This window comes from Lactuca sativa, chromosome 1, assembly GCF_002870075.4.
Source record: "Lactuca sativa cultivar Salinas chromosome 1, Lsat_Salinas_v11, whole genome shotgun sequence".
In the NCBI taxonomy this organism is placed as follows: Eukaryota; Viridiplantae; Streptophyta; class Magnoliopsida; order Asterales; family Asteraceae; genus Lactuca; species Lactuca sativa.
In genome coordinates, this window is record NC_056623.2 from 96,607,582 (window position 1) to 96,679,670 (window position 72,089).

Below are 72,089 nucleotides of genomic sequence, written 5' to 3' on the forward strand. Positions count from 1 at the left end.
TACACTACTTTGGTAAAAAATAAAATAAAAAACTCCAAATTTGACATGGAAAAAACACATTGTCATTTATAGAATTTTATTGTTTACGATATTAAATATAAAAAATAAAATTTACTATATACACGTGCAAAAGTTAAGAATACATGTTGGCATGCCAACTCAACAATAAATATGGCAATCATCATCCACGTCACACCAGTTTTTTCATACCAACAACAATGACAATCGAAACACTTGAGATTTGCATACTTGCAAAGCATGTTTAATTCGTTAGAAAAAACAAACAACAAGGTAGGAACCAAAGAAATGTAATAGAGACTGAAAGTACCAGAGATGGGGACCAATAACATGAAGAAGAACACCATCTTTAATGAAGTTTAATCCATGAATTTAAAATACAAAAAATAGAAGTAGCTTATATATATATATATATATATATATATATATATATATATATATATATATATATATATATATATGTATATATATATATATATGATAATTTTGCTACCAAAAACGTGTAACATCCCCCTCTGGTACGTATCACAATATTGTCCGCTTTGGGCTCCCGACACGTAAACTTCCCAGGGGGTCACCCATCCCTGAATTTCTCTTGTCCGGGCATGCTTAACTACAGAGTTCTTATGGGATCTATTTCCCTTACAACTTTAAAACGCATTGTGACAGAGAATGTATCCACACCCTTTTAAGGAATGCACAGTTCTCCTTCCCAGTCGATGTGGGATCGGGTGTAGTTAACTTGCCTACCTTATGGTGGGCTGCACCTAATCCTACAACGTTTGGGAAGGAGAACTAAGCATTCATTATAAGGGGTGTGGATACATTCCCTATCACAAGGCATTTTAAAGCTGCGGTGTAGCACCTGATTCCTGGTATGTATTCGTGGTTATTAAATCTCTTTATTTTGCATAATTAGCCTTGGACTCAGCGAGTTGAAGGACTGACTCGCCGAGTAGAAGCGGGACTAGACGCGGGATCTACTCGGTCTACTCGGCGAGTAGACCCTGTTTGGACTTAAACCCTAACCCGGGTGTTTGCACCCTATTTAATCGATCTAACCCAGCCTCCACTTCCCTTAGCACTCCCAGAGACCTGTAGAACGAAACCCTAGCCTCCTTTGTGTCCTTGTGGTTGATTGTTAGCATTTTGAAGGTGATTTGGGGCTTGGGAGAAGAAGGAGAAGATTGAAGAGTGCAAGAAGGGAAGAAGATCCAGAATCTACTCTATGAAAGGCTTCTATTCAGGTAGAAAAGACCCTAACTTGATCTTTAGCTCGTTAGTCCCCTTTTGTCCCTAAGAAAAGAGGTTTTAAGCCCTAAGAACCTAAATCTCTATGTGTTTATGGCTAATGTTCTGCAAGAACTTCGGATGTGGACCTTTTGGACTTCATAGTAGCACAAAGTCTCTGTGGTTGAGGTAGTGGAAGTCCCCATTGAGCATAGGACCTCTTGTATAGCTTGGAAGTGCATGTTTGAGCTCATAGGGCCATGCATGCACGTAAAGTTTACAACTTTACGTGGTAAATGATCCCTAGGACCATGGATCTGTGGTCTGGAAGTGTTGCATGTCCCAGATCTGGCCTACTCAGGAAGTGGGTCGAAGGACTCGGCGAGTCCCAAAGTGGAACTCGGCGAGTTCTATGAAGATGGTCGCCGACTCGGCGAGTTGGATGAACAAACTCGGCGAGTCCTATGAAGATTGCCTGGAACTCGCCGAGTAGTTCTTCAAACTCGGCGAGTAATATGAACATCCACAGATCACGAGGGGTTTAAGCGTCGAAGGCTCAACCCTTCGTACCTGTGCACGGAATTAACCGTATAACGTAGTCCCGAAACCCCCAAACCCTCGAATGGGGTGTTTTGGTGTGGATTGGAAGCGAGCAGAGGACCTGCTCGAGGAACTCGGCGAGTTGCTCGCAGGACTCGGCGAGTTGGTACTCGAGTCGGCCCCAAAGTCCCGAATAGCGAGTCAGGGGTGACTCAGTGAGTGAAAAGAGGGACCTGGTGAGTGGGACCGGATCAGTGAGGGATGGACTCGGCGAGTCCGGTCAACTGGAAGTTGACTTTGACCTGGTCTTTGACTTGGTGAGGGGTAAAAGGGTCATTTTACCCTAAGAACATCTAGCGTGTTTGACTGATCGTTTTGTGGGAATTACAGTCGAGGGACGTTAGCAGCAGCAGCAGTAGACAGCCAATTCCCACACAGACCAGCAGCCTATTCGAGGTGAGTTACCTTCCAGTAGCGTGGGTCTACGGCCATAATGTCGGCCCACCAGTAGGAGTCGTATGTTAGATGATTGTCTTTGTGATATCATCTATGTTGCTACTACCTGATATGTTATATGCTAACATGATATGTTATATGTGATATTAGTAGAATTCGGTTGTTAGGACCGGAGGGTAGTCGGACACCCCAAAAATGTCTGACAGTACGTGATGATATGTTTGCATGCTGGCCTGTTATGTTATATGCGATAGTGGTAGTAGGAGGGGACTAGTCCCCGAGGATCGGTTGTTAGGACCGATGGGTAGTCAGCACCCCAGAATGGCTTGACATGGGTAGTCAGCACCCCAGAATGGCTTGACACGGGTAGTCGGCACCCCAGAATGGCCGTACCGGGTAGTCAGGCACCCCATAATCGCCTGGCAGTGCGTGTGTTATGTGTTTGTATGGTATGTGGTACGATGGGGGAACTCACTAAGCTTTGTGCTTACAGTTTGCAGTTTTGGTTTCAGGTACCTCTTCGTCGAAGGGGAAGGAGCCAGCGCGGTAGCGGCACATTATGCACACACACGGGTTTCCGCACTTTCGAGATTCTCTGGGACTTATACTTTGATATTTTGATGGTTGTATGATTTGTCTTTTGGACATGATTTACATTTTGATATGGTTGATCAAACAATGTTCTTTCTTTTACTATCAATATTTTCTAAAGTAATGTTTTTAAAACGAAATTTTTGGACATGAAATTTGGGTCGTTACAAGTTGGTATCAGAGCCCTGGTTTGAGGGATTCGGACTCACCTTCGGGGGTGTCTGAACTCAAATCGAGGGATTAAAAGAATTTCTAAAAGGAAAATGTTTTCTAAAATTGAGAAAAGAGTTTAAGAAAGAACGAAGTATGTGATGTGCGCGACCGGCCGAGCTCAAGTAAGTATTCCCTAAAGTACCCATACAAGTTTATGTTATGTTTATCAGCTTTTAGAACAGCATGCTAGAATAGGACTAAGGATCTAGGAGTGATGCCTTATGTGCCTGCTTTATGTGTTCCAGCTGTATGAGAATTGCATGCTAGTATGGAGTAGACAGCAGTAGGGTAGCCTGTTAGGGTTGTGCCCGATAGTGTGAGTTAGCACTGTGTACTAGATAAATTTCCCTCCATGAGAGCGGAGTTGCTTGAGGTTGTTTCCCTTGTCTGAATGTTGCTTGCTTCGTGCTATGTGGGACTCCGAATAATGGGAATTAGCCATTGGACGAATACGTCACGTCACATGTGATCAGAGTTGAATAATCTTAGAGTGTCGGATTTGATCCTACTGCACAGCTCTTGTTTGAGTCCAACCATTGTAGGGACGAGTCGGGTACTCGAAGGATTATCTGAGTCTCGTCGCATGTGATGGTATTCGGGTGATGGCTAATTGGCATTACAAGGAGGTCTGCAGCAGCTGAGGACTAGATCAAGTAGAGTCGGAGATTTCCTGGGGCGAGCCTGGGATGAGTATAGTAGTGATCATCAATAGGGAAAGGGATCTGGTGGAGTCGAGGCAGTCCTTGAAGAAGGTATGGATAGATGTGGAAGGTAGTATGGGCTCGTACTACTGAAAGCAGAGGATCCGTACCCGAATCAAGGAAGGCCAAGACAAGACCAGGAAACTTGTAAGTAGTTGCGATCCCACAGGAAGTATCAGTATCTCTAATTATTGTTGTGATGTATTGCAGAATGGTGGTACTTCGTTCGAGGCCGGTAGATGGCGGTTCAGGAGAGGGGTCAGGTTCGGGATCAGGTTCCGAGCCGGTAGATGAGGGACTACGCGAGTTCATCGCGTCAGAGATCACTAGAGGCATCCTTGAGTCGACCCCCATCCTCTTTGGGTCGATCAAGGAAGGGATCATGGAGTTGATGGAGGATCGCCTGCGAGCATTCAGGAGTGATTTGGCATCTAGCCAGTCGGGATCTCGCACACTGTCCTTCAAGGACTTCAGGGGCAGTGGTGCGCCGGATTTCCATGGGGTGAAAGACCCCATTGCTGCCAGGCGATGGATTGCAGACATCGAGTCTGCCCAGTTGACTAGCTTCTACCCCGTGGGGTCGAAGGTGAGGTATGCAGCCGGGTGTTTACGAGATCGAGCCCGGGATTGGTGGGAGTCAGTGGGTGACTCGTTGGGAGCCTCAGCTAGCGAGGCTATGACCTGGTCGGACTTCGTGACCAGGTTCAGGGCAGAGTTTGCGCCGGCTGTCGAGCTTCAGCAGCTGGCCAGGGAGTTTCTGGATATGAGACAGACGACGGAGACTGTGGCGGAGATCACCGTCAAGTTCCGGGAGAGGGCTTTGTTGGTGCCCCAGTATGCTGGTGACGAGGATATGAGGAGGACTCGTTATCACGATATGCTACAAGCTGACATCCGGGAGCATGTTAGCTTTTCGGCTTGCCCTACCTTGGACTCTATGATTGCCAGGGCGAGGGAGAGGGAGATAGATTTGGAGCACATCCGGAAACGGAAATTGGAGGAGGGACAGGCAGGAGGGGCTTCGGGGAAGAAGCCCAAGGGATCAGATGGTAGGCCGAAAGGCCAGTCAGGACCGAGCCGCTGCAGGAAATGCGGCAGGCCGCACGTGGGGGCGTGTAGGATGGGATCGTCGGGCTGCTACAAGTGCGGCAAGCCTGGGCACATCAGTAGGGATTGCACTGCTCCGGCAGCAGTCATTCAAACATCAGAGTTGCTGTGTTTTCACTGCAACCAGAGGGGCCACAAGAAGGCCAATTGCCCCCAGTTGACAGTTTCAACGCCAGCTCCAGAGACCCTGCGGATCACGGATGGCCGGCAGGGCAAGGCAGAGGCTCCGGTGGTGAGGAGTCGAGCATTCCAGTTGACTACCGAGGAGGCACGCGCCACACCCGATGTGGTGACGGGTATGATTCTTTCCCTCTATTTTTATTTTTATGATGTTATGATATTGATATGTGCTCCGTATGTATATGTGTGCATTAGGATCGTTCCATGTGAACGGCATCCCAGTTCAGGTATTGTTCGACTCGGGTGCATCCCGATCATTTGTTTCTCTTGCTCTTAGCAAGAAGTTTCATGAGACTTCGGGCGAGTTAGATTGCCCTTTAGAAGTAGAGATTGCTGATGATCGATCGGTGCGAGCATCGATGGTGTTTCGAGATTGCGTTCTGCGTTTGTTTGAGGAGCCTTACTTGGTAGACTTGGTTCCCATTCCGTTGCGCGGGAACAAGGTGATCATTGGCATGGATTGGTTGAGCCCTAATGGGGCGGTGATAGATTGCGCACAACAGCTAGTGTGGGTCAGGACCCCAAGCGGGGGAGAGTTAGTGATTCATGGTGAGAGGCCTCAATGTGGACCCACTGTATGTTCAGCAGCGAGGGCTAGGTGCTATCTTCAGCAGGGATGCGCAGGACATGTCGCGTATGTGATGGATACCCGGGAGGCGGGCAAGGCGATAGTTAGCGAGGTTCCGGTGGTTCGAGATTTTGCAGATGTTTTCCCGGAGGAGCTACCTGGGATACCTCCGGAGCGGCAGGTGGAGTTCAGGATTGACCTTGTTCCTGGTGCGGCTCCGATAGCCAAAGCACCGTATCGGTTGGCTCCTCCCGAGATGCAGGAGTTGTCTACGCAGCTGCAGGAACTGTTGGACAAGGGATTTATTCGTCCGAGCAGTTCGCCTTGGGGAGCCCCGATCGTTTTTGTGAAAAAGTAGGATGGGTCGCATCGGATGTGTATAGATTACCGGGAGTTGAACAAGGTAACGGTGAAGAACCGTTACCCACTCCCGAGGATTGATGACCTCTTTGATCAGCTTCAGGGAGCATCTTGGTTCTCGAAGATTGAATTGCGTTAGGGTTATCATCAGATGAGGGTCAGGGAGGAGGATGCGTAGAAGGCAGCGTTTCGGATGCGCTATGGCCACTATGAGTTTGTGGTGATGCCGTTTGGGATCACCAATGCTCCTGCCGTGTTCATGGACCTCATGAACCGCGTGTGCAGACCGATGCTGGATCGGTCTGTGATAGTCTTTATCGATGACATCTTGGTATATTCCAAGACTCAGGAGGAGCACGAGGAACACCTGAGGGAGGTGTTGGAGACCCTGAGGAGGGAGAGCTTGTATGCCAAGTTCTCCAAGTGTGAGTTCTGGTTGCACGAGGTGCAATTTCTTGGACACCTCGTCAACCAGAATGAGATTCTGGTCGATCCGGCCAAGGTTGAGGCCGTGATGAGATGGGAGGTTCCGAAGTCTCCATCTGAGATTCGGAGTTTCCTGGGATTGGCAGGCTACTATCGGAGATTTATTCGGGATTTCTCCAAGATAGTCGTGCCCCTGACGCGGCTGACGAAGAAAGCCGTGGTCTTTCGGTGGGGGCCCGAGCAGTAGGCTGCATTTGAGACGTTGAGACAGAGATTCTGCAAGGCGCCAATCTTATCCCTGCCAGAGGGCGTGGAGGATTTTGTGGTTTATTGCGATGCGTCCATTTCTGGGTTGGGCGCGGTACTGATGCAGAGGGGGCATGTCATTGCCTACGCTTCGAGGTAGCTCAAGCCTCACGAGGCGAACTACCCGACGCATGATTTGGAGTTGGGGGCGGTGGTTTTTTCCCTCAAGATTTGGCGACATTACCTATACGGGGTTCGATGTACCATCTACACGGACCACAAGAGTTTGAGGTACCTCATGGATCAGCCAAATCTGAACATGAGGCAGTGTCGGTGGTTGGATGTGGTGAAGGATTATGATTGCGGGATCCTTTACCACCCGGGGAAGGCCAACGTGGTGGCCGATGCGCTCAGCCGCAAGGCGGCGCCGATCAGGGACGTCTGCTTGAGGATGACCGTGGTGACTCCCCTGTTGGAGCAAATTCGGGAGGCTTAGCAGGAGGCTATCAAGGAGGAACATCGGAAGAGCGAGCGTGTAGTGGGCCAAGTGTCCTCCTTTGATTATGATAGCCGAGGACTATTGACACTACACCGTAGGGTGTGGGTGCCGTATCATGGAGGCGTGCGCCAGATTTTGATGGAGGAGGCGCACAAGTCCCAATTCTCTATTCATCCCGGGGCGACGAAGATGTATAGGGATCTTCGTCAGGATTACTGGTGGCCCTGCATGAAGCGGGATGTGGCATGGTACGTCGAGCGGTGTTTGACCTGCAGGAAGGTCAAGGCCGAACATCAGAGACCGCATGGCAAGATGCAGCCGTTGGATATTCCACTGTGGAAATGGGAAGATATCACGATGGATTTTATCACGAAGCTTCCCAGGACCGCACGTGGAGTGGATTCGATTTGGGTCATCGTGGATAGATTGACCAAGAGTGCTCATTTTATTCCGATTCAGGAGAGCATATCGGCCGAGAAATTGGCCGACATCTATATCAGGGAGATCGTGGAGCGGCACGGGGTGCCGGTATCGGTGATCTCGGACAGGGATGTGCGTTTTACTTCCAGATTTTGGAAGAGATTCCATGACGAGTTGGGCACTCATCTGCATTTTAGCACCGCCTTTCACCCGCAGACGGATGGCCAGAGCGAGCGGACCATCCAGACTCTGGAGGATATGTTGCGGGCGTGCGTGCTAGACTTCGGTGGTAGCTGGGATACCTATCTTCCCCTGGCCGAGTTCTCATACAACAACAGCTACCACGCGAGTATTGATCGTCCTCTATTTGAGTTGTTGTACGGACGAAGGTGCAGGACCCCGATATGCTGGGGTGAAGTTGGCCAGAGAGTCATGGGGAGCACTGAAGTGGTGCTCAAGACGACCGAGAGGATTCAGCAGGTCCGAAGCAGGCTTCAGACTGCTCAGAGTCGGCAGAAAAGTTACGCCGACAAGCGTCGATCCGACTTGGAGTTTCGAGTCGGGGATATGGTTCTCCTGAAGGTGTCGCCTTGGAAAGGCGTCATCCGATTCAGGAAGCGGGGCAAGTTGGGCCCGAGGTTCATCGGACCGTTCAGGTTTGTAGCCCGGGTGGGCAAGGTGGCGTATAGGTTGGATCTGCCAGCCGAGCTCAGCCAGATCCACAGCACTTTCCATGTCTCTCAGCTGCGAAAGTGCTTAGTGGACGATTCAGCGGTAGTGCCGTTGGAGGATATTCAGGTTGATGACAGCCTGAATTACATTGAGCGCCCAGTCGTAATCCTCGACAGGAAGTTGAAGGATTTGAGGAACAAGAGGGTGGAGCTAGTGAAGGTGCAATGGCAGCACCGCAAGGGTTCGGAATGGACTTGGAAGCCGGTGGACGAGATGATGGAGCACTATCCCGAGCTGTTTCAGGATCGAGCAGCAGACTTCGAGGACGAAGTCTAAAATAAGTGGGGGAGATTTGTAGCACCTGATTCCTGGTATGTATTCGTGGTTATTAAATCTCTTTATTTTGCATAATTAGCCTTGGACTCGGCGAGTTGAAGGACTGACTCGCCGAGTAGAAGCGGGACTAGACGCGGGATCTACTCGGTCTACTCAGCGAGTAGGTCCGATGGACTCGGCGAGTAGACCCTGTTTGGACTTAAACCCTAACCCGGGTGTTTGCACCCTATTTAATCGATCTAACCCAGCCTCCACTTCCCTTAGCACTCCCAGAGACCTGTAGAACGAAACCCTAGCCTCCTTTGTGTCCTTGTCGGTGATTGTTAGCATTTTGAAGGTGATTTGGGGCTTGGGAGAAGAAGGAGAAGATTGAAGAGTGCAAGAAGGGAAGAAGATCCGGAATCTACTCTGTGAAAGGCTTCTGTTCAGGTAGAAAAGACCCTAACTTGATCTTTAGCTCGTTAGTCCCCTTTTGTCCCTAAGAAAAGAGGTTTTAAGCCCTAAGAACCTAAATCTCTATGTGTTTATGGCTAATGTTCTACAAGAACTTCGGATGTGGACCTTTTGGACTTCATAGTAGCATAAAGTCTTTGTGGTTGAGGTAGTTGAAGTCCCCATTGAGCATAGGACCTCTTGTATAGCTTGGAAGTGCATGTTTGAGCTCATAGGGCCATGCATGCACGTAAAGTTTACAACTTTACGTGGTAAATGAGCCCTAGGACCATGGATCTGTGGTCTGGAAGTGTTGCATGTCCCAGATCTGGCCTACTCAGGAAGTGGGTCGAAGGACTCGGCGAGTTCTATGAAGATGGTCGCCGACTCGGCGAGTTGGATGAACAAACTCGGCGAGTCCTATGAAGATTGCCTGGAACTCGCCGAGTAGTTCTTCAAACTCGGCGAGTAATATGAACATCCACAGATCACGAGGGGTTTAAGCGTCGAAGGCTCAACCCTTCGTACCTGTGCACGGAATTAACCGTATAACGTAGTCCCGAAACCCCCAAACCCTCGAATGGGGTGTTTTGGTGTGGATTGGAAGCGAGCAGAGGACCTGCTCGAGGAACTCGGCGAGTTGGTACTCGAGTCGGCCCCAAAGTACCGAATAGCGAGTCAGGGGTGACTCGGTGAGTGAAAAGAGGGACCTGGTGAGTGGGACCGGATCAGTGAGGGATGGACTCGGCGAGTTGCTCTCTGGACTCGGCGAGTCCAGTCAACTGGAAGTTGACTTTGACCTGGTCTTTGACTTGGTGAGGGGTAAAAGGGTCATTTTACCCTAAGAACATCTAGCGTGTTTGACTGATCGTTTTGTGGGAATTACAGTCGAGGGACGTTAGCAGCAGCAGTAGTAGACAACCAATTCCCACACAGACCAGCAGCCTATTCGAGGTGAGTTACCTTCCAGTAGCGTGGGTCTACGGCCATAATGTCGGCCCACCAGTAGGAGTCGTATGTTAGATGATTGTCTTTGTGATATCATCTATGTTGCTACTACCTGATATGTTATATGCTAACATGATATGTTATATGTGATATTAGTAGAATTCGGTTGTTAGGACCGGAGGGTAGTCGGACACCCCAAAAATGTCTGACAGTACGTGATGATATGTTTGCATGCTGGCCTGTTATGTTATATGCGATAGTGGTAGTAGGAGGGGACTAGTCCCCGAGGATCGGTTGTTAGGACCGATGGGTAGTCAGCACCCCAGAATGGCTTGACATGGGTAGTCAGCACCCCAGAATGGCTTGACACGGGTAGTCGGCACCCCAGAATGGCCGTACCGGGTAGTCAGGCACCCCAGAATCGCCTGGCAGTGCGTGTGTTATGTGTTTGTATGATATGTGGTACGATGGGGGAACTCACTAAGCTTTGTGCTTACAGTTTGCAGTTTTGGTTTTAGGTACCTCTTCGTCGAAGGGGAAGGAGCCGGCGCGGTAGCGGCACATCATGCACACACACAGGTTTCCGCACTTTCGAGATTCTCTGGGACTTATACTCTGATATTTTGATGGTTGTATGACTTGTCTTTTGGACATGATTTACATTTTGATATGGTTGATCAAACAATGTTCTTTCTTTTACTATCAATATTTTCTAAAGTAATGTTTTTAAAACGAAATTTTTGGACATGAAATTTGGGTCGTTACATGCGGGGGCAGCAAATCCCAAAAGAACTTTGCAGTTAAGTGTGTCCGACGAGAACAATCCACGGACGGGTGACCTGTGGGAAGTTTTCGTGTCGGGAACCCAAAGCGAACAATATTGTGATACATGTCGAGGGGATGTTACAAATGGTATCAGAGCTGGGGCACGAGTCGATGTGTTCGACGGGGACATCGAACCCTATAATGGGGGGGGGTGTGATGGTGGGTTGCACCTGATCCCACATCGGATGAGAAGGAGAACTAAGCATTCCTTAAAAGGGTGTAGATACCTTCTCTGTCACAACACGTTTTAAAGACGTGAGGACAACAGATCCCATAAGAACTTTGCAGTTAATCATGCTCAGGCAAGAACAATCCAGGGATGGGTGACCCTGACCCCCCTAGGAAGTTTTCGCATCGGGAGCCCAATGCGGACAATATTGTGATACGTTTCAGAGGGGGATGTTACAAAACGATTCCCAACATGTCGTAGCCAATTTAAATGCTCATAAATGTTGTTTTAAGTCAATTTAATTGAACTTATTAATATTGCAAATATTATGAAGGACCACTATAAAAATGTAGTTGACCAATGTGTCGACTCACTTAAATGGTCTATGATCATAAAATGTATGAATTGGATGGAAAGGGGCCAAAAGAGTCAACTCACAAGTAAAAATTTCCACTAGTTCGAGATTAGGACCAATTATTTCATGATTTGAAGATGGGAGGGTAGAGATTGAAAATGAGCTTATAAGAATCATAAATATTGGTTTAAGTAAATTTAACTAAATTTATTAATATTGCAATATTATGATCAACCGCTATAAAAATGTAGTTGACCAATGTGTCGACTCACTTAAATGGTCTATGATCATAAAACTTATAAATTGGATGGAAAGGGGCCATAAGAGTCAACTCACAAGTAAAAATTTCCACTAGTTGGAGATTAGGACCAATTATTTCATGATATGAAGATGGGAGGGTAGGGATTGAAAATAAGCTTATAAGAAACACTATTTCTTCCTACGTTTCAACCAAACATGATTTAAGTGGGAGAGAGGGAGCTCCATGAATTAAAAATATGATTCTAAGCTTTTGAGAAGGATTAAGAGTTAGGGCGTAGAGATTAAGAAGAGAATTGAAAGTAGAGGTTGTTACTAGAGCATTTGAGGTATAACTTTATCCCTCCATACTCTCTAAATCTCAATCTAGGATTAGTTGAAGGTAATCAAAACTAATGCAGAATACAAAATATTAATTTGACTTTGTTCTAAAGTCTAATTCAAATTATTTGATCGGACAATTTAGTCTTATACATTTAAATGAACTATAAACATGGTCTTTAAGGACAATTTGAGTAACTTACTTTAGAGTAAATTATAGTTTTGGTCCCAATATTTTACATCTATTTGTAGTTTGAGTCTAAACTTTAAAATTGATGTGGCTCGTCTCCATGGTTTCTAAAATTAAACATGTGGTCCTTAGATTAATTATGTCAACTCTCACCCGTTAAATTCCTATAAAATTACCATTATATCCTCTCTCTTTTCTATGTTTTATTGAAATTATTATAACTTTAGGGAGCATTTTAGTAAAATATCTAAAACAAGACCGTTACGCATGTTGTAAGCGCCTAAACTAATAATAAATGGGTATAAAAATACTGCTTGGTTGCACTAAGGAGTAATACAGGAAAGTATGGTTGAATCCACATGATCACATCCTAGCGATATATGCCCTTTTCGCGCAAGACATGTACTAGTCTGACAGAAAAATTAAACGGGTGAATTTTGATGATTAAAACTAATATTGAACATAAATTTATAATAATTAGAAGATGCAAATAAATAACTTAAGAATTCAGATATTTAAAAGCAATTTCAGTTCCGCGATAAATGTCCTAATTATGCAAATAACCTTCAACTTTATTGTTTAAATTGTGTTTTGTTTAAACTGGTACTGACAATCATTAACAAGCTCTAACAATTATCGTTTACTGAATTGTTTAATCAAAATATTCTCTTTGAATTAAACCTTACTTTTTACTAAGTTAACCAAACAAGCTCTTAATTAATTTAGAGAAGTAGTTTTAAACACAATGTAAAAATATCCAATAAAGTTCAATACTTCTTGTAAGCTCGGAAGCGTAGAAACTTGTTCAATCAATTTATATTAGAATTAAATCCTAGCACAAAACCAATCTAATATTCATTACTTATTATCGGTTAATTAAAACGATTATTTATTCTAATAACTAGTTAACTAGAATGATTAAATGCCGATTCAAATGGCCAACAAAAATTGAATAAAAAGTCAAAAATATAATTAAACACAAATTGATCAAACTAAAGAGAGATCACAACAAAAAATCAAGCCTAATGATTATTTGCACAAAAAGTTGAGTCGGTACGAAACCGAAATCTAGGGTTTTTAGTTGAACATAGATAAAAACGAATTACAAATGATAGAAATAAATTCTAAACGATAAAATTAGTAAACAAGAGCAATATGTTGAATCGCATTCTTCAGATCTTTGATCTTCACTGGAAATCTTCAAAAACTTGCCAAAAAGTCTTCTGGAACCAAGTAAGGTCATCTGAAAAGGTAGACATGCTCTATTTATATGAGCAAACATCAAAATATAGGAATTTTGTAAATTCCACGATCGTGTTTTCAGTAAACCTGTGCCCAAAGCCAATTAAATGAAGTTTGTTGCTATTTTATAGGCTCCAAAATGATAACACGATCATGTTTTGTGAGAACCACAATTGTGTTTTCTTGTCCACGTTCATGTCTTGTGATTGAGGAGTGTCTTTGAGGATTTTCAAGGCCAAATAAGTTGGTACAAGAAACAATTGTGTTTTCTAAGGTTGATCGTGTTTTCCCCTCCAAACTCCAAAATGCATAAAAATGTCCACAAAAAAAATCTTCGATAGCTTTACACGATTGTGTAAGTGAGAAACACGATCGTGTAACTCCAAATTCACATAGTATGGACTTCATTCTTCGATTAAAATAGCTCTTGATCGTTCCTAAGCACCAATCATCAATTCCAAGGCCCGATTAAGCTCTATTGCTTCAACAAATGCATCATCAAAACGTCGTATTCTCATCCCGATCTACTTTACCCTGAAAATCATAACAAAAGTGAGTAGTACGGGGAATTCTGTAAATATAATGAGAAATACACATTTTATCAAATTACGAGGAAAAGACTAGCAAATGATAAGATAATGATGATAAAAACTTGCTAAACGATGCATAGAAAATGCATCTACAAGATCCCTAAAGGCTTTCAGCCCATCGATGAACCATTTAGACAATGCTCTCTCTACCTCCCCCTCTAAGAATTTGCATTGCCCTTGAACCACTATGGACGCTAGAACGACTTCTCTCACCGACACCTCCTATTACCTTTTTTGTCGATGCTTCAAGATTTGGTTTCGTTGCACCTACCTGTTGGATTAGTGTCTAAGCACGTACTATATTTGGTAAGTATTTGACCCGATTATGCATGGTTTTTTTGGGTTGCCTTCACCAAAGCAACATGATAGGATGATTTATGAATAAAGAGGTTATTATGATTTATTAATATGTTAGATGAATAATATATTAATGGATAAATCATATAGTTTAATTAATATTAGACAAGAATTAATTAAGAATTAATTTTGTGGCTGAAAGAGATTAATTAAATAAAGGGGACTGGAACTGTCAATTGTGTGATAGCTTATTTGGGTTGAGAATCCTTTGGTTTTAAGCGGTGGACGAAAATTAGAGTGGGAGCCCATCTAATTTCGTCCAAGGCCTTTATTATGGAAGGTTCTTTGGACTGCTTAAGGCCTAAGCTATCTAATTAGGGTTTTGACCGAAACCCATGCAACACAAGTATAAATAGACCCCTAAGGCTTCAAAAATCGGATAAGCCTACTTCTAATAGTACCAGAGCTGAATTCAAGAGCTTCCAACCTCTCTCCAAGACCATCCTCTTGCTTGTGGTGTTTGTAAGCCATTAGAGGAGTGACATTTGTGACTCTAAGCTCCAAGGACAAGAAGATTCAAGCTTTTCAAGAAGAGGTAATCATCTAGATCTATTTTGTTATGTTAATTTTGAATTATATACACTAGATCTAGGGTTTACAAGTCTTGGATGAATTGAATTTTCAATAGAGAAGCCTAGATCCAAGCATTGGGTTTGCATGAGCACATAGGATGTTATTTTATGTCAAACCCATCAGTGGTATCAGAGCCTTGATTGGCTTCTATTGTATTTGATGCTTTTTGTTTCATTCTTGCTTGAAAATCGAGTTTTTGGGTCCTCTGCCTGGCGGACTCGGCGAGTCCCAACGTAGGCTCGACGAGTAGGATGAACTCGACGAGTCCATAAGGGGACTTGGCGCGTCGGAGCGTCAGACAGAGGGATTTTCGGGATTTCTTGTTGTTTTGCTTCAGGATAATTGCCAAAATCGTTTTTGACTAATAAAATCCAAATTTTATTGTTGTTATATGTTTATCCTTTCCGAAACGAAAGATAATTACCATTTATTTGAATTATAAATTCCTTATATGATAATAATTGATTATTTAAATTATTTGATGAATTATCTTGTGAATAAAATTGATTAAGTCAAATCTAGATAACCATTAAATTAATTGTTTAATATTAAATTATTTGCTATTTGACCCTATGTGTTTTGAAAAGTTCAAAACTTGTCCTCAAGTTTTGAAATTTAAATTTTTGATTAAAAGTTTAATTTGAACTATTTAAATTTCAAACCCTTGAATTTTACAAGTTTAAAATTCAACCTTATACTTTATAATATTATAAGATATATATATATATATATATATATATATATATATATATATATACAGAGAGAGAGAGAGAGAGGTTCAAATGTTTTAGCACTATTGTGTGCCTAAATGTACCAATGAGAATTCAAGAAATAATAAATTATTAAATAATTTAATTAAAGGAAATCATTTAATTGAAATCCTATAATTAAGGAAACAATAGAATATCACGTATTTGATCCCTTAAATCATGGTTCCTTCATCTTCATAACCCTAATTCTATATCAGCGTATACGATTATCTTCTTCACCCACCATTGTCGAAATGTACAACTACGAGATAGCCACCTCCACCGTATACAAATATGTATGAACAGATCACACCACCGGCTACACCGTTGTTTTTCCCCTTCCAGCATCCAAACCCTAAATTTGAAACTGTAACCACTATCCCAGTTTTGGTCAATTAAGAAACCAGTGTTCGATTTTGGTTCCAATTTCCCTATGAACAAATCGTTGTTCATTGTGTCATGCAAATAATCGAAGATGATGTTGGCGGAGTTAGGGGAGCATTTCACGTGCTCTCCAGCAGATGAGCAATGCCATGATCATCGACGAGAAGGTCCTTAATGATTGTTTAAACGGGATCACGCATGCTCTTCTTCAATCCGATGTTCAATTCAAGCTTATTCGAAGATCGTCAATCTCGATGATCTTGTTGCAGGTCATAAAAAGCGGAGAATCATCCAGCAGGTGCATATTGTTGTTGTAGTAATAGTTTTTTTCCCTCATATTTGTTGATCCATTGTAGTCTAAGCATATGTTGAATTAGTTAATTTGTATTGCTAGTCATTGATTGGATTATATGTAGTGGCTACAAGAAATTTGAAATAGGAAAATAAGGCAATGAAATTTTAATATAGTGGAACAAATTACAAACAGGGTGTGATTCAAGAAGTCCAGTTCCAGTGATTGAAACTGTACTTTAGAAAAATGTATAAAATCGATTCAGATTGAATTTCAATTCCAAACTACAAACATTCTAGCTGATAATAGTTGTTTACATAATGGAAGAGACATCTATTTTCTATATTTTTCTAGTGTTGAGTGTTTGCTTATGCTGTAGACGCTCATGATACTGTGGCATATATTGGCCGAATGTTGTTAGGTTCACTTTGTGCTGTTTAACAATGATTTGTCTATTTCTTCTAGGCTATATTTACCGAGCTCTGCAAGATGTTAGATCCTGGGAAGCCATCTTTCACACCCAAGAAAAGCAAACCAAGTGTTGTCATGTTTGTGGGTTTACAAGGTATTCTGTTCATGTAACTTTTGTTGTTTGTAAACTGTAAATTGTCATGTAACGTCCCAAAATTTAAGACTAAAAATTTCTTTTAATAAAACATTACTTAAAGCATAATCATCAATCCAAAACATAATCAGAGTATTAATTTCCAAAACATATGTTCATTATCAGAGTAAAACATTCCCAGGCTGACTAATCTATGGTGTGTGCCATGCGATCACCCCGAGCTCTTCCCTCCGCTACCGGAAGTACCTGAAACCAAAACTGAAAATCGTACGCACGAAGCTTAGTGAGTTCCCCAACCTACCACACACCATGCATAACCACATACTGCACATACTGGGCCACGCCCGCTATTCTGGGCCTCGCCCCCTACCTCGAGCCTCGCCCGCTACAACGGCCCCGCCGCTCCAGGTCCCGCCTGGCTTCAAGCCCCGCTCGGACACAGATCTGTTTCACTTAGGCCTCTCCTGTCATAGGGCCTCGCCCGCTAACATATAATAGCACATAAACATATCACAACACATAAGCTAAACATATACTAATGGACTCTGTCCTAAGGCCTCACCTATCCTGGGCCTCGCCCTTGTCCTGCTACTAATGAGTCATGGAACCCCGTCCATGCTCCTACTGGTAGTGAGATTCGGGCCCAGCCCACACTCACTATTTCCCTAACTTGGGCCTCGCCCCTGATCTGCTGCTAATGAGATGTGGAACACCATCCACACTCTGCTATTGGTGAGATATGGGACCTCGCCCACACTCACCTCCCTACCAGGCACATACAAGTATCACATAGACAACAAGTATAAACTATCACATAAACCCTTCCTTGGGCACCCGCCCGCTATCATTGGACCTCGTCCTAAATATCATTCTAGCATACTGTGCCTAGGCCTAACCTCCGGGTCTTCTGCTCATAACTACATGGGCCGACATTGTGGCCTTAGACCCATTCACACAAAGGGAAACTCACCTGGTACTGCTGAACTTGTTGATAACCCCTTTGGATGCTGACCGACAATTCCCTGAACCGCTGCTTCGTTAGCTCCCCGAGCTACCAATATCAAAACATATATCACTTAGCTTAACTGATCTCCAAAAGTCAACTCTGGTCAAAGTCAAAGTCCTCGTCAAAGTCAACCTTCTAGGTCAACCCTACTCGCCGAGTCTGCCTACTGACTCGCCGAGTTCATTAGCTCATAATCCTTTCATTCGCGACTCGACTCGCCGAGTCAGCCCCTGACTCGTCGAGTCTACCGATTTCTGAGTCCTGACCTGTCCAACTCACTGAGTCCCCACTCGACTCACTGATCCGAGTCTTAACTCGAAGGGTTTGGGGTTTCGCAACTTGACTCGCCGAGTCCAAGAACAGACTCAGCGAGTCCAAGGCAATCTTCAACAGACTCGCAGAGTTGTTCTTCCAACTCACCGAGTTCCTGCCCAACTTCATCCAACTCGCCGAGTCCACCCATGTGACTCGCCGAGTCGCTCCAGTTCTTAATCCATTCAGTGGCTTTTCGAGCCATGCAGGGGCTCCAAATCATAGATCCATACTTCCAAAGCTCAATCCTTACGTAAAGTTGCAAACTTTACGTATAACTAAAGAAATCTAGGCTCAAAACACTCTAGGGCTAGGTTTTAGGACAAAAGGGCTTCACCAACTACTCAATATCTGATGCTTTACGACATATTGGACCATCCCATCACTAGATCTAAAGTGGCAATCACATATCTAGGCCCCAAACCCGAATTGGGTCTCAAACAACCATAAAACCCCCAAATCTCATAACAAAAATAGATCTAGACGCAAAGGAGGGAAGATAGCAGCTTATTACCTCCAAGATGAACACAAACTGAAGTAGATCTCGGATCTACACCTCTCCTTTGAAGCAATCCTCTTGATCTTCAAGTTCTTTTCAAAGGTTCCCTCCTCCAAGGTTATTTCTCTCAAATGATGGAAGCTCACACGAAATCTAGGGTTTACAGGCTCTCTAGGAAGATATGGAGGCTGAGGAAGGGACATAACACCCTTTATATAGGATACAACTCCCAGGATTAGGGTTTTCCTTGTTCAGACCAGACTCGCCGAGTCCCCTTAGCCGACTCGCCGAGCCGGTTACTTAATCGATCCCCCGGTTCCCGCTCCGACTCGTCGAGTTCCTCCCTGGACTCGACAAGTTGACCCTTTGACTTAGGGTTTTCTTTCCTTTCTTGGCCTTCCTGATTTTGGGTGTTACATGTCACTATACATTTATTTGTAGTATTTTATGTATTTGGATCCTTGATGACATATGGTACTGAATGTGAATGACTCAAGGTCTAGAAAAACTACTACATGTACAAAATATGCCTATTACCACCAAAAGAAGGGCTGGTAACCAGCTTTGGTATGTGTAGATACATTCAGAGCCGATGCCTTTGATCAACTGAAGCAGAACGCAAATGGTAAATCATATGATTAACTCTTTATAGTGGCATGTAAAGTTATAACTACTAGAGTTTATTCTATGTATTCTGAGAGAATGTATTCTATGTATTATGCAAGATTGTATTCTAATTATTCTACTAGAATGTATTATATGTATTCTGTCAGAATGTATTCTATGTATTCTGTCAGAAAGTGTAAATTGATAGGAATTGCAAGTAACATGCTTTTAACCATTCTTAGTTTTTGTTGCATTTGTGATAGGAATGGTCAGAAGAAGTGCTTGAAGACTTGATAAGAATGACTTGAAGAATGAGTCAAAGTTTGATCACACTCGCAGTTTAAGAATCTTCATATTTTTTAAGAATTACACTTGTATTTATTAATGAATTATATATTTAAGAATACTGATTTTTTATGATATTCTTTTAGAATATGTATAAATATATTAAAATGTATAAGGTTATTAGTATGTAAGAATATGTATGAATTTGTATTTAAGTTCGAATGTATATGAAAATATAAAAATGTTGTTATTCTTCAACAGGTAGTTTAAGAATTCTATTATTCTTCATTAATATTCTATTAGAATAAAACTTTGAAAGAAAATTATTCTAACAAAAAAAACATTCTGACGGGATAAAATCGGTAATGTTTACAAATTATGTTTAGAATTAAATTGAATTAATTTAAAAAAATAAGATTATTAAAATTAAGAGAATTAATTATCCTTAAAATTCCGAAAATTTCATTTTTTAAATATAGTTAATTGTCTAAAATACCCTTATGCTGAAATTTGTGTGATTATATGGTACATGTTACCCTATTGTAATATCATAGACTCTGAGATCATGATCATTGATTCTATTCCATCTGTGGTCCAGAACTGTGCATTCTGGCACACAATAGTTACTAGAAACAAAATAACCTAATCATATATATATATATATATATATATATGTGTGTGTGTGTGTGTGTGTGTATGTATAACCTTAAATGCTAGTCTTACCGTTAGTAGGCATCATTCATGAAGCTGATCTATAAGGGGTGTATAAGGTTATGGCCTATAAAATGGTCGTTTAATGGGTGTCCACTCTCACCCAGCGCTTCCTTGATTGGTGGAGGGTCGTTAGCCGAACGGGTAGGATTGGGCAACCATTTCCTCATTAAAAGTATAATGAATTTATAAAGGGTAGCTAAATGTTTTTTAAAAATTCCCAATCTTAGTTACTTTAGGCAAAAGTGAATTAATGTAATTACATGAAATTACACTTTGTACCCTTGCTAAAACGTTAGTGAAGCGTGTGTGGTTAACCGGCACACTAATTGGATTCTAAGCAAAGGTGGCAAAGGGTGACTTATTGTTTGTCATAGTTCGATGTAGCGTGTGTGGTTAACCGACACATCAAATAGGTGATTGTAACAATGATGACACCATGTACATTTGCATGGTTATTCACACCCGCTTTGTGATCCTCGGCGTCCCAGTCACAAACTTGAGGGGCATATCGAGATTTAAACATGTCATTGAAAAGTTTAATGAATATCAAAAAATCTAGGAGTTTTCAATACATTTAAAACTTAATTTTTTTTTGTTTTTCATGGTGGAGAATTAGTGAATCGTCATTCACTTACCTTCAAATTATTTACTTGTTAGATTACGACATCCTTATTCTAATTATAAATAATGTTGTTGGATCCTAGCCCTAATTTCTCATTTGGGTGTTTAATTGGGGATTCATTTCTAATCAAACTTTGTTCTTTTTCCTTTTCAGATGTCGAACGTCAACAACAATGCTTCCGGCTTGAATTCCTCCGGCTCGTTCTCACTCTTGAACTTGTGTGGGAGAGTGATCTTTGACGGGTCCAATTTCAATGATTGGATCCGCAACATCCGAATTGTCACTCGTTACGAGGACAAAGAGTATGTCCTCGATGAGAAGCTAAAGGAAATCAACGTAAACACCGCCTCTGCTGAAGAGATCGCAGCCTTTGAGGCCCATGAGCGTGATGCTATGAAGGTCCATTGCATCATGCTGGCGACTATGACTGCAGAACTCTGGAAGTCCTATAAGGAAATGTATCCCTATGAAATGCATCAAGACTTGCTGGACCGGTACCACTAAAGCGCAAGGAAAGAAAGGTACGAGATCATCACTTCGATGATGACTACCATAATGGGTAATGGAGAGTCCTTACCACTCATCTGCAAAAGATACAGAGATATGTCGACCGCCTGCTAAAGTTGAATGTTAACTTTGATGAAGAGCTGGAAATTGACATCATCCTTCACTCCTTGCCTCCCTGCTACAACCAGTTCCGCATGACCTACCACATGAATAAGGAAGATGTCACTTTGAGCAAGCTTCAAGGTTTACTAAGGACTACTGAGAGCAATCTCAAAGATAAGTCTGTTGCATCAACTCCAACTCCTGCTGCTGCCCCCGTCTTGGCAATTGGGCAAGGGAAGGGTAAGAAGAGGAAGGATCCCTCAAAGAGCCACCACAAGGGAAAGTTCCAAGATGGTACCTCTTCTAGTGGAACCAAAGTTGGTTCTGCTAAACCCAACTCAAACCCCAAGGAGGCAGAGTGCCACCACTGCCACAAGATAGGGCATTGGAAACGAAGCAGCCCAAAATATCTGCAAGCAATCAAGGATGGGAAGATCAAGCCATCCTACGGAGGTATTTACACTATTAAATCTAATGAAAGGGGTTCTATTAATGCTTATCTTAATGGTGTTTTTTATTTTGAAGCATTGCCTTGTAATGGAATATATGAAACTGTGATGGTTGTAGATAACTTAGGAAATGATGTGTTGTGTATTGATTCATCAAATGGTTTGGATAAAGCATGATTGTGGCATTGTCGTCTTGGATATGTCAACAAGAAACGTATAGCCCAACTCCAAAAGGATGGAGTGTTGGAGTCATTTGACCTTAGGGACGATGACGTGTGCAAGTCTTCTTTACTTGGAAAGATGACCAAGTCACCCTTCACTGACACTTGTGAAAGGGGTGAGGGTTTATTGGATCTCATACACACCGATGTGTGTGGGCCCTTTAAATCCACCACAAGGGATGTGAGCCGCTTCTATATGACTTTCACCGATGATTATAGCAGATATGGGTATATCTACTTAATCAGGCACAAGTCAGAAACCTTTGAAATGTTCAAAGATTTTAAACAAGAAGTGGAGAATCAATTGGGCAGGAAAATCAAGATGCTTCGATCCGATCGAGGTGGAGAGTACCTAAGTCTTGAATTCCACGACTACCTCAAGGAATGCGGAATCGTTTCGCAATTGACGCCACCTAGGACATCGCCGTTGAATGGTGTGGCTGAGAGGTGTAATCGAACCTTGCTAGACATGGTTCGTTCCATGATGAGTTGTGCTTCACCACCTATCTCATTCTAGGGGTATGCCTTAGAGACTACCACCCATATCCTTAACTTAGTCCCTACGAAGAAGGTTGTCAAAACACCTCACGAGATGTGGACAGGGAAAGCTCCCTCGTTGTCACATATCAAGGTTTGGGGTTGCGAGGCTTTTATAAGACGAGAGACTCACGACAAGCTCGAACCTCATAGTGAGCGGTGTATTTTCATCGGCTACCCGCAAAAGTCCTTTGGATATCTCTTTTATAGACCGAGTGACAATGTTTTCTTCGTTGTGAGGAGATGGGTTTTCCATGAGCAAGAACTCATAAGACAAGGGGACAGTGGGAGACAAATCGATCTTGGAGAGATTCAAGAGTCGAGTGATGAAGGAACCTCGAACGCTGGTGCTCAACCCGAGGAGGAAACTCCGGTTGAACCGATTGACGAGTCCTTACCTCTTAGACGTTCTGAAAGAGTTAGGTTTCAACCACAATTTTATGGTTTTCATATTACTATAGAAGGGGATACGTTCATTAATGATAATACACTAGTGAATTTGGACGAACCTAATAGCTATAAGGAAGCCATGGTAGGCCCGGAGTCTGCGAAGTGGAAAGAGGTGATGGACAGCGAGTTTCAGTCCATGTATGACAACCAAGTTTGGAATTTGGTTGACAATGTACCAGGTCGTAAGACGGTCGGGTGCAAATGGATCTTCAAGAAGAAGACTGACATGGATGGGAATGTGCACACTTATAAGGCGCGATTGGTCGTGAAGGATTTCACTCAAACTCCCGGAGTTGATTATGATGAAACCTTCTCACCAGTTGCGAAGATAAAATCTATTAGGGTGATGCTAGCCATTGCTGCATTTCATGACTATGAAACATTGCAGATGGATGTCAAAACCACTTTCCTTAATGGAAAGTTGGCTGAGGATGTTTACATGGCTCAGCCAGAGGGTTTTGTCAATGCGAAGCATCCCGATAGAGTGTGCAAGCTTGAGAAGTCAATTTATGGACTGAAATAAGCGTCTCGCAGATGGAATCCTTGTTTCGATGAGAAAGTCAAAGAGTTTAGTTTTCTACAAAGCAAGGATGAATCATGGGTATATGTCAAAGCTAGTGGGAGTATAGTAAGCTTCCTTGTATTGTATGTCGATGACATACTGCTCATAGGAAACGACATCCCAACGCTGCAGGAAGTTAAGTCCTGGCTCGAGAAGTGCTTCGCTATGAATGACCTCAGAGAGGCTGCCTATATTCTGGGAATAAGGATAGTGAGAAACAGAAGTAAAAGACTAATAGGACTTAGTCAGAATACTTACTTGGACAAGGTACTAAAACGTTTTAGTATGGAGAATTCAAAGAAGGGAGAGTTACCAATCCAAAGTAATGCCAAATTGAGTAAGACTCAAAGCCCGAGTACCGAAGTCGAGATAGCAAAAATGAGCCGAGTACCATACGCTTCCGCAATTGGATCGATTATGTATGCTATGACTTGTACTCGCCTTGATGTGGCCTTCGCTTTGAGCGTGGTCAGCAGATATCAAGGGAACCCTAGCAAAGCGCATTGTACCGCAGTCAAGAATATTCTTAAGTACCTTCGGAGGACCAATAAATGGTTTCTAGTCCTCGGTGGGAGTGATGACTTAAGGGTGCGAGGGTACAGTGACGCCAGTTTTCAGACCGACAAGGACAACTTCCGTTCGCAGTCGGGCTGGATCTTTACCCTTAATGGAGGAGCAGTGACTTGGAAAAGTTCCACGTAGGAGACCGTAGCCGATTCAACGTGCGAATCAGAGTACATTGCAGCGAGCGAAGTGTTAAAGGAGGCAATATGGTTGAAGAACTTCATTGGAGACCTTGGAGTTGTGTCGGCCATACAGGAGCCTATGGAAATTTTCTGTGATAATGAAGGAGCGGTTGCCTTGACCAAGGAACCGAGGGATCATGGCAGATCTCGACATATCGACAAAAAATATCACTTTATTCGACATCGGGTGGAAGAAGGACTCCTCGTAGTGAAGAGGGTGTTGTCGGAGGATAACGCAGCAGATCCGCTTACGAATGGACTGAGTAGGGTTAAGCACTTGCAGCACGCTAGGAGCATTGGGTTAAAGGACAATATTAGTTTAGATTAGATAGTTTAGAAACGTGTAATAAATAAATTGTAATTAACATTCGATGATTAGATAAATGGGTATTATTTATGAGTAAAGTTAATGTCTTATGTTAATTTTTTTACCTTTTGTTTCATTTTGCATGTTTTGACTTCCTGAATAATAAGATTATTTGAACGGTCCACAGTCGTTCATATGTTGGGAGTAGGTATGAATAAAGACTGTCATGAATTGGTGTGTAGATTATCTAAAGTGTATTAGACATAGCAAAAGTTTTCTACAACATTCATGAGTGCTTATGAACTTGATTTGAGCATTGGAATAAACCCATGCTTACTGGAATCACTTCATGGAATTTATCACGAGTGATCGCAAGACGATAATATCATATGGTCTTAAAACCTAGATATTTGGTTTGTTGTTTGCTAACCGGTTGTGCATTGATAATGCGTAAACGCATTAGTAACTTGATGTTATAAAACGCATTGTTGTGTATGACTTGATTAGTGGATAGTAAATGCATATAAGTCGAAGTTTATCTGTTCCTTTTATCCTAAGAGGGTAAAAGCAATATCAGGGCCCCTCGATGATTTGGTTTAACTTATGTGTCGGCCCCGGTTAGGACTAAATTGATGTGTTCAATTAAGTTCTATGTCAAACGAATATGAGATCGAGAAACAAACTGCTGGACAATAAGTATGACTATGTTCCATGTAATTGTTCGCACGATATCTAGAACGGAGGACTATACGATCCCTTATCTAAAGGACAGGTTACTGATAAGATCAGAGTTTGACAACGTCTTTGAGAGCTACGATTGCTAATCGGATTGTATTTACATTTGTAGTTACTAGACTTATCCAAGCAAGAGACTATTGGATTAGTGTCTAAGCCCGTAACTATATTTGGTAAGTATTTGACCCGGTTGTGCATGGTCCTTTTGGGTTGCCTTCACCAAAGCAACATGATAGGATGATTTATGAATAAAGAGGTTATTATGATTTATTAATATGGTATATGAATAATATATTAATGAAGAAATCATATAGTTTAATTAATATTAGACAAAAATTAATTAAGAATTAATTTTGTGGATGAAAGAGATTAATTAAATAAAATGGACTAGAACTGTCAATTGTGTGATAGTTGATTTGGGCTGTGAATCCTTTGGATTTGAGGGGTGGACGAAAATTAGAGTAGGAGCCCATCTAATTTCATCCAAGGCCTTTATTCTGGAAGGTTCTTTGGACTGCTTAAGGCCCAAGCTATCTAATTAGGGTTTTGACTGAAACCTAACAGCACAAGTATAAATAGACCCCTAAGGCTTCAGAAATCGGCTAACCCTACTTCTAAGAGTACCATAGCCGAATTCAAGATCATCCTCTTATTTGTGGTGTCTGTAAGCCATTAGAGGAGTGAGATTTGTGACTCTAAGCTCCAAGGACAAGAAGATTCAAGCTTTTCAAGAAGTGGTAATCATCTAGATATGTTTTGTTATGTTAATTTCAAATTATATACACTAGATCTAGGGTTTGCAAGTCTTGGATGAATTACATGTTCAATAGAGAAGCCTAGATCCAAGCATTAGGGTTTGCATGAGCACATAGGATGTTATTTTGTGTCAAACCCATCACTACCACACCATATGGAACTCTAATAAAATCTATCACTTATATCTTCCATTATGCTCCTTCTACTGCCTGAAACTCGTCTGCAACTTTGGCGGATACAAACTATAGTAGATGAAACATGGGTGGACTCAATCGACTGGCTACACCTCACTCCTCTGGCCTCGCCGTACCCGCCCTTCATCCTCTTTCCTTCTCATCCTGATTTAGAATTATGTTAGCTTGGGACCAAATCTTGTTTATGTTTTGATTTTTTTAGTTAGGATTTTGAATTTGGTTTTGATTTGTAAGTTATAAGGTTTCAAATTTGTTTTGATTTTAGGTTAGGGATTTAAATTTGGTTTCTTTTGAACGTCAAATATAATCTACTTCTAAACTACTCCTTAATTATACCTATGTCCACGACGGGATTTAAACCCTCGATCTCAAGAAGGAGGGCAACACATGATACCGTTGGGCTAGAAGCCCTTTTCTTTTAAATTTGATTAAAGATTTTCGCTTAATCTTTAAATGTGGTAATGGTGATTAGTGGTATAATGGTATTCAAAGGTTGAATTTTTTAGGTTCGTTTTTTGGCGACAAGTTGGCGGTGGTGGGGTGATCCAGTGATGTTGGTATCGGTAATGATGATGATAATTGTTGGTGGAGTGATGATCCTATAGATAGGCTTGGCCAACATTTGCATCATGTGGAGTATCTTACTATCCTATATCGACTCATGATTCCAATATTCCCAGCTGACGAGATATGTCAGGTGTGTCGCAAGGCATGTTTGGACTATTTTGGAGAGCATGCAGTTCACTGTAAAGAACTCCGAGGGTTAAAATACATGCACGATATGGTTAAAGATGTTTTGTTTGACATAATTAACTGTATCGGGGTTTCCGCTAAGAAATAGGAACCTGTGAATTTCTTGACTGACTTGGCAGAAGGAAGGCCAACCCTCAGACCGGCTGACATTTTGATTTTTGGATGAGTCGAAGGGAAACATGTATGTGTGGACCTTACAGATGTATCCCTTCTCGTGGGTTTGAGGGTTGGGGGTTTCACGGCGGGACAAACTGCTTTAAAAAATGCTATAGTTAAAGTCACCAAACATGAGAAATCGTGCATGAAAAATCAACACGTGTTCATACCGTTTGCATTTGATATGTTTGGTTTCCTCGCGCGAGATGCGGTGGAACTTCTTAAAAGAGTATAACGGATCGTGCATAACAATATTATATCTTATAGATCTATGAATGTAGTTTTTAAAAGAATTAGTTTTACCATACAAAAAGGCTTAGCGACACAGCTTGTTGTCCGTTTGTCATCTCATTCGTTGTACGATGATAATTAAATTAATGAATTACGTTGGTTGGTGTAAAAATAAAAAAGAGAAAATAAAAAATAACAAAAACAAGGACACTTCTATAATTTTACATGCATTTAATCGGATGAAAATCGACGGAGTTAGCCTCAAGCAACACTCATACAACTTTTGAAAACCATATGGACGGGCCACATTATCTTTTGAAAATCTAGACTTAAATTGTAAATAGATGTAAACTAAAGGTACCAAAACTGTAATTTACTCTATATTCTATATAAAGGCTCTAGGGACTAGGAATTGTCTTCGTCAAAACAATTAAATGATCCGTTGACTTGAGAAAGTTTAAACTTGAAATCAGAGCCGGCAACGGAATCCTCACAGATGGACTCAAACGAGTCATCGCCACCGTCTGTCAGCCGAGACTGGTTCTTCCCCTCCCCCTCCCCCTCCTTCACCCAACCCTCCTCCTCCTCTCATCGTCATCATCTTCACACACCTCCTTCCCGAAGGTTCTCTACCTATCCTAAACCTTCTAATCCCTCTGCTGCCGGCCCTGCCTTGCGTACCACATCATCGTCTTCCGCCGCTTCCTCTCATCGTGATCTCAAGTATGCAGGATTCTCACGCCGTACTAATTTCTCTCGACGGTACCAAAGATCTATCACGCCTGAAGTCGATGCTCCGTCAGTTGTACCTCAAATTCCCCAGAAATGTGATGTTTCCAACGACAAAACTTCTACTCCGGATAAGTTCATTGACTTGGTTGGTGGTCGGTTGAAACTCCGGTGGCAGATGGCATTTTTAGTGGCTGTCAGTTCTCTATCTATCTTTCAATTGTCTTGACTTTTGTTTTACATACATAATCGAATTGACTTGAGGTTTTGTCTTGCGTCCGTTTTGTGTGGTGCAGCTTCTGATAACCACCTTTTCTTCTTTGCTGCACAAGAATTTTTCGTTGCATAATCAGTCCAATGATCTTCAGGTAATAATACATCAATTGGATGCTTAATTGTTGCTAGAAAGTACAGTTTAGCTTCTAAGTTCAACCCTAGGACTTCACAGATGCACGATTCATGTCAATTATAAGATTATAACAACTGAATCGCATGAGTATGTCTATGCATATTACACAAAATACGAATCAATAGAGACTCTTGAGTGAATTGTCCTTCTGATTATTACATTTCATTCCTTTTCTGGTTGTTCTGCTGTCTGTAGGCCCAGATTATGAAACTCAATGGGAGATTACAACTCTGCAACTTACTAGAACCAATTGATATTGATGATCTAGACTCACAAGACAGCATTGATCTTCCCAACAAGAGATTGAAAAACATGGCATTGGCTATCTCAGTTACACTTCTTTCTATACCTTTTCTATTTCTCAAGTATGTGGAGTACATCTCTAAATCAAGATCACCCGACAATCTAAAGGAAGAGGCATCTTTAAACAAGCAGCTAGCTTATAAGGTTGATGTGTTCTTGTCAGTGCGCCCTTATTCAAAACCATTGGCATTGCTGGTTGCAACTCTTCTACTAATAGGTGTTGGTGGATTAGCACTTTTTGGCGTTACTGATGATTGCTTAGCAGATTGCCTTTGGTTATCATGGACATATGTTGCTGATTCTGGAAACCATGCCAACTCTGAGGGACTTGGTCCAAGGTTAGTTTCAGTCTCCATAAGCTTTGGTGGGATGCTTATATTTGCAATGATGCTTGGGCTCGTTACTGATGCAATATCCGAGAAGTTTGATTCTCTGAGAAAAGGAAGAAGTGAAGTTGTTAAGAAAGATCACACACTAATTCTTGGTTGGAGTGATAAATTAGTAAGTATTTCAACAGTTACAACCTTCAATTGTTTTTGAAACTACTAATACTGTTATGAATTCAGGGATCATTATTGAATCAACTTGCTATAGCAAATGAGAGTTTGGGTGGTGGGATTGTTGTAGTAATGGCTGAGAGAGACAAAGAAGAGATGGAATCAGACATTGCAAAGATGGAATTTGACTTTAGAGAAACATCTGTCATATGCAGAAGTGGAAGCCCTCTAATCTTAGCTGACCTAAAGAAGGTAAAAAAACTTAGAAATGTTGTTTATGACATACAAACAAAGCAAAAACATAACAATTTGTTTATAAACTTCATAGGTATCTGTGTCCAAAGCACGTGCAATTATCGTACTTGCTGAAGATGGAAATGCTGACCAGGTTATTTCCATAATCCATAATCCATATGACGTGTAAAATGTAAAATGTAAACATAAATTCCTGTTTTTATGCATAAAATGATTATTAACAATAACACATATGGTTGTATGCAGAGTGATGCACGAGCATTGAGAACAGTGTTAAGCCTAACAGGAGTGAAAGAAGGGCTTCAAGGACACATAGTGGTGGAGCTTGGAGATCTTGACAATGAGGTTCTTGTTAAGCTTGTTGGAGGGGATCTTGTTGAAACCGTTGTAGCACATGATGTAATTGGTCGTTTAATGATTCAATGTGCTCGCCAGCCTGGCCTTGCTCAGGTCAAAAAGTCAAAATTCAAAAAACCCATCTTTCTTTTAGTTTCTTTAACATAAATTTACAATCTTTTTTTGAAAAAAACCGAGTGATTGTATATTTGTATATACAGGTGTGGGAAGATATTCTTGGGTTTGAAAACTGTGAGTTTTATATAAAAAGATGGCCTGAATTAGATGGGATGCAGTTTGAAGATGTTTTGATTAGCTTTCCACATGCCATTCCATGTGGAATAAAGTCAGTTTCATGTGGAGGAAAGATCATACTTAATCCTGATGAATCTTATGTTCTTCAAGAAGGTGATGAAGTTCTTGTTATAGCAGAAGATGATGATACATATGCTCCAGTAGCATTACCCAATGTAATTCTCTTTTTCTTTTTTCTTTTTCTTTTGAAAATAGTTTTATAAAGATATAAAAGTGTGTGCACATAAACGAGGGGCGATTGGTGGCAAAAGGTGGAAATGAAGTTTTATGAGTATAATAAATTTGGTCATCAGGTGAAAGAAGCACCATTCATACACATAACTCGACCAACAAGAAAGCCTCAGAAGATTCTTCTTTGTGGATGGAGGAGAGACATTGATGATATGATTGTGGTGAGTTCTATAAATCAAAAACCCTAATTTTATCTTTCTTGCATTCGAATGTTGCAGGTGTGGAGAGGAAATCTACCTAAAGAATTCATTCTTCCAAATTCCATGGAAAAGATACTTCTGTGTGGGTGGAGAAGAGATATTGAAGATATGATTATGGTAAAGTCAACAACAAGGAATCTTCAGGGGCAGAATCGGAATCCGCACAACACTATTTCAAATAATTCATGTGCTACATTTTCATTTATGTTTTTTTTTTCTTTGAAATTTTAATAGGTGCTGGATGCTTTTTTAGCACCAGGTTCAGAGTTATGGATGTTTAATGAAGTTTTTGAAGGTGTGAGGGAAAAAAAGCTTATTGATGGTGGTTTAGACATTGAAAGATTGATGAATATAACACTTGTTCATCGTGAAGGGAATGCTGTCATACGTCGCCACCTGGAAAGCCTTCCTTTAGAATCTTTTGACTCGGTGAGTTGACTCAACTTAACTTAAGTCGCATTTTGTTTTTCCGATTCCGATTGAATTGGAATTCAAGATTCCATTCTATGGTTATTATAGAATCTTGAACTCTGATGTTGATCATGATTCATGGTTATTATAGATCTTGATTCCATTCTATGGTTATTATAGAATCTTGTTTTTCCGATTCCGATGGAATTGGAATTCAAGATTCCATTCTATGGTTATTATAGAATCTTGAACTCTGATGTTGATCATGATTGATGATTATTATAGATCTCGATTCCATTCTATGGTTATTATAGAATCTTGTTTTTCCGATTCCGATGGAATTGGATTATTGGAATTCAAGATTCCATTCTATGGTTATTATAGCATCTTGAACGCTTATGTTGATCATGATTCATGGTTATTATAGATCTTGATTCCATTCTATGGTTATTATAGAATCTTGTTTTCCCAATTCCGATGGAATTGGAATTCAAGATTCCATTCTATGGTTATTATAGCATCTTGAACTCTGATGTTGATCATGATTCATGGTTATTATAGATCTTGATTCTGGCTGATGAATCAGTAGAAGATTCAGCAATACAAGCTGATTCAAGGTCTCTTGCTACACTGCTATTAATACGTGATATCCAGGTACTTTTTTGGTATTTGACACACCATTAATTTCCCTTTTGTTGAACCACTAATTTTACGTTTTTGGTCCCTGAGTATAGTTAGTTTTTGCAATTTTGGTCTCAATAAGTTCTCTTCCAAGTAACATGACTACTTTTGGTCCCAAAAATATAGTCATTTTACTTGGAACCAGAACCAAAAACGTTACAAAAACCTCAAATAAGGACCAAAATTGCACGAGAAAACTTTTTGGGACCAAAATGAAACTATGCTCAAGGACCAAAAATGTAAATATCTTAAAATTATGTCATCGAAGTATACAATAAGTCATACAATAAGTGGTTTTAGTTGTTGTAGCAATTTTGTCGTATAATAAACACACTTAAAATAATGCAAAAACTAAATTAATATTTTTGTAGGCAAAGCGTCTACCCTATAGAGAAGCGAAGGCTTCTTCTCATGGTAGAAAAGGTAGTTTTTCACAAGGTTCATGGATAGGGGAAATGCAACAAGCTTCAGATAAATCGGTTATAATTAGTGAAATCCTTGATCCAAGGACTAAAAATTTATTATCAATGTCAAGGATTAGTGATTATGTTCTATCAAATGAGCTTGTTAGTATGGCTTTAGCAATGGTTGCTGAAGATCGCCAAATAAATGATGTCCTTGAAGAACTTTTTGCTGAAGAGGTAATCCTCATGAATTGCATTGTTTCCAATTTAGGAGCTGTTTGATATGCCTCTTACTAGTCTGATAAAAGGTTGGGAATGGAGTCACAGAGATTGTTTGGTACCACACTTAGGGCCCATTTGATAGTTGCTGTCTGAGAAAAATTTTACTGACTGGAAAAGAAACCATGTTGTTTGATTGTACATCTGACTGACTGTACTGTACTGAATGATGAAAAATGATCATTCAGCCAGAAAGATATGGTTCTGGGAAAGACATATCTTACTAGGAAATACCTCTTTTTTTGTGCAAATCAAACAGTCTTTTCGGCCCATTCAACTAGAAAAATATGTTCGGACCTAAAAAGAAGTCTATCAAACAGGCCTTAGGTGCCTTTGGTTTTCGACCTTGAGTGTCTCTTACTCTGACTTAATCAACAACAATCAAACATCCACCTTAATCATACATTTTTGGGTTAAATGCATTTATTCTTGTTACAATGTTGTAATTTTGAGTGATTAACATTTGTGTTTTTTTGGGGGGAGTAGGGGAATGAGATGCACATAAGGCAAGCGGATCTATACATTAAGGAAGGAGAAGAACTAAGTTTTTATGAAATACTTTTGCGTGCAAGACAAAGGAGAGAAATAGTGATCGGGTATCGTTTAGGGAATGTAGAGAAAGCTGTGATTAATCCTCCGGGAAAAATGGAGAAGAGGAAGTGGTCGTTGAAAGATGTTTTTATTGTAATAGCTGAAAAAGAATGACATAATTTGTTAATGTACATATTTACATACATAGAAGAAATATATATATATAAAAAGTTATCCTTTTTGATAAGAATTCCTTTTGATTTGTGATTTGACATTTTTTTTTTAATGATGTTGGGCTCTTGTATACTCTTTATTCATTTAATTAGCCAACATTAACATACAACAAATAAAGTTCGCTTAATTTCCTCTATATTTAAAAATTAATTATTACTTTTATATAAACATAAAAGTATTTTGTTGCAGTAAAAAATTTGGAGATCATTTATATTATAGAAAATATTTTTTTAAAAAACAATCTTTATTATATGAAATATAATCAATGGATAGGAAATTTATGTTGTAAGTTTATAAAGAATAGGTACTTCTACAAACCAAAAGTTGAATTTAAGTTTGGATAATAAATGTTTTATCTCATAAAATAATATAGTTTTAATTAGAAGTTAATATAAAAACATGTTTTTAAAAAAATTAGACATTTTACAAAACTTTGCCCTTGAATTTCTGATTCATTAATACAAAACTAAAAACAGAAAGTGTACCCCCTCACGGAAGTTGTTTTACATTCGATGCAAAGGGAGCGCGCGAGAGTTATCTTTCGTTATTCTCGTTTGGATCTTTTCTTTTCTTCTCGATTTCTGTCTGGATTCACCTTTTTCATCATAAATTTTCTCAAGCAAATTTCCGGTTAGTTTTTCTTTTCTCTCTAATCTATCATCCAATCTCTTCATTCTTCTTTTCCAATTTCAGACTTAACCGTTGTTTTGTTTCATCGACACATGGCAATTTCTACATCATGGGTTTTCATGAAATCAGGTTTTGTTTACTTGCGAATTTGTGTTTATCTATATTTCAGATCAATTTCATTAGCTTGTTTGCAAGTGTTATTACCGTTTTGATCGCGTTTAGATTAAGTGCACTTGAATTTGCGGATTTTGAGATAAATTTGTATCGGGTTTCCTTTTCTGGATTCAAGCTAGTTGGAATTAAAGTTTCTTCTAGTTTAATTCACTGATTTAGATGCTAAGAGTGAACTTAATTTCCAAAATTAATTATCGCCTAATTAATTACTTACACCTATTTTCACATTTCCAATTCCTCTAGATTATCTGTATTCATTTGCTTTCTAAACGATGCTAGATTCATAAATTCACTTACTTACCTTATCACGAATATAAACAAAGCCTTAATGATCACATACCGATTATGATTTTTGCTAATAAACCTCCTGCTTTTTGGGAAATATCTGTGCTTTCAATCTCTCTATCCAATTTGAGGAAATGCAATTGTACATTCATTATGATCTATATACATCTGCCCCTTTTGATGAGTAGCTTTTCACTTATCTTCTCCTGTTACATAAAGTGAGATGCTTTTAGTTTTAACCAACTAACCTCTGTATTTAATCTTCTTTCAGACTATAGGCTCAACCTTAATGTTGTCATAAACACCTAAAGCAAGTTCATTATGAGATAATGGAATCACCTAAAGCTGGTGGATCAAGGAATACATGTGTAGTTATTCTTACACTTGATACAAGTGAGGTATATATCATTGTTAGTTTATCTACTAGAAGCGACACACAGGTCATTTACATTGATCCAACAACTGGATCTCTTCACCATGATCAAAAGCTAGGTTATGATGTTTTCAACTCCCAAGAAGAAGCACTAAACTACATCACAAATGGTTCAAAATTCATCTGCAAAAGTACAATTCATGCAAAAGCTATATTGGGATATGCAGTTCTTGGAAACTCAGCCTTATTGCTTGTTGCCACAAAGTTAACAGCTAGCATTCCATTTCTACCAGGTGGTGGTTGTGTATACACCATTAGTGAAAGCAAATGGATCAAAATATTTCTTCAAAATCCTCAACCACAAGGGAAAGGAGAAGTCAAAAACATTCAAGAACTCACTGAGCTTGAAATTGATGGAAAACATTACTTTTGTGAAACAAGAGACATCACAAGGCCATTTCCTAGTCGAGTTTCTGTAAAAACACCTGATGATGAGTTTGTTTGGAATGGATGGTTTTCAACTGCTTTCAAAAGAATTGGGTTGGATCAACATTGTGTTATTTTGCTTCAGGTATTTGATGCTTTGTGACTTGAAAAGTTGAAATTACATTAATGCCCTTATCATCTTATTTGGAATTTTCTTCCTATACTTGTAGGGATTTGTGGAATATCGAACTTTTGGAAGCTTAGGTCAGCAAGATGGAATTGTTGCTCTTATAGCTAGGCGTAGTAGGCTGCATCCTGGCACTCGATACTTAGCAAGAGGCTTAAATTCTTGTTATAGCACAGGTAGATTGTCAAAAATAGCAACCTACTTTACTCTTTTTTTTGCCAATATATACAATAGGAGCTTTTTCACCTCAAAAAGCTCATGAAATTTGGAAAAAGCTATTGGAGAAGCTTTTTCAATGATTCGGTGGGCCCCATAGGTTTTCAACCAATTGTAGACAGACAACTTACACAAGGGTCCCACAAAAAAGCAAATTGAAAAAAGCTTTCTTATTGTAGAGATAAAATAAACTTTTTCACATTAAGCTTTTTCATGATAAAGCTCCCTTATTGTTGATGCTCTAATAGCAACATATAACAAATAAAATACATTGCCTATATTTGCAAAAAGGGTAAAATTCGTTGCTATTCTCAACAATTTTTTCTTTGTATATGCTTTTACAGCTGTGTTTGGGACCACAGTTAGTTGATAAACTATCTTGTTTTTCGAGCTTGTATAAATACTCATGTTTGGCAAGTCAAAAAGTAGCTGATAAGCTAGCTTTTTTAAAAAGCTACTTTAACGTTGTATTTGACGCGCCACAGCTAGCTTATTTTTCAAGCTTTTTTAGGTTGTCATGTTTGGCAAGCCAAAAAGTAGTTTATAAGGTAGCTTTTTAAAAAGCTACTTAGACTAGCTTTTCAGGAGTTTTTTTAAAATTTTCCAAATATACCCCTTGATCAAGTATAGAAATCATATGCTTTTAAATACCCTTTTATGTCATTTTATACCTTTTAGCTAGCTTATCAGCTAGTTTTACAAAACGTCAAATTTTATCAGCTAGCTTTTCAGCTATCAACTAGCTTTTCATATAACAACTAGCTTTTCAGCTGGTATGCCAAACATAGCCTAAGTAGCTTTCTGAAAATTTTCCGAATGTACCCTTAATTAGTTATAAAAAAACATATTTTTCTAAATGTCATTTTATATATCTTTCAGCTAACTTATCAGCTAGCTTTTACCAAACGTTATTTTTTGTCAGCTACCAGTTAGCTTTTCAGCTATTAGCTAGTTTGCCAAACATAGCTTAATTAGCATCTTTATGAAATAGGAAATGAAATCGAGTGTGAACAACTTGTATGGGTACCAAAAAGAGATGGACAAAATGTGCCTTTCAACACCTACATATGGAGACGAGGCACTATTCCCATATGGTGGGGTGCAGAGCTAAAGATGACATCAGCAGAAGCAGTAATTTACATTTCTGACCGTGACCCTTACAAAGGAAGCGCACGATATTACCAAAGATTAACCAAAAGATACGATTCAAGAAGCAAGGGTATAAACGGAAACCAAAATAAAACCGGCTTTGTCCCCATTGTATGCATCAACCTTCTTAGAAACGGAGAAGGAAAATCCGAATCCATTTTAGTCCAACATTTTGAAGAATCCTTAAATCACATCCGGTCAAACGGTCAACTCCCTAACACAAGACTCCACTTAATAAACTACGATTGGCATACAAGTATTCGATTCAAAGGCGAACAACAAACAATTGAAGGACTTTGGTATCATTTAAAATCTCCCACAATCTCCATAGGGATCACAGAAGGTCATTATTTACATTCTCGTGAAAATATCCAAGAAGCTGATGATGTCATCGTTTCCAACGATGACATCATCGGTTGCTTTCGCTTACACGTGCATCAAAACGGTGTGATTCGTTACAACTGTGCGGATTCTTTGGATAGAACAAATGCTGCTAGCTATTTTGGTGGGCTACAGGTGTTCACTGAACAATGTAGGCGGCTTGGGATTTTTCTTGATGCTGACGTGGCGTTGAAGCCAAGCGGGTCGCCAGCGAGGATGCGGTCGTGTAATGATAAGGCGTGGAAGAGATTTGATATGACATTTGAGGAGTTTAAAAGGTCGACTATTTTGTCGCCTGTTTGTCAGTTAGCTGAGCTTTTTTTAATTTCGGGTGATATTCATGCGACTATTTATACGGGTTCTAAAGCTATGCATAGTCATATTTTGAGTATTTTTAGTGAAGAAGCAGCTAAAAATAAACAGTTTTCAGTTGCGCAAAATGTGAAGATAACGCTTCAAAGAAGATATAATAATGCAGTTGTGGATAGCTATCGACAGAAACAGTTAGAGATGTTTCTTGGATTAAGGCTTTTTAAACATCTTCCTTCGATATCAATTCAACCTTTGCATGTATGTAACTTTTTCAAAAATGGTCCAAAGTTGAAACCTTTTTCACTTTTGGTCCTTGTGATTATCGCTTATTTTATATTTATGAAAATATCTAATATGACATTATATCTTTTTGGTTTTTTTTATTAGGTGCTAAGTAGACGATCTGGTTGTCTTCTTAAACCAATTGCTAGCATTGACTCGAGTTCTGATGATGGAGACAGTCTTCTTAGTTTTAAACATAAAAATCTCATCTGGGTAACTATAGTTTATTTTATTTAAGGAATTATAAACACGGTTGTTGATATATCTTTTTTAAGATTTTATAAAAATGTAAATAAGAAAAAGTTTGAAATTTGGTAACATTTAGAACTATATAAATATTATAAATTAGAACAATGATAAATATATGAATTTAAAAAATTCCAAATATATGTATTTATAGAAAAAGAATAAGTAGATCTAAATTAAAATTTATGTATTTTAATTTTCTTTTCTATAATAATAAAAAATTATATATACTATTTAGTTATTTGAATTCAATTATATAGATTTGTATAAAAAGGAGTCGATAGGACCCATAAACTTTAGGTTTTTGGCTTCTCAAAAAAACGAAGACCATGTTTAGCAAAATTAAGCTAGCTTATTGTAATTTAACATTTGATAAAATCATAAAAGTAGTTTATTGTAGTTTATTAGCTAACTTGATTGATAAGCTAGCTTATAAACTAAAAGCTAGCTTTTTAGCTAATTCATTATCCAGTATATAATTTGGATTGATTTTTGTACAGATTTCCCAACAAGCGGCCGATATAATTCAACTTTTTATCTACCTTGGCGAGCCTTGTCATGTTTGTCAGCTTCTTCTCACAATTTCACACGGTGCAGACGATTCAACATATCCATCAACAGTCGATGTCAGAACAGGACGCGATCTTGATGAGCTTAAACTTGTTTTAGAGGTTTCACTTTACAAGTTTTAATAAATAAATAAAAATTACTTTCATTAATTTGAAAGTACAATGCTGTAATTGGTTACATTAGGGCTAATTAAGTAATTAACACGGGTCTTTCTTTGCTTACAATATAGGGAGCTTCCATTGCTAGATGTGTTAATGGTACAAACATGGTGATACCAATACCGGGGCCCATTAGTGACGATGACATGGCGTTCACAAGAAGTGTAACAACCCCACCTACCCACAAACCTAAGCTACCGTTTTTATATGATTTCGAAGGTCGCGAGGGCAATTTGGACTTTCTTACTCGGGTGGTTGTTCTCACATTCTACCCATCTGAGTCTACCACTTCCCCTGTCACTATCGGTGAGGTACATTATGTTTTTCACTTTCTTGTATTTTACATTTTTACCCTTTCGTATGTGTGTGTGTTTTTCTATATCTTTTACATGTGCTTGTAGGTGGAGATACTTGGGATTTCTCTTCCATGGAGAGATATATTTGCGTCTGAAAAGCTATGGGAACGTTTGAATAGTATAAAAGAGAACAACCCGTGTGTTATTGCTTTGACAAATGACATGGCGCCACCTGGCAAATCTGATACAATGGATCTCTTGTCAGGTGATGACATCGTTTCAGAATCTGTTTCACAACCAATGACAGAAATCAGTTTGCTTGATCATGGTTACATTGAAGACAATAAAACAAATTCAATACAACAAGATGAAATACAAACCAAAGGGGACGTAGCAGCACTTCAGTACATAACTTGCTTCAAAATGTTGTCAGCTTTACATGGGGTATGAATTATGATATGGATATTAGATTATTAGTACTATTTTCTTTAGATTATTCAACAAGAAGAAGAAAAAAAAGTGACTATGGAGTTTTGCAGGGTAACAAATTAGGGTTTAAAGAAGGGATGAAACTTGAAATCGAACGTCTTAGGCTCAATCTATCTGGTGTTGAACGCGATAAAGCTTTATCATCAATTGGAATCGATCCAGAAAGTATAAATCCGAACGTGTTAATAGAAGAATCTTATATTTCTTCATTATGTAAAGCTGCAAATGCGGTTGCATTTCTAGGTCAAGCTTCTTTAGAAGACAGAATTACTGGTGCGATTGGTCTTGAGATTATCGAAAATGAAAAAATCGATGTGGATTTTTGGAATATTAACAGAATTGGGGAGAGTTGTTGCAGTGAATCGTGTCAAGTTCATATGGGGACTTCGACTTTGAATTCTTCTTCTTCACAGTCGATTTATTTATGCTCTGCGTGTAATCGGAAGGTTTGCAAAGTTTGTTGCGCGGGAAAAGGTGCTGTACTTGTTCTTCAGAATCGTGGTGTTAATGAACGGTGTTTATTGATGGATGGGGTTATTTGTAAGCTGTGTTGTGATGATAGTGTTCTTGATGCGTTGACTTTGGATTATCTTAGGGTTTTGATTAGCGAGAGAAGAAATAGGGATGCCGAAACGGCGACGTATAAAGCTTTAGGTGAAATTGTAGGGAGGAATTATATCGCCGGAAAAAAGGAGTCGTCGACTGATAAAAATGGAGATGTCAAGGCGGCGCTTCAACAGTTGCTCAATGGAGAAGAATCGTTGGCTGAATTCCCATTCGGAAGCTTTCTCCACTCGGTATTATCTATAGATCATTTTATCTTCCCTTTTACATGTTAAAATATCGTTAATAACTAGCTTTAGATCTGAATTGTTGATTATTTCTATTGTTTTTATAGATTGAATCAGCGTCAGGTTCAGCACCACCATTGTCGTTGCTTGCACCTTTGAATACCGGATTAAAACAGTCGTACTGGAGGGCACCTCCGACCACCTCTTCTACTGAGCTTATTATCGTTCTCGGCAATCTCTCTGATGTCTCCGGCGTCATCCTTCTCGTTAGTCCCTGTGGCTATTCCATGTCCGATTCCCCCATCGTAAGTAAACCACGTCACAGAATGGAATCTCCAATTCCAGTTCCAATTCCGTTATACCAAACTCATTCATAATTTCATATTCTGTTATTGAACAGGTCCAAATTTGGGCAAGTAACAAAATACACAAGGAAGAAAGATCGTGTGTCGGAAAATGGGATGTGAAATCAATGCTCATATCTTCGCCGGAGCTTTGTGGTCCAGAAGAATCCAATATTCAAACGCCTCGCCACATCAAATTCGACTTCCGAAATCCTGTGCGATGTCGTATGATTTGGATAAAATTGAGTATCCAGAAAGTTGGATCGAGTTCTGTGAGTTTCGAGAACGATTTCAATCTTTTATCCTTTGATGAAACTCCGGCCTCCGATCCCGGCGGCAGACGCGCCTCCATAGCAGGAACATCGGAGAGTATTCCGTCTCTGCACGCCAAAAGAATTCTCGTAGTTGGATTTCCGGTGAAAGCGGATATAAAGCGGTCGTCGTCTCAGAGATCTGAGCATGCTAGTAGCATCAAAAATTGGCTGGAGAAACCGCCATTGTTGAACAGATACAAGGTACGATTGGCGAATGACGAATAAATTTTTTCTGATAACATAAACATCATTGCAGGTTTTGAATTTATCTCTTTGTTGTAGGCTCCGATTGAATCCGAGAAGTTGATCGAGAACGATCTGGTTTTGGAACAAAACATGTCTCCGTCTTCACCGGTAGCAGCAGGTTTCCGGCTCGACGGTTTTAGCGCTATAAAACCTCGATTAAAACATTCACCTTCAGCATTGGAGGCAGTATCTACAGTTTTCGAACATAGATTCATATCTCCACCGGTATTACGTATTCAAGTATCGACATTAAAGGTACTCCGAGCACCATAAATGTCTTGTATTTTAGATGACGGTGGTTGTGGCACCGGATATAATCATGATAAATTGTTATGATGTATACTTTCAGGGGTTGTCGGAGGAGACGGTGGTGGTTGCAGAGTACCGGATACCGGAGGTGAAGAGTGGAACGGCGATGTACTTTGACTTTCCTAAAGCGATGAACAGTCGACGAGTACGATTCAGGCTGGTCGGAGATGTTGCTGGGTTTGCCGATGATCCGGAAGACGGCGGCGATACAGGGCGGCCGTTGGCGGCGGGGTTGTCTTTGTTAAACCGGATTAAGTTATACTACTATGCCCACCCTGGTGATCTTGGGAGATGGGCTGGCCTTTCTGGTATATGAGTGATTTTTTTTTTTATTATTTAAAAAGAATTCTTTTGTATTTTTTTTTTTGTTTCTAGTTCAGAATAATCGATTTCATTTTATTTCAGGGGTGTTTCGAGTTTATGAGAGATTGTAGTTTAGATTCTTTTAGGGTAAAAAAAAAATAAATTTTGACAAACGTGTAAAAATTTGTTACAATAAAACTAACATCGAGTATAAATTATTTGATTATTAATTTGTTGTGAATAAAAAATATCGTTCAACAAGTGTAAGAAGTATCGTTTTAGAACAAATAGACATGTGTCGATTCGTGGAAGTGGGCTCCACAATCCATGGTATCATAAAGTTTATAGGCACCGATGAAATGGTTCAAGGAGAAAAAAAATATTAAAGGAAAAAAATGTACATTCCCTAATCACCAACATCGAGTAGACATTTAAACGACTATATAAATCCAATATGAAACTCAATTACTCAACCCAACCAGAGTTATTTATGTGTCAAAAGCATAAAAGAAAACCAATGATGGGTTCAATAAAAACCCAAAATTATAGATGTAGTAACGCAGTAGCAAGACCAATCAAGGACATGCAGGTTCTAGATTATGGGTGTGTTTGGCAAAAGTAGCTGTTAGCTGGAAGCGGGTAGCGGTTAGCTGGTAGTGTGTAGCTGGTAGCTGGTAGTGGGAAGCTGTAGCTTTTATTTGTTATATGAATGTTTGGCAAAAGTAGCTGGAAGCTTTTGAAATATATAAAATTACAAAAAAAGACAATTGATTAAAAATAAATAAATATATAAATATATTTTTAGGGGTAATTATGGAAATTGATTTCAAAAGCTCAGGAGCGTTTTGTTAAACGTCACATGAAGTAGCTTTTAGAATCGGAACGTTTTGTTAAAACTAAAAGCTAAATGCTCGTACTGCCAAACGAAGCTTTTTGTTTAAACTAAAGTGTTTTATCAAAAGCTAAAAGCTAGAAGCTCCTAAACGCTTCCAAAAGCTCTATGCCAAACACGCTCTATAAGTTGGAAACGCTTAGTCAATCTTACCCAAATTGGCAAAAAAAGTCACCACCATTTTATAAATAAGGTGAAACATAACAAAAACAAGAAAAAGGAAATGTTCAAATGAGATTTTATTATTGAATTTAAGATGCCTCAAAAATGGCTTAGAAATCTTTTTATACACACAGAGCTAAATTTGGCACGTATTGTCAAGTTTTTTGAAAATAAAATTTGACATGAAATTCCCCTAATTAAGCTGCTAAATTAGGACATGAAAAACAAAAATTAAAGAAACTCATATTAAAATATGTAGGCATAAAAAGTAGAAATCAATTTAATTTTATCTAAAAAAACAGAATAAAAATGAAATAAGGAAGAAATCAAAATTGGAGCTCCCACCCGAAAGCTTTCCGAAAATATAAAATGGGCCTCCAAACTCCTGATGTATCAAAAGGTAGTATGTTGTAAGTTGGGCCTCTTTAGCCCTTGCTTGTTCTTTCTCCTATTTCTCCATTTAGGCTTGTGCAATATCTTCTATGTGCTCCACTTCAATTCCCTTTTTCTTGAGAAAAACTTAACCTTGAGTCCCCAAGATAAACAAATTATGCTTGCATGTAGTACTTGTAGATGTTAGAGACATTGAATGTCTTGGAGATGTACATTATGGTAGGACAATCCGCAATATAGGCATTATAATTAATCTTCTACATAATATTGTATGTCTAATGATTTGCGAGATATTCTATGAACCTAATATTTATGTGTCGTATAAGTAAAGCTATATAAGTAAAACTGATTATGATAGAATTCTCCTATATCTAAAACCATCTTAATGACCAAAATACCACACGTCATTACTTCGATGGTCGGTTGAGAAGAAACGGCGTGTAAGGGAGAAACATTATTGATGGTTCTTTCGTAATAAATGAAGTATGCTCTTTAGATAAGAGGAAAGAAAAGAAATTGATGTTGTTCAAAGTTGATTTGGACAAAGCTTTTTTGTACTTTTGGGGTTTTCTAGAATGAGGAAGACTCATAGGTTTGGAAGGGTAATTCGCAAGGTATTTTTTCTCTCAATTCTTTAAAAGAACACATAGAAAAGGTTTGCTATAATCACAAACCAATAGATGTCCATTGGAATAATTGCCTACCAATAAAGGTTAATTGCTTTATATGGAGACATTTTCATAATAGAATCTTGTTAGCTACTATTACTAATATGGCTCGTAGAGGTGTTCAGATCAACTCGATAAACTGTCACATATGCAGGGGCGAGTCTACGTGTATTGAAGGTGGGTCACTTGACCCACCTAATTTTCTTTTTCTTATAAGAGTTCATTGATAAATATAAATTGTGACCTATCTTAAATATTTAAAGTGAACTACCTTAAATCAATTTTATGTTTTTGAAAAAAAAAAGGTATAAATCAAGATTCTTAAAGACCACATTTTATATTTTATGGCCAAATATTCAATTCATTTAAGATATAATCCAATAAAAAATAGTTCAAAATAAGTTAAACATAGATAAAAGAAAAAAGGCAAAACAAAGAGGTGTTTTCACCACGTCGTTTCTTCACCCGCTTTATACGGGATAGACATATGACTATATATATATATATATATATATATATATATATATATATATATATATATATATATATATATATATATATATATATATATATATATATATATATATATATATATATATATATATATATATATATATATATATATATATATATATATATTCATTGTCTACCGAACCCACTTAGTGAACCACGTGATTTTACTTTTTAGACTCGCCACTGCACATATGTTCTCAAACGGAAGAAGATGCTAAACACTTATTCGTTAGTATGGAAATGGGTGTTGAAATGGGGCGATATAGGCCCGAGGCCCATTAATTCTTTGTTGGACTTGGTGGCAAACCCAACATTGGTTTCAACGCAAAACTCAATGAAGAGAAAACTCATGGATACATTTTTTGGAGTTGTTTTTTTAGCTACTATGGAAAGCTAGAAACGAAGTACTTTTTAGGAAGGCACAGGTTGATGAAAAGAAATTGATGGATGACATCAAATTGTGCTTGTTTTCTTGGATCAAACATAGAAGGAAAATGTTTACTTTAGATTGGATTGATCGGTGGCTTTTTAAACCATGTAATTTGTAACTTATTTGTACTTTTTAGCTTTTTTTTGATGAAATCTTTTGCCATTCTAAAAAATATAGGGAAAAAAATCCCAAAAGAACCTCAATAACTAAACAAACCTATAAACAGAAGCACATATTCTAATTAAAACACTTATTTTCAAAAAATACCACCCAGGCAGTAGGCACCCACATCAATCTATACAAAGTCCATAAAAAATCTTAATATTTAGTTTTACAAACAAGTTTTGTATGATTATTTTATTATTAATTAACTATTTAAATACTGTATAATGAAATTAGCAACACTAATTGGTTTGGCAATGAAAAGTCTCGCGTGAAAAGAGAGTTGACACTGGTATAATTTTTGGGTTCTTTTTGTTTAGAGTTGACAGTGTGTGTGTGTGTGTGTGTGTTTTAACCTAGTAACGTACAATGGAGTTGTGTTATTTTTTAGAACGAACATACACTCTAAACTACTTCTAATCTATTCATAGATTCCATCGATGTCCTCATGGAGAGAAGGACTAAAGGATACCAATGGAGTTATGTGAGGGAGTTGTGTGTTGTGGGGTTCTTGTGCAAAGTCAAACCTCGTATTTTTCACGTTGTTTCGAACGTTGCTTAAGTTGTTATATTATGTGGGTTTTTTTTAGTATTGATCTTCGGATGACCTCATACCAGATTTATAAGATATGTTGGAAACTTAGAATGAGTTCGATGTTTTATTTGTTATATACAAGAAAGAGACGTTTGTTTTTTTAATAAAGAAAAATTGAATGGAATTGAACATGGTCAATTCATGTGTTGCCGTGTTGGTGGAAGTCAATCTGACATAATGTCGTTGAATCATAAATGAAACCAAACATGATATGAAATCTTTTCTAATTTGTTGATGCCTCTTAAATGAGTGTTTGGATGTACATCTTTGTTGCCTAGCGTCTTTCTAGGTTTTAATAAATGAGTGATCATATGTAAGATAAATTTTAATCATGTAACCAAATTATATTATATATTAAAACAAATTAGTTTAGGAATAGTACATCACTCAAGTTTTTTGTTTTACATTTTGGCCACAAACAAAAGTATTTTATATCACACTTTGGCCACAAATGACTTTAAGAATAGGTTTAGAATAATTTCACCTTTGGTCCTTCTTTATGTGGAACATTCACTTTGGCCCTAATACTTTCGTATGTTGACAATTTGGTACCTATGTACAAAAAAATTATAAAAATTGTCCATGTAGTATTTAGAAAAGGTCCTACATAGATTTTTGTTGTAGAAATAGTCATTGTCGTTTAATACTTTTATATGTTGGCAATTTGTAGAAAATAAATTACAAAAATTATCACTATATTTTAAGGAAAAAATTCCTAGACAAATTTTTTTCACATAAATAATTCATGTAAAAAAAACATACACAAATGGTCCCTACCAAACTGAAATATTATATGCCTGAAATATTATATGCCACTAACAAAGCCAAAAAAAAAAAAAAAAAAAAAAAAAGCTCTTAACATGCGTCCCTCGCAAAGAGGGGAAAAGACAATCTCTAGTTTTCAATTGTTTGACAATGTCACAAAGTAGTCTGAAATTGGTCGTAATTATTACGGATACCCATCTAATTTTCTGTAGTCTCTTTGTATTTAAAGAAAATTTGAATATCGTGTTCCCCACATTTTAGATTCTATTTACGAAATCTAAAAAAAAAACTCATTATTTTGAAAACTGGTGATGCAAACAAGGTGTTTCTTTTTTTGTCCGCCAAGTGTTTGATAAAATGTCTAAATGAGTTTTTCAAGTGTTGCAACTAATTTTTAACTCAAGCAGATGTAGAGTTTATGACCGGATAAACTGTTGATGTAAAACATATTTCATCAATAATAGGCTAGCAAAATATTTCAATGAAAACGATGAATAGCATATTTCTATGCAAAAAACAGAAAAAAAAATATGTGCTTTACACAATTTTTCAATTAAGTCTATGCATTTAGGTAGTAAATTTCATGGCTTAGTTTTATTTGGAAGTTCCAGTTTTACACACATTATCATATTCTTTCTTTGCCCCTTCTTTGCACATACTATATTTTTGGATGAGGCCTTAATAAGTCAATTAATGTTCCATTTTCATTACTTCATCTTGTGGGGCTTAATCTATGTCTCTTGATTACTTTTGTTTCCAAATAAGATTTACAAAAATGAAGAACCAAAGCCAAAACAAATGACGAGTATGAATTTTTTTACAACAAAATAAAAGAAGAGATGAATCCCAACAAAGTTATAACTTTTCTTTTGGGTGAATCTTTTCTAGTTTATGATATATATTATACTAAACATTTGAACAAATTGTAAATTGTAAACTAAATTGTAAACTGTAAAATAAAAGCAAATTGTAAACATTTGTCCAGTTATGTATTTGACCTCTTTTAACTGTTTTCCAATGCAACTCGAAATATAATTTCATTTGCTTATTCTTATATTATAAACATAATGTTTTATGAAGTACTTCTCATCACCCAACGCAAAGTTCAAAAAAAAAAATTAGCAATAACTGTGGATCAAGCTCTCAATTCTATAGTAAAACCCACCAATTTATTTACAGAAAAGTATCATCAGATTTGGAAAACAAATATAATTGAACGAAAATCAAAACAAATAATACTATTAGTTTCCCAAACACACACAAACATAGGGCCCAGTTGCCATGCCAATCATAATCAAGATGAATCCCAACAAATTGTAAACTGCAAAATAAAACCAATGCTTTTGCTTTTGCTTTTTTTTTTTAAAGCCAGAAGAGCCTCATTCAAAGTTGCACCAGTTTTCTAATTGTCTATGTCAAAAATAGGATTAATTTGTTGTTATAACTTACATTTAAGTTTGAAGTTCAAATCCGTGATTTTTTCCTGGAGTGGTGACGAGCTGAAGTGACGCTGCGACAAGCCAACGAACACCTGATGAACGGCGAGCCGACGACCACCTGATGATCGGCGAGGAGGTGGCGACGACCAGCTGAAGTTGATCGTTGGTGACGAACGAAGAGGTAGACAAGGGTTTTTTTAGACGTAGAGAAAATAGAACGAGGTAGATTGGGTTGTGATTTGGGAATTGAGACGGATAAAAGGGATATTGCCATATTGGGCCATTATTTGTTATATATATTTCTGGTAAATCGTGTATACCCGAAACCCAATACACTTACCCTTTAACCGACCTAAAAAAATCGGGTTACCCAAATACCCGAATATATTAACCCGATACCCGAATTACCCGATACCCAAAAAAATCGGGCATGTAATTCGGGTAACGGGTATCTTCGACAAGGCTAGCTCGTATGCGAAAGTTATGGTCGTACGAAGATTTCCTGATGTGATGAAGTGGCGACACCAGACTGCACCACATGGCAGAAGAAGCATCAAAGTCTCTACCCGACATGATGACCTAGCACCACACGGTTGTGACACATGACACCACAAAACATGACATGTGTCATGTTCTAAAAGGAGGTGACGTGGATCCATCTATCATCGACACGTGGCAACGTACGAGAGGCTCCAACCAACCCGACTAACCAAGGGGGAGGCCCGCCCAGACAACTTGAACGACGCACGCGCCCTACAGAGTCTATAAATTGCTGCTTTCAGCCCCTTATTACTCACACCAATTCTCATATTCTAACTGGTTCTTTTAGTCTGATTTCTAGAGTTTTTTGGGAGTTTAGAAAGTTACCGTTTTAATGAAACTCTGGAGAATCAGAGGACTCAGGAATTAGAAGCTCTGAAGTTGAAGTTCTACTAGTGCAAATCCTGGTTTTCGCTAGAAACTCTTTGTATGTTAGGCTACACTTACTATGCTTTAAGTGTAATTTATATTTATATTCATAGTCGTTATGAATGCATAAATAAGATTTATCAGTAATTCTAGTTATAATGTTGATTGTTATAATTACGGGAGAGGTGTCTAAAATGGTCATGTTGGCTTGGTTGTTGGATTTCAGAAAATCTATAAGCTGAAATGATCCTGCCTCCCAACTATCATCCCTAGCCGATCCTTAGTTAATAGAACTCTCACTATTCATTGGGATTAGTGAAAGATATAGCTTTCATCACCAAATTGTCATAGGAATTAATAAGCTATAGCATTATAGGTTAATCCCCATTGGCTTGTTGCTCGTCAATTGGATTGTCCGGTTAGTTGTCGATCTTCTGAGAAACTATTTAGGCGAGTTATCTCACTATACTATATGTTACAATATATATATATATATATATATATATATATATATATATATATATATATATATATATATATCCATGCATGTTACGACATAGCAGCCTGTAGAGTAGAGTCGGTAGTATAAGCTTCTATGTACCTGTATCAGTAGAACTTAAGGTGTAATCTCTATGTATGGTTATGTATGTCAGGTGGGGACCATGATATAGTTTGGGTGGAGCCCATTATGTATGTTGGGCGGGGCCCATTATGCAGTTTGGGTAGGGGCTATTTGTTTGTATGCATATGTATTGTAGTATATGATATTAGGGAACTCACTACGCCTAGCAGTTACCTAGTTGTTTATAAATGCTTTTTAGGAACTTCAACGATTCATATGAAGGGAAAGGTTCGACTGTACATACACGCATTGTTAATATGTTTCTGCACAAAATACATATAGTCTGATATATTTTGAAAATAAAATGAAAATTTTTGCCGTGAAAATCAGGACGTTACACACATACATATACCATACATAACGGGCCCAACCCAAGAGTTCATGGGCCCAAGCTAGCTCACATAACGGGCCCCGCCCAACCATACATAACGGGCCCCACCCAAGGAGTAAACAGACCCAACCCAAACTCCACCACAGGAGCTATATCTTGGTCTTCCATGCATATACCTGGAGCTACCCTAACCAAACATAACTTCTAAAAATATCATACGATCAACAGGGAAGACCCTACTGACCTAACAAATCACGACACCAAGTTTCCTACACTGCAAGTACATGGAAAGGAGTTACCCTAGTTAACTAGCATACTTGTACTCTAATAGTACTTCTATCCTACCATGTAATGCATATACAATAAGATACATGGCATAGTAAGAAACTCACCTAAACTAAAGAACCGGAGAAGCACAACAACACTCTCACTCCTTATACTGATCAATCCCGCGAACCCACTAACACTAAAAGAGATGAATCCTAAATAAACAACTATAATTCTCAAAGTTTGACCCAAAGTCAAACCAGTCAATGGTCAACGGTCAACAAAAGTCAATGGCCAACCAAGTCAACAACCACCAAGAAGTGGAGACCTCTTGGCCATGTTGTGGGCATGAAAGGATGAAATAGACTATATGCAGGACATCGCCACGTTGTGGACCCTCCTTGGCCTTGTCGTGGGCATGTCCAGACAAAATAATAGCGAAGTTGGACTCCACTACATTGTGGCCATTCCTTGGCCATGTCATAGTTACTGGAAGATTCTACATTTCTTCATTGAGAGCTTAATCCTTACATATCAAGGCTCAAAACTTCAAATCTAATCCTTCTCATTGACTTAATGGATAAAGTTTACAACTTTACCCACTATAACCTCACTCCAAGGCAAGATCTACAACCCTGAGTCTGTTATTCCTTAATATGTCCTAAGCTTTCTCAAGAACACAAGATAGACCCAAACACGACTCTTTTCTCATTTTCAAAAACCTAATGACCATTTGAGAGTTACAACAAGCTCTGGGGTTCCTTAAACTCTAAGAGCATCCATGGAAGGGACCAAAATCATCTAAAATGAACTCAAACTTGAAACATGAATATTAAAGGTCAAGGGATGAACTTTATACCTTTAATAACTCAGAAATCAGAAGAGGGTGATGGATCCAAGCTACCTCATTGCTTCCTTGCACCACTATGAACTTCCTCCTTCCTCAAGCTTCACCCAAATCCAAGAACAAGCCATTCAATCAATCAAAAAAGTTCTCAATCATGCATGGAGGATAGGGTTTCAAAATGAGGAGATGGAGGCTGATGGAGAAGACCTAATCCATGAACTAAGATGCTTAAACATGGGAGAAACCCTAAAATATCATGGGCTTGGGATGCTACCGCCACCACATCATGGCACACTATTTTCCATGTCATGGTTTCCATCAGAACACACACACACACACACACAAAACAAGACATGCGACATCGTGGCATATATTTTTCCTCAAAAACCATACCTTTGTCTTCTTTAGGTCACCAACTGATCCATTGTGGAAAACGGGTGTTACAACTCTCCACCACTTAAATTAGATTTTTTTCATCGAAAATTGTCCTTACAAATTACTTTTAAACACCCTCTGAAACCCTGATGGGCTCTTCCAAGTCCAATCCCTTCTGACACAAGCCAACGCCGCTCAGAATGTCCGAAATTGCGACTATAATGACAATATTCTCCATAACCAGACACGTATGCCAAACCTGTAACGCCCACGTTTCCAGGCTAGGCATTTTCGTTGATGTAATAGTTTAGGTTAACTTTTGTAACCCGTTTTGAAATAATAAAAGTGTATTATTTGAGTATTATGTGTTTTGTGCTTAATTGCTTAATTATGTGGTTTGATTAATTAAGAATAAAAATAAGCGTCAAAATTAAAGTGTGAGATAAGCCCGATATCTTTTCATAAGTTGTAGTGGTTGAAACAAGGATTCCGGAGATATAAGGAATGCCGAAATCCGAGTTATAACGAAGAAGTTATGACCTGTCGAAGTTTCGCGACAGAACCGGCACGACCCAGCGCGACGTAAATAGTGAATTTAAGGTAGATAGATATCTATCCTTAGTGATCTAAATGAGAATTGAAGATCTCATCGATAGTAGTGCAACGACGGAAAGACGGACGGAATCGGAGTTCAGATGAAGGAGTTATGAATTTCGAAAGGAGTTTTCCTGTCCCGGCCTACTAAAGATAATATATAAGTAATATACTTATAATATATTAACAATAAAGTCAAAATTAGCCAATGGAGTCTAAACGAGAGTTGTAGAGCATAATCTCACCTTCGCGGCGATATAAAGAACGTCGAAAACAGAGTTCGTATGCGAAAGTTATGAATTTCTGAAGTTCGGGGCGCGAAACCCCAAAACTGTCAGAGACCACGACGTGGCAAGCAATGCCACGACGTGGCAAATCTCCTGACACCTCCGGGAGGCTCCCAGATGCAACTTAGGATGACGCATGCAGTGACGACCAAGCCCACAACGTGGAAAAAGGTTGCCACGACGTGGAAAGGGCCAAATTTGCCCTATAAATAGATTTGGAGGGCCAACCGTTTAGGGTTGCTATTTTCTCTCTTCTCTCTCCCGTTTTGCATCGATTTGCGTGCTAGAAGTACCCCGAATCCCCGGTAATATTCCCGAGTCCCGAAGCAAGTCCCGAGATCCCGAAGATCCCGAGAAGTGCGGTTCCCGAGCCGAAGTTCTGCCCGCGAGAAGTTCGATTTTTGTGGAGATCTTCCAGATCTGCTGAGAATTACTACTTATACAAGCCGTAGTGCTGTCCGATCATCTTCTGATCAAGTGAGTGTGTAGGTACTTTCTTCTAACGCATAATTATGAAGTATTTTATACGGAATACGTATTATGTGTATAATTTTGTGGTTATGTGTGTGAATGTGTATTCACTTTTTTCTATCTCATAGATATGATTTATTCTCTATGAAATACGTGTTATGTGTGTGTGTGCCTCATCTATTATGTGGAATATGTATTGATTAAAGCATGTTATATGGTTTTTTTTAAACTATGTATAAAATGTATATTTTTATCTACTAATATGTTGGGTAGAACATGGGTAGATAGTTGGTGTGTAATAAACAGATGAGAGGTCTCGTTGTTGTTTGATTTAGTCATCTAGCGGAGTTTAGATGACGACCACAGACTTTTCTAGATAGTCTTGTGGAACATTAGCAGGTTCGCCACCTGTAGGTGTTAATGAACTTGGGTGTTCATTCGCTGTACTCCATCCCCCTCATGGTTACCTTATTTGACTTATATTGCTGAGGAACCCCCGAAGCATGTGTAGTCGCCCCGATGAAATATTCTTAGACTAGGTCCCTTATGTTAGTTGTCTTAGGGACATAAAGTGAGAATAACGGGAATGGGTAATTGGGTTATTGTTGGTTGGTGGAAATTAAATATAATTATTTATTGTGGGTTGAAAACCCTATATGCTCACCAAGCTCCCAAGCCTGACCCACTCAGTTTATTTGTATTATAGGAAGTGGCGCAAGGGCATAAGATGGATGAACCATCAAGTTGTTTTGTTTACAAGTCTGTATATGTATATATTTGTTGAATGACTTGTAATGTTATCGTTTATGCTTATTGGTCTATATCGGAACATGACACCCCGAGTTTTGATTATATAATGAAAATACATTTCTTTTATGAAATGCTTTGGTAAACATTGTTTTATCATGTTTTGTTTTTGGGAACAAATTCCGCAACTCTTTCAAATCAAAAGGATTTACTCTGAAATTATTTTAAAAGCATAAATGAAAATCGGTCTTTTCTGGCCGAGATTTTGGGGATGTCACAAAACCTGAGTAGAAACTCCCAAAGGTTGAAATGATGTCCATTGCAACACTAGAACTATGCTCTAAAAAACACTTCACTTAAACCTAAAAGTCGATTTAATCCTTAATGGGAATTATGTGACCCAAAAAAGAAATGAACATCAATGTGGCATGACTAACCGACCTCGAGAAGAGATAACTTCCTTGTCCATAACTTGAAGACTCCAAGATAATGCCTGACTTCCAGGAAAACAGAGCCACCCCATGCATAAACCATGCTGACCAAAATCTCATGGATCTGATCCAATCATGACCTTCCCGACTACACATCTCCTATTGATAAACTAAATAATGGAATCGATGACCAACCGCTGAAGCCGATAACCTCACACACTAACGCAAAGGAAACCCCAAAAAAGGCTAACAAACCTATAAACATGCCTCGCCCACGAGCCTCACCCAAGATAACATATACAGACGGGCCTTACCCATGGTTCTCATCCAAGATAACATATACAAACGGGCCTTGCCCCACAATTAAAAGCTACACAACCTAAACATTGACACGGATCTTGAGAGAATGTGTCTTGCACTCAAATTCAGCTAGCTCTTCCAAAGAACACATGTGTAGCCGATTTCATGCGCTAGGAGCTTCTTATATAGTGTAACTTAATTAGGGTTACACCATGCAAATCTTAACGTGCATGACCTTCCATATTCCTCATTCTCCATGGGTTTAAACCTCCATGGATCATCCATGGGTCACACATGGGTTTAGCCCAACATAAAGAACTATGGATCATAGGCCCACATTATAAGAATGAATGATTTACATAATCAATCCCCATATATTTAATTAGTCTCTTTTGATCACATAATTAATTCCAAATTAATTCTTGATCAATACTAATTAAATAATATGATTTCGTATTAATATATTAGAACTTATAATATATTAATAAACCATAAATAACCTCTTCTCAAAAGTCCGTCCTATCAAATTGTCCAGATGATATGCAACCCAAATGGACCATGTTACTCTCGGGTCAAGTACATACCAATTATAGTTATGGACTTAGACACTAATCCAACAGTCTCCCACTTGGATAAGTCTAATACCTATAATTGCAAGTACGACTCCAAAATCCTGACTAGCAATCGTAGTTCTTAAAAGCCGTTGTCGAACTCTGACCTAGTCATTAGATAAAGGATCATATATTCCTCCATTCTAGATATCGTATAGACTGAGACATGGATTATAATCATTATCTCTGTCGATCTGTTGTTTCCCGATTTCTGATTTATGATGAACAACTAATTGAACAAATCAAATCCTTCCAGGCTTGGCCAAGCACTTAGGGGTGTCATCATTAAATCATCGAGGGGCCCATATATATCGCTTTTATCCCTCATAGGGTAAAAGGAACAGATAAACTTTGACTCAAATGCTTGCTTGTACTTACTCATCAAATTACACACAACAATATGTTTTATAACACCAAGTTATGGGTGCGTTTACACATGTCAATGTGCAACCGACTTGGAACTACAACTCACATGTCTCCGTTTCAAGAATATAAGATATTATCATCTCACAATCACTCGTGATAAAATCCATGAAGTGATTCAGATGAGCATGGGTTGAATCCAATACTCGAATCTAATTCTAGGAGTACTCATGAACACTGCAACTATGTCTAAAACACCTAGACAAACTACTGACCCATTCATGACAATCTCACCTCAATACCTACTTCCAAAGTATGATCGACTGTGGATGGTTTGAATAACCTAGTTATTCGGGAAGTCAAAAAATGCAAAGTGAAACACAAGAATAATACTAATCCTATATGGCCCCCAAAACTTTTGAGTACCATACTGATTACTCATTATTCATTGTATAATGTTTTGATTTATGAACTTAATACTTGAATTAAAACAATAGCCATGCCATGCTCCAAGCATGCACACTATATTTGTCTATGGTCCTGAATTTGTGAAATAGATCAATTGAAAAACATGTCAATGATGCTCATTTCACAATTCCAAATCTTTATTGTAAGTGTAAGAATTCCAAATTCTTGGCACTGCTAAACTATCATGAAATGCAGCCTTTGTAATGTCATGGTACCAAAAGTTACAGAGACTTGACCAACGATATCACAAAAATTTCCATTGGAGATTGTTAACAAAACAATTCCAAGGAAGCGAAGTCTCAAATTCAAAGTACACTCCTTTGAAAATCCTTCTTGCATAAAAAGTTTCTAACTTTCTCATGTATTCTTAATCTCCAACTCCCAATATGGAAACATTCCATATCTTGTCATACGACAACTCATTATAAATAGAATCTTGTCTATTCATAATAGTGCCAATAAGTTCCATCCATTATTATACTTCCAAATGTCCTTAAGCAACCCATCCTTGGCGAACCTTAGATTGTCCTTAGCAATTGTTTAACCACTTTAGTCATATCCGATTTTATTCTTTTTTCCCTCTTAATGCCCTAGGCATTTGGAAAAATTAAAACGCGATAATATTATAGCATATGCAGTCGATCGTATACCTGAAGCATATGGGATGTGATTCATAATGTTTAACATAAAGACATGATACTTGATCAACCTTTTGCTATAATATTTCTATTTGCCATGTTCTCATAGTTTTGATTATGAAGAGGGATGTTGTAATCATAAGCAGTTTTTGAGAACGCAGTTAACCTTTCCATATGTAGAATTTCCTTATGTTGAACCATTCCAACATAAGATTCATATATATATTTGACTAAATTTGATTAAAAACTCAATCTAAGCTTTTAGATTTTGAAATGAATTATAGATTCCACTCCCTTAATTATAGCAAAACAACTTTTCAAACCCACAACTTTGCGAATTGAATCTTTTGTTTTCTGTAATTAACATTGCTAACTTGAAACACTTACCATAATAATTATGCTCCCACTAGCATGTTAATTATTATCTTACCAGCATAACACTTATGCTCCCACTAGCTTTGACATGTACTCAGAAATCAGCTGGACTTCTAGAAATCAATACTTATTGACTTTCTTACCAAAGTTCAGATATCTGATACAAGATGCTTCAATAAGATTTTATCTAGGCTTCTCAAAATCATACACCTTACCTTAGATAGCTCACATGTGTGTCTTAACAATTTTAGAACTTACAATAATAAGTCTCAAATGGTTAGACCCTTTGCCATTTCTCATAATTCAAACTATAAAGAGGGATGTTGTAATCATAATCGAATTTGATCATGCAAATATCATAATTGCTATCTCCTTAAAATCTACTTAGTGAAAGTGTTTCTTCACAATCATTTTCATGAAATGGAGAGAAACCTTATGACACTTAGATTTAATGGTGTATGTGTTCCTATCCATGTGAATTTGTCATAACCATAATCACAAGACAAGGTTAGTGACAAATCCAAACTCATATGGACTGAACTTGTTCAATCTTAATTTTTTGCTCCATGGTAGCTCAAGGGCCTACCATTGCTTCCAAGTTGTTATTCAAACAACTGAGAACTCATAGAGCTCACATGCATCGTCAACTTAACCAGAATGGGCACAGAAACAAGAATATGTCAACACGATAGGTTACAAACCTCAAGTCGCGTGCTAGTGTCTAAAAATAGGTTTATTCGTGATTAGTTCTTGAAAATTGTCAAGATCTTTAAGACTCCCGCTGACCTCTTGACATATACGATTCACTTTGTCAAGGAACATTACTTGACAAACAAATATCCAAGAGTTAGTGCGGAAACTAATCAAGACTAACACTTCACACCATTGGCCTTAGTTGGTCTTTGTCCTTACCAAGACATCTCAACTTACTAATTTTAAATGTACAAGAGTAGAAAACATTTTACTCTACATTTGAGAAGTGTTATCAACCTTTCTAAAGATTATGTCACTCAAGGCTCAATCTTGGAGCATGACTCTAAGACTCGATTTGAAACGAAGTATGTGTCACACCCCGGCCGACGGCATAAACACCGGGCAGTGTAACGTCATTTCTCGTATCATGGTTATCAACTTCCTGAAAACACATGCATTTTAAAATACGTCAACATAATGTTGGTGAGTCCACTGGTTTTGACTCCATATAAAAATAATACATTTTCCAAGTTCAAAAGTATAGTTTTGAAAGTATCATTTTGACTCTCCAACGTTTAGCATATACATCCTAGGTATAAGAGTTTACTTACCAAATAAGTAGTTTACCTATAAGTCTCATATACTATGAATATAAGTGTTTGTAATTCCATACAAACGAAATTTGCTACATATATATCTTATTTCAATTGTATACGAGTAAAACCGCTACGTTTAAATCTATTTCAATTCTATACGATTAAAACCGCTACGTGTAAATCTATTTCAATTCTATACGAGTAAAACCACTATGTATAAATCTTATTTCAATTCTATATGAGTATGTGTATTAGGTATAATTATCTACTTAATATACAAGTAGTATACCTACCAGTTTCTTGTACCTATAGTATAAGTGTTTGGGAAACTTATACTTAACATTCATACTTGTATATCGACAAGTATAATGCTTCTAACAATTTGCTACCATGAGTCCGTAACCGCGACTATATGACTAGTTTCAAACCTCTGCTTGATGCTACAAGTTGCGCATCTTAAGATAAGTTCCACACGCTTCACAACGTCAGAACAATAAACAAATAAAAGGATAGTTCGTCACTCGCAAACTGTTGTATTGTAGCTAGCAACCACGAGTGGGGTTGTCAACCCGTATCTTATTCATACACAACTTCCTCGCTCACACGGGATTAGCGGTTACAGGTCAGAGGATTTTCCCTAAGATTTCCAATCTTAGTTGATGAATACAATAACTCATGTAGACTTGTCGAGTTCCGTTAGTTCTAGTAGTAAAATCATATTCGTGTCTAAAACCCTAAGTTATTAGACTATGCTTTAAACATTAATCCTAATATTTTTAATACTTAGGCAGTATAATAGCTATAACTTTGAGTTAAAACCAGGTTTTATCTTAACATAAAACCAACAATAACAACATATAACGTTCCTAGTTTTATCTTGACATAAAACCAACAATAACAATGTACCTATCAATTAACATATAGAACTTCCGAGTACAACTCTGGAACTATATCACACACCAAATATATATAGAATCCTAAGTATAACTCAAGATCTACATTAATACAAGAACATACTAAAAAGTTGATAATAGTTGTATATATTAAAAATATTATATTTAGAGCAACTATATACCGGTTAATATAACTATCAACATTGATATTAATGTACTATCATATAGACATGTATATACAATATTTAGCATGTGTTTTCCCCCGAAAATATTAGAAATTGGGGCCGTGAAACTCACCCTAGTAGCATGATCTATAGAATCTAAACGGTCAGATGCTCATCGTTGTTAGGATCGAGATGGGAAACGGCCTTCGAAAAGGAGAGAGAAAGAAAAGAAATGTTGTAAGGAATGAAAGGGTCTTGATCGCTATTTATAGGCTGTTCTGGGCCATTTCACATTGTGACATACCTAGGGTAACGTTGTGAACATCCATGAGTCATCCCGTAGCTTTAACACATGTTTTCTAGCCCCGATTAGTATCCTTGACACGTTTCACATCGTGAACATCATGTTCACGTCGTGACTTAAGGCGGATAGGGTTTCTGCCATGTGTCATGCTCTTAGACAGCTGCATCTTCGGAAGGTCATAATTTTTGCATACGAGCTTCGTTTTTGATGTTCTTTATATCCACGCGTAGGTATTTCTGAGTACTACAACTTTATATTAGATTCCAATAGATAATTCTAAGTCTATTTTAAATTCCTCTTATTATAGAGATTTATAGCATTAGGGTTTATCATAACTTCTTCACGCGAAGTCAGATTTAAACGTTCTCTATATTTTTGGAATCATATGGATGTATACTTTGAGTTGTATCATAAATTATGTATGAAAGTTCATACTTTAACATGAATTACAAAGTAGATTTATCACATTAATAGTTAAACAAAATCACATTACATGATTGGCATAATCACATGTGATTGTTTTTGACTGGTGTTATAGTATGATTCACCTTTTTTTATTTAACCATTCCAACAATTCATGATTCCTCTTCTTAGCCATAGAAATGACGTTAGAGGATCAATTGTGATATGGTTTTCATAATAATTAATATGATCATAAAACACGATACTAAAGTACTCTCCCATCTTTTCAGATTGGAGAAACTTTTATCTTTCTGCCTAATTTGATTCTTCTCATTCGTTCTGCCATACATTGAAACTTTTCCAATGATTCAGAATTATAAATAAACTTGTAAGCATAACCATATTCACTAAACTTTAGTAAATCATGACGAATAGTCTTATCGTTCTCTGTGGTGGACCTGACCAACGCAAACCCGGTGTACCCGATCCCCTAGTCCTTCACTTGACTCACATATACATGTCAACAAAGAATTAGTCTTAATTTCCCAAAGATGAAAATTCTCATTCATCATACAATGCAAGTTGCATGATTCCAAGTTTCTATCCAACTAAAACTTGGGTGATGAGAATCTGTCTTTATTTGGTTAAGTATAACACAACCACAAACGAAGGAATCAAATTCATATTCTAATATTGCTATCAATGGAAACATATAAGCAACAAATTTTCACAAATGCCATTTTATGGAAATTTTAAAAATAAGATAAATTTCAAAAAAAATTCTTTATTTATAAAATATTGCAGAAAACTTATCCTTACAATGCAAATACAAGTGAAAATATGTTGTTATCTATTCCTAAGCAATCTATCATAACTCTTAAGCAGCAACTCACAAATCTGATCATCGAACCATGCGATCGAAATCCATCTTCGTGACAAGATTCACTCACTTGACTTAGGTGGAAGATCCTTGGGAAATCTAGCCATCTACTTAGTCTTCAACTTATTCCTTCCAATATCCTAAATACGGATATTAAGCTTTAGTATTTGTTTGTATTTATATTATTTGTGAATTCCTCAACAATCATAATGAATACATCGAGATCTATCAAATAATGAACAACCAGGTATGATCACATCGGAGGTAGGGTTCGTTTTGTATACAAAGTATACTGTTTGGAAATCCCACTTTAAACACCTCACTATATTTAGCCTAGACATCACTCCTATAAGTAGATCAATCAATATTATGACATGGAATTACTAATAAATCTTGATTATAGGATCATAATAATGATAATTAACTTAAACATAAGTTACACTTAAAGCATAAAAAGTGTAGCTTAACTTACATAAAATTTTCTACTGAAAACCGGAAATTCGTTGGGCTCCAAGATATCCCAGAGCCTTGCTAAGGTGACCAGAAGCTCATAAAAATCAGACTCAAGAGGTGGGAGATTTCCATAGAGTTTTGGGTGTAAGTTGTGAGAATAGTGAGCATAATATGACTATATTTATAGACTTTATTGGAAGCACGCCGCACACCTCTTCTTAGGCACGACACACACATTGGTCGATGTCGCCCCATCAAACTTTTGTCACATGTTCGATTCTTATTTATCCACATCCCACCTTTTAGTACATGGCCACGTGTCAACTTATTATGGTGCCATGGGTCGCAACCTCGTGGTGCCACGTCACCCGGTCAGTGTGATGTGTGCTAGATTTGATTACAAACACAATCGATTCAAAAAGAACAGTTAAGAACACAAGATGTAAATATAATCTGGTTGTCTCGTATTATTTCTGAAGAGAGTACAAAGTATTGAGATTGTTTTACAATGGAAAGTGCTCAAAAGTTACGCTCTATTCTGGTACTTACCGTATTTATAGGGTATAACAGACTCAACAAAAAATACAAGGACTAAACATTCTAACTTCGAATACAAATAGTGCCTTTCAAATACATAGAGATTAAAATCATTAGGATTTTGACTCCTTACAGACTCACACTATTTCGACTCCTCGCTATAAACGTTTCAACCCTTATAATATCCCCCTTAGTGAGAGTAGTCGAAATTATGCCATCAAATTTAGAGTCTGTAGAAGTTCCTTTCTAATCTCCATATACTACAAAATGGACTTTTGAATCTCTATCTTGTCTTCACTGTTGTTCTTCTTGCATTTGTTAATTCTAACAAGGAGATTAGTATACATATAATTTGTATACCTCTCTAGATCACTCACTTGAAACAAAAATTTCATCATTCTCCCATTCATGTTCTTTCCTCGAAACACGACACCAAGAGGTTGATGAATTATCTCACCATCTTCATAATCATCGATGATAATCTTTCCTCTTGCAAGAATTGAGGGACTTTCGAAGGCTTTTTGATAGCTGAAGCTAGCTCAATATCATTGATTGCCAAGTGGTCATAGTAGTTGTCTATGAAAACCTTGATATGATCAAAACCAATGATGAAATCATTTTTTTGGTCCCAGTTATCTTCGAAACATCCACACTACTCAAAATCTTGTGATCATGATCAAGTCATTTAAGTTCATCAATTGGAAATCTGCAATTGTGAACTCACAAGCAACATTGTTTGCTCTTAAGACCACATAGATTTTTTTTTTCCTGAAGACCTTCGAACAAGTTGTCATGCATGATAGTCATCACTTTCACTATCTTCGTAGGTAACCATACCTCTTCTTCGTTTTTCCCCAAGTTTGCATGAAAACGAATCTTCAGTCTTTTGAACTCATCTTTATCATTGAAATTTTCAACAATCTTGAACTGAGAAGATGTGAATAACATGTGTTTGATCGAGAAATCAAGCTGATTGAAATCAAAATTCTCAATGTCATAGTTCATCTTAGGCACCTTTCGAAAGTAATCATTCAACCCAATCAAAACAATATCCTCAATCATTTCATAACACTACTGCTTGATGGGATCACCCTTTTTCAAGCCAGGTGGGTTATTAGCTCTTCGCCTCAAGATATTGTTGATCTACCTTTGCTTCTCTATTTCAAGAGATTGTTGCTTTTTCTTCTCTTCTTCTGATGGAACCATAGCAATATCTTTTCCTTTATTACTTGGATCATCATTATAAGTTGGTAGAATTGAACTTGAACTCGAACCACCAGCTCTTTCGTTTACTGAGATGCCTTTTTTTAGTGCTCTTGTAGTTGTTGTTGTTGTAGAACTTGTGGTCAATGATATGGGAAGTGAAGTCGAACTCACTTTCCCAACAACAACCCCTTTATCAAGATATTTTAGAGAACCCACTACTCTAAATCCTTTCTCTCTCCCTTGTGACACTTGCGCTGCATGTGGAACATTAGTTGGTAAACGAAGAGCCAACTTAAGGATAGGAGCAAGCTCTGATTTGATATTGGACTCAATATTCGAAATCAATTGTGAAATAGACTCTTTAGAGACTGTTGATTGGTGCAAAATATCAACTTTCAAAATAGACTCCTTGATACTAGATAAAAATTCTTTCATCTTTTGAAACACCTAAGAATCTTTTTCTGACTTCGCTTCAAGCTTGTTCGAATACTCAATGTTGAACTCAACTAACTTAGTGATAGCAGTCGCAATGAAATCGACTTTGCTATGCAACAAAGAATAGTTTTGCTTCATTTTCTGAAATTCTTTTGACAACTCAAATTTGAGTTCAGCAACTTTGAGATCCACATATTACTGCTGTTTTGTCACTTGTTCAACAAAGAGTTCATGAGATTCCTTTGCAACATTACAAAGCTTTTGAATCTCATAGTCAAAGCTCTTTGAATGAAGGGCTGACCTTTCGACATGTTTTTGCTCAATGCCCTCAACCAAGCTTCGAAAGCGGTTTTCTTGAGATTTCAAAAAAATACTCCATCTCAATACCAACACAAAATTCCTTCCCTTGTATCTGCTTGTATTTGAAGAAGAGAATTTATTTTTGAGTTGAGGATTTTGAACTGTTTAACTGACATGTTAGTTTATCAGGAACATTCTCCTCCTCATGATCAAATTGAAGATCAGCAAAAGACTCCATGATCCCATAATCATTAGGTTCTTCTTCATTAATCATTATCTCAACTTCAGTGGATTGAGAACAGAAGAGAATGGTAATCGGTTCATGCATGATAGTAGAATATGTTGGTGCGATGGTCGAAACTAGAACTGAAGTTGTTAAGGGTGATGAAATTTGTGGTAAAGGTGTGGAAGTTGCAACTGTAGAAGTTTTGATTGTAGATGAGATGATGGTTGAAGTGTGGATGGTTGAAGTTTCAAAGGTAAAAGTGACATAGGATTTGTTGTTTTGCACCCTTCACCCATGTTGACATTTTTTCCTTATCAGATAACTCCATCGGGATTTTTGGAGTTCGAACCTCCTCCATATTGGACTCAGTACGCGAAACCCCAGGTGGTATGGCCAAGGTCTTCTCATGGATGTGTGTTGGTGGTTGATCATTTGGATTGATGTTTGTATCCGTATTATATACGTTTACATTGACATTAGGATCCCATATCACCTCGAAATTTGACTTGATAGGAGAATCCATTCGAGGTGATCCAAGCACATAGTCTTCTATACGAATGTCTGATCTGCCACTATCATTGTCGTGATCAGTTTCGACTGTGACTATGTCAATTGGATCCTGGTGCTTTCGTTTATTCTTTTGCAACTTCTGAGCCATATCAATTGCTTAACGCTTCTTCGATGCATGCAAAATAGGAACAAATACTTCTCGAAAGAAACAATTTTCCTGTTGAACTAAGGCTTTCAAATCTTCTTGATACACTTCTGAGAAGAAAGAGTATTTGAGGTATCAACATGCTTTTGCTTAGTACTTTCGATTTCAGGTTCTTGCATAGGTTGCTTGACTGGGGAATCAGTAGGCTTCTTGGCTCGTTTTTTCGCTCTCTTGAGAACTCCCGATTTTGATAGGATAGCTTCTTTCGTAACTTCCTTCTCCACAGATGGTTTTTTGACTTGCTTATTCTTCTTTGGAGACATGGAAGCTTTAGAAGAACCTTCAGCCCCCTTTGGTGGAAGAACACCAATTGATACAGTAGAGTCAGTCGAAGCCAAATGTTGCACAAGAAGCCGAATTTTGCAAATTCTCCTTCCTTCCAGTCATGTGGTGCAAATATACCAAATTTCATCATATTGCTCGTCACAAAGAACCTACGATCAATTAGAAAAATTTAGGTCCCCAAAACCTTTTGGGTTCTTGGACATTAGCTCGTCACAAAGAACCTATGATGAAATAAAAAATCCAGTGATTGATGTTCCTTACTGAAATTTCTTTCCTGGCTGAAATTGTTTTCCTTTTCCCTCAATCCAGTGATTGATGTTCCTTACATCACTTCTCCCTTTTACAAATGATGCTTTCATCTTCTGTTTCGAATCAAAATTTGGAAAATGTGGATTTTTGGGTTTGAAAGGTTCACTTTGCTTTCCTTTAACTTCCAATTTTTCAAATTCTCATTTTGGAAATGACCTTTTTGGACGTTTTTGAAAATGATTTTGCTATTGGTTAAGATAACCAACATCATTTTGTTGAAAAACATTCCAATTTTGATCAAACCTTTTTTGAGCATAACTTTGAACATAATTCTTTTGTTAAATGTTTTGAACAAAATTCCTTTTTCCATGACTTTGAGCAAAATTCTTTTGTTAAATGTTTTGAACAAAACGTCCGTTTTCCATATTTTTGATCAACATTTCTTTGATTATGATTTTGAGCATAGCTTCCATTTCAATGATTTTGAAAATCACGTGGATAGTATTGATTTTGAGCATAGTTTTGACTCTTTTGAAAACCATTTTGCTTTTGAAATTGATTATTGTGAAAGTGTTTTGCATTTTGAGGAAATGTCTGAACAATTTCAGAAGATTTTTGTTTAAAAACCTTTTGTTTATGAAAAGCTTTTATATATTTCAAATAGGCTTTGTTTCGTGCTATTAATTTCGAAACTCCTTCTTGACAAGCCAACTTCTCTACTTTTCCTTTGAAAATTGTGTTCTCATCTTTTGATGTGTTGGATCATTAGGCAAAATGTTAACACCTTTTTCTTTATTTTTATTATCCATATCTGACTTTTCAGTTTTCACTGCCCAAACACGTCTTGTTTTTTTTTTGTTGAAAAGATGTTGAGTTTTTGCTCAAACCATTTTTTACACTGTTTTGAGTCAAATAAAAACCTTCTTTAGTCACTCCTTCATTTTCTTCCTTGACCAGTTTATTCAATTCAAGATCTACCTTATCACCATTTACTGTGGTGACAAAAACTTGATTTGGAAATACAACTTCATCTATATCCTTGAACCTTGGATAGACTACTGAATTTGATTCCAGATAATGTTTTCCTTTATCTTTCAACACCTTTGTGTACTCCTTTGATTCTTTGAAGAATTGTTCGACTACAACTCTAGGAATAGGTTTCTCATTCGGAATATCATCCTCATCACTCTAATAGTATTCAACCACAACATGATCAAGAGGATCACAGACTTTAGATGTAGAAGGTCGATCATTGTTTACTTTCAACATTGAATCATGACATTTTTCTTTGCCTTTAGCCATTGAATTGACATTAATAACAGATAATCATGAGCAATCGACACTCTCCTCAGCCTCATTTTCACTGATATTATCATAATCATCTTCAATAGCAGAAAAAGTTTGTTGAGAATCAAGTGTCAACTTCTCATTCACATTCAAAATTTTGACTTGTTCATTTTTAGTTAAAGTTTCATTCACAATACACACAAGGTCATTAGCATTCAAATGTGCATTTTTATTTATATTTCCATATGAATACGAATCATTTAGAACCTTCTCATAGTCTGATATCTTACTTTCACAATCATAAGTAGTTTCATCTATTTGTTCTCTTTTGAAAGAAAGGAAAAGAAGCAGCTTACGATGTTGTTCACTACAAAATTAAGTTTGATGATGCAATTCAGTAATTTTAGCATACAACCTTTTCGCAGAATTACAGTAAATATTATGATGTTTAACAAGCATGAAGTTGTCCATTCGAATCGAATCCCTATCAATTAACAAATTAATGATTCTTAAATCTAAAGCTTGTATCACAACCTTCTTTTTCTCTAATTTGTTTTTGGCATCATATTAAAGGGGCTCGGACATTTCTGCATCACTAATCATGGAGATTTACATGTCATTAAGATTAGCACAAGTATTATCAAATTCAGGTAAAAATCATTATAAGAAGATAAAGGAATTTTAAATGAGTTAAGAAGATCACGTACCTTGGAAATCATTAGTGATTTCATTGATTCAATGGACAGGAAAGTCCGTCCAGTTATTTCTGCTTCACTCGTCTCTTCCATATTCACTTTCTCCTCATCATCTTCCTACAGATTCGCATACATGGATTCGTGTCGGATTTTGCATCTAATTGTCATCAAAACCAAACGACCAAATCTGATAAGTGCCCTCTTCCTCTTCTCCTCCTCTGGCCATCAAAGAAATTCCCTTTATTCAAGCACAAATTTCTTCTATCTTTTCAGCGTAGTATGCTTCATCCTTGACTTTCTCCTTCTTTTCTTCCTTCTTTCTAAGCATGTAGTCCTTCACTAGATGGTTCGATCAATTACAATAGTTACAATTGTAACAAGAGTCACCTTTTAGCTTCAGTTCCTTCTTATCAACCAAGTTCTTCACATCTTTCTTTTCCTCTTTCGACTCAACCTTCACATTCTTTCTAGTCAAACTTTTTCCCTTAAACTCATTGTTGTTAAAGATTGAACTTTAGATTGAACGGTTTCTTGAATAATTTCTTCACTTTGTTGTTTGAGTAGTAAGCAATCACTTCATCATCAGAGTTAAACAAAAAACCTTTTTCCTCAAGTTTATCGTCTTCAGTAGATTCAACTTTAGATTCCTTGGCAGTCACTTTCGACATCAGTGCCAATGGTCCTCCCAAACTTAACTTTCCTTCTTCAGCAATTTCATTTATCTCACTTTCATGAGTTTTCAGAACATTATACAAATTTGCCAATGAATAACCATCAAAACTTGTCTGGATTTTGATCTTGAAGCTTACGTTTCTCCACTACTTTCTCAATCCCATCAGAAACGTGATATTGAACTCCAGGGACGAACAAGTCACTCCATATCGAGAAGATTTGAATATCAGTTCATTCAATCGATTATTATATGACTCGATTGATTTGTTTTTCTTTTGCTTGAACTCACTCCATTCCAACAAACATTACTTCACGAAACTTTTCTTCGTCTTCTCATTGCCATGATACTTTTCCTTTAATGTATCCCATATCTCCTTTGCAGTTTTACAACTTGAGACATAATTGTAAACTACTGGTAGCAACACGTAGTTCACGAAGACATTTCTTATCATTCGCCTTCATTTTATTTCCTTGAGTGATCATATCTTCACTTGTAGTAGCAGGTACCAATGTTGACTAACATCGTCAGACTAAATTAACCTCTTTTGATACATCGCATCATATCTTCATTGATTACATTAACCTAATCTTCCATCCTATCATCCCACTGCTCATAGTACTTCGGTATCAGCATCAAAATCTTAGTTGATGATCCGAGCAGGTGAGAGAAGTTCATCATTGTGTTCAGATTGAAGTTTGCCATTGTTGTAGTAAATTTTTGAAGAAAGAGGATTTTTGGATTTAAAACGAGATTTAGGAAGGTAATCAAACAAAGAGTGATTAGATATTAATCGATCTAATGTGCAGAGTGCATAATCTATTCAAAACAATCAATCAAATCATTTTCCTGATTCAAATTGCAAAAGTTTTTGAATCGGAAAGAGCGATTCAAAAAATGAAAAAAACGAGAAAATTGAAATCGATTGGATGAATCCCGCTCTGATACCAACTGATGTCTGCTAGATTTGATTATGAACACAATCGTTTCAAGAAGAACAGTTAAGAACACAAGATGTAAATATAATCTGGTTGACTCGTATCATGTCTGAAGAGAGTACAAATTATCGAGAGTGTTTTACAATGGGAAGTGCTCAAAAGTTATCATCTACTCTAGTACTTACCCTATTTATAGGGTACAACAGAGTCAACAAAAAATACAAAGACTAAACATTCTAGCTTCAAAGACAAATAGTGCCCTGCAAATACATAGATAGTCGAAATCATTAGGATTTTGACTCCTTACAGACTCACGCCATTTCTACTCCTCACTATAAATGTTTCGACCCCTACACGGTGGAAGACTCCGACTCACACTCGGCCACATGGCGCACTCTGATGTTGCCACATCATCAAAACATGTATTTTCCTAAAAATTTTGAGCGACCATAACTTTCACACATGACCTCTATTTTCAACATTCTTTATATCCCTGAAATCCTCTCGACGAGCTCTAAAACTTTAATTGAGGTCTCAAGAGCTAATTCTCAATCTATTTTAAATTCATATTTTTATAGAGATTAGATTGTTAAAGTCTGTGCAAAAATCATAACTCCTTCATACGAAATCTGTAACACCTATTTCATGTATATGAGTTATTATGATTTTGATTAAATGTGAAATTTTAGGTTTTGAGGTGGTCACAACGTGAGGAAGGAGACCTCACAATGTGGCCATTAAGGTAGAAAACACACATCCAATCTTGTAGGCCACAATGTGACAAGCAAGTGGTCATGACATGGTGGCCACCTAAAGATTAACCCTAATTTTCCATGTTTTGTGCCCTATTTAACGGAAGTGAGGGGATAGAGTTTGGACACCCTCAGCCTCCATCACCTCCTTTCATGCCCTAATAAATTCTAGCCTCCATTGTTGATCTTGAGAACTCTTTTGGTGATTTTTAGATCCTTGAAGAAGAAGGTCCCTTTGGTGCATTGTTTTAGAAAGCAAGTCTCCTCCTCACCACCTTGTGTTGTTTCTGGACCTTTGTAAGTCCTTTTATTCTTGTCTTTCACTTTTAATCATGCTAAATCTATGTTTTCCCCACTTTTCTTCATGTTTGGGTTGAGTTGAATGCATGGAATCCATAAATTTAACAACTTTACGGATCATTGTGGTCATTTGATAAGCATAAGTCTCAGATCTAAAGTTTGATGATGGATTGGACTCCATGCATGAGATTTTGGTGATTTTTCTCCTATTTTGACCTAAGTTGAACCATATTCTCGTAGTGATCATGCATGACTGAAAAGCATTAATATTTGTGACATTTTAGACTCTAGGAAGGTTTTCAGAAATTTAGAAGGAGTGGCTTAACAGATTGAGAGTTGAATTTGTTAAGCTGTGAAAACCTAGTTCTCACAATGTGTCATTTAGGTCGCCAAGACGTGACGAATGGGGGATGGACAAAATGTTTTGTCTTGGAGTACCCACAATGTGACCTGGGGATGGTCACGATGTGGAGACCTGCTAATATCGACTTTGACCTTGACCGTTGACTTTTGGTCAAATTAGGGTTTTAGTGTGTAGACTAAGAGGGTGCTTCTTTATTGTTGTTAGGTGTCTCTTTGTACCTATCTACCCTATGTATGAGTTGTTTTGTTTTAGTAGTTATTCGTGAGGTGAGTCTTCTCACTATATTACATATGCCATAGTGTGTGCATGCTGACCAGTTGGGTCTTATTTGTTGACTGCTATTATAAGTTACTTAGTTGCTAATAGATCCAGGGTGTACTAGTCCCCAGGATTGTTGATAACCCACCACGCATGCTGTTAGCCCACCAGGTGTTCTGTTAGCCCATTGGGACTGCTGATAGTCCCCAGGGTTGTTGATAACCCATATTCATTTATTTATGTTCTGTTGTATGTGATATATTAGGGAACTCACTAAGCTTTGTGCTTACAGTTCTGGATTTAAATATGTTTCAGGTACTTCATATGATCGCAGGAAGGCGAAGGCTTGACTGTACACTTTCCTCAACAACTTTTCATTATTCCACATGTTATGATAGTCTAATATTTTGGAATGATTGTATTTAGTATTTATGATTTTCTGTCTGGACTTTTCTGAAAACTATGCTTTATATAAAATAAAAATTAAATTTTTGGTTGTTATTTTCAGGACGTTACAAGTTTGTATCAAAGCCCTAGTTTGAGTAATTTGGATGAACACTCATGTGATTTCAAACTCAAACTATGGATCTAAAGGATTTTTACAAAAAAAACTTTTTGAGAAAGATTTAATTTTTTAACACGAAAAAGGAGGATGTGAAGTGTACATTCAACCAGAGCTCGAGAGTGATTTTCCAAAAATATCCATACTTTATATATATATATATATATATATATATATATATATATATATATATATATATATATATATATGTTGTAATTGAGTCATTGTTATAAGAGCTATTAGAAACGCATGCTATTTTATAGGCTCAGGATCGTATCAGGATTTGCATGATAGAGTTGTCCGATTTTGGGATGCCTTGTAGCCTAGGCAAATGCTTGTGATGCTTTGTTAGAAGTTGAAGTTAATATTGTTAATTTATATGTGTATACTGTGTAGTTATACATAATTAGGAAATTATAGCCCTGGAATGCCTGGTTTAGCCTTATCTCCTGTTCCTCGTTTGGTTGTGGATTTGAGGTGAAATTATTTATTTGACCGTCTATCGAAAGGCGGATTATGTATGAAAAGTATATATATAGAGAAGTTAACGAGATTAGTGGAGGCTTCTAGAAGTGCGAGAGGTGGTCAAGGGAACCTAGTACGAGTACCTAGGGTTAGGTGTGGCTCTATAGAGCATATAAACATGTGTATTAGTGCATGTAGTGTAGAGTGGCTTAGTGAGTTGGGGTCTAGTGAGGAAATCTAAGTCAAATACAGATAGGTGTAGAAGATAGTATGGGCCCATACTAGTGAAAGCATAGGATCTGTACACGATTCAGAAAGTGTTACGAGGTTACTAAAGAGTTAGTAGGGGTTTTTTATAGTGTGTGTATGCTATGGCCTAATTTTTGGCCTTTTTATTCACATGTTTCAGTATTGTAGTGACTACCCGAGGTTCAGTCCCTAGCGATCAGAAGAGGTCGGATTCCATTGATGGCGAGATGTGCATGATCATTTCTATTATGGTAACCACAATGATGAGGGAGGCGATCCCGGAGATGTTTGGGTCTATCAAGAACACCTTGATCGAGCAGTTTGACGAGTGTTACACTGTTATTACTAAGTTTGTTGTTGTCGAAGCCACCGCAGTTGATGCGGCTACAAGACCGCATGGGGGTGGGATGATACGATGCAGTACCAGGAATTCAACAACACGAAGCCCCTGAAGTTTGATGGAACCAAGGACCCAATTGTCGCGATGAGATGGATTTCTGATGTCGAGGGGTGTGTTTATACCTGTGCGTGTCCAGAGGATTTAAATGTTCGATTTGCATTGAACCTTCTTCGCTAGGGAGTGAAGGATTGGTGGAAGTTTTTTACTACTGGTTATTCTATAGCAAAGCAAGCAATATTGTCTTAGGAGCGGTTTACTGATATGTTTCATGATGAGTATGTACCTATAGTGGAGAGG

At 38.0% G+C, this 72,089-nt stretch overlaps 2 protein-coding genes and 1 long non-coding RNA gene across 6 annotated transcripts; 2 read left to right on the forward strand and 1 right to left on the reverse strand.

Annotated features, from left to right (window-relative positions):
• Positions 1-27,969: 27,969 nt before the first annotated feature.
• LOC111885974 (ion channel CASTOR) lies at positions 27,970-33,394 on the forward strand. 3 transcript variants are annotated; one of them, XM_023882212.3, is made up of 12 exons: positions 27,970-28,488; positions 28,589-28,660; positions 28,897-29,505; positions 29,571-29,753; positions 29,830-29,889; positions 30,003-30,206; positions 30,314-30,562; positions 30,701-30,799; positions 31,073-31,267; positions 31,811-31,903; positions 32,302-32,571; positions 33,100-33,394. In XM_023882212.3, the coding sequence occupies exons 1-12, from the start codon at positions 28,060-28,062 to the stop codon at positions 33,316-33,318; spliced, it is 2,682 nt and encodes an 893-aa protein (XP_023737980.1). In that variant the 5' UTR covers positions 27,970-28,059; the 3' UTR covers positions 33,319-33,394. The 3 variants fall into 3 exon arrangements, with proteins under 3 accessions (XP_023737980.1, XP_023737979.1, XP_042757925.1); XM_023882211.3 differs by lacking the exon at positions 30,701-30,799 and adding an exon at positions 30,857-30,955; XM_042901991.2 differs by lacking the exons at positions 30,701-30,799; positions 32,302-32,571 and adding an exon at positions 30,857-30,955.
• A 457-nt stretch (positions 33,395-33,851) lies between these two features.
• LOC111885979 (probable phosphoinositide phosphatase SAC9) lies at positions 33,852-42,089 on the forward strand. 2 transcript variants are annotated; one of them, XM_023882221.2, is made up of 13 exons: positions 33,852-34,008; positions 34,739-35,411; positions 35,497-35,629; positions 36,661-37,769; positions 37,899-38,006; positions 38,540-38,710; positions 38,839-39,078; positions 39,169-39,507; positions 39,603-40,349; positions 40,451-40,648; positions 40,744-41,202; positions 41,284-41,502; positions 41,597-42,089. In XM_023882221.2, the coding sequence occupies exons 2-13, from the start codon at positions 34,797-34,799 to the stop codon at positions 41,870-41,872; spliced, it is 4,614 nt and encodes a 1,537-aa protein (XP_023737989.1). In that variant the 5' UTR covers positions 33,852-34,008; positions 34,739-34,796; the 3' UTR covers positions 41,873-42,089. The 2 variants fall into 2 exon arrangements, with proteins under 2 accessions (XP_023737989.1, XP_023737990.1); XM_023882222.3 differs by lacking the exon at positions 33,852-34,008 and adding an exon at positions 34,013-34,137.
• LOC122197862 (uncharacterized) lies at positions 38,834-39,608 on the reverse strand. The gene is made up of 2 exons (XR_006191705.2): positions 39,444-39,608; positions 38,834-39,349 (listed from the first exon to the last, which is right to left on the reverse strand). It is a non-coding gene; the product is annotated as an uncharacterized LOC122197862 (long non-coding RNA).
• Positions 42,090-72,089: the final 30,000 nt, after the last annotated feature.

Bases quoted from the DNA above. Each gene is read 5' to 3' on its own strand.
- LOC111885974 (XM_023882212.3), top strand. From the start codon at position 28,060: ATGGACTCAAACGAGTCATCGCCACCGTCTGTCAGCCGAGACTGGTTC. The intron at 30,207-30,313 runs GTCAAAAAGTCA...TTGTATATACAG, and splicing joins GCCAGCCTGGCCTTGCTCAG to GTGTGGGAAGATATTCTTGG. The intron at 32,572-33,099 runs GTAATCCTCATG...TGGGGGGAGTAG, and splicing joins AAGAACTTTTTGCTGAAGAG to GGGAATGAGATGCACATAAG.
- LOC111885979 (XM_023882221.2), top strand. From the start codon at position 34,797: ATGGAATCACCTAAAGCTGGTGGATCAAGGAATACATGTGTAGTTATT. The intron at 39,079-39,168 runs GTACATTATGTT...ATGTGCTTGTAG, and splicing joins CCCCTGTCACTATCGGTGAG to GTGGAGATACTTGGGATTTC. The intron at 40,350-40,450 runs GTATTATCTATA...TTGTTTTTATAG, and splicing joins TCGGAAGCTTTCTCCACTCG to ATTGAATCAGCGTCAGGTTC.